This window comes from Saimiri boliviensis, chromosome 11 (genome assembly GCF_048565385.1).
Source record: "Saimiri boliviensis isolate mSaiBol1 chromosome 11, mSaiBol1.pri, whole genome shotgun sequence".
In the NCBI taxonomy this organism is placed as follows: domain Eukaryota; kingdom Metazoa; phylum Chordata; class Mammalia; order Primates; family Cebidae; genus Saimiri; species Saimiri boliviensis.
The window spans coordinates 80,537,453-80,609,541 of NC_133459.1; the positions used below are offsets into that span (position 1 = coordinate 80,537,453).

Here is a 72,089-nt window from a genome sequence, read left to right on the forward strand (position 1 = left end):
ATAATACTATGGCTAATGCTTGGCACATTGCAGCTACTTAAGAAATATCTGTTGAATGAATGGATAAATTTTATTCACAGCAGAAAATGTCAAAATGCTCCCCAAGGAAAAGAAAGCACTGCTGAGTATGTTTCTGACCTCAAGTTTCATTTCGTAGGGTCCTGAGCATGCTTTTAACAGAAAGTAAATGTTCTATAGAAGTTCAGGGTGTAGGTAGATTGATAACCACCTTTGATGCTCAGCAGGGAACTCATAAATAGTTAAGCATATGCAAATTACTTGAGAGATGTTGGTCTTCATTTGTGGTTTTAGGTCAGACTAATGATTTTCTTTTTCAAACAGAACCAAATGGATGTGTCAAAGAGGTAAAATTCTTAATGGGAGTGGACATAAATAGTTTCTAACCCGCTGCTAAGGTTACAAATGTCACTGGTAGTTGTCATTATAGTAGAGCAGAGGGTCCTTCATCATTTCAAACACATTTCCATATCCACAGGTAGTCAGATAAGTGACCATTACCACATGTAGCAAAAGGACAAACAGATGGTGTTCAGATCATTCATTATTTGTGTGTCTTACAGGACTCCAGCATTTTAGAAGTCATTCAGAGTCATGTGTTTTATATCAACTTATGTAGAAACATTTACAGATACTGAACCCATGCCCTTTCACTCAGGGCTTTGTTTCCTCCATCTCCCCTTTCCTATATCCCAAGTGTGCAAGTGTGGAAGTGAAGTATAGATCTTTCTCACTATAGAGTGATTGAGAAATCTTCCATTAGGATTCCAAGTGAGGTTGTTCTATTAATCTTCTGGTCTCCCAGCAACCTCCAAACATAATAAATAGCACAATTTATATCACTTGCCAAGGGCCTGTCCACCCTGCTTGAGTTTTCCACATTTAACAGTTTTTCCACAGAATCTGAAGTGAGGGTGGTGGCCATATTGACAGAACACAACCGGATTACCCTGGCATCGCTGATTCAGAACTTCCCTACAGTTTTCCCCCAGCAGAGTTTCAAACAGATTGTAGCCGCAATCTAAACAGGCTATGGATATGGCCAAGAAAATGAGCCGGCCGCGCTAGAGTCAATTTTAGGGCTGTTTTGTTGTTGCCTGGTTATGTAGACAAAGCCAGTGAGTGTCATTACACACTGTCCCTTCCCAGTCTGTTGTAATTACCTCACTTCAGCTCATCATAGACACAGGTGGTAAGCTGTTCAGCCCAGGTGAACCCCACCAATACAACCTGTGATTTCGAATCATTCCAGATATTGCTGAGAATTATAGATTTGACAGCTGTGCATGGTAACTCTCGTGAAGGGGGCCATAGGTTTTTAGAATTGACGTAACATTTTTATTTGCAACTTTCTCCCACTCAGTCCTCAAGTACATACCCAAATAATGTTGCTTGCAGTGCCCTGAATTGACCTCTTAAGCAGGGTGACACTAAACCACAAGATTTTCTGGCCCAAATCAAACGTCTCATCTTTTCTTCTAACCACATTCCTGTCTCAAGGTATGCCCTACTCTATTCTCTTTAATTTGGGTTTTCTGGTTAGATTGCTTGACTAAGAATTTAATGAATTTAGCACCTGTGAGTGCAATTACCCCTAGCTAAGTTCAATTTTCAGCATTCAACTACATTAAAGCCCACTCCCACTTGGCCTTACCTAGCTGAGAAAGGTCTGCTAGGATCAGCCTTAGAGATAAACAGTTCACTTCACATTTAGGTCCCAGAGAAATTAAGCTATACGAATGACATGATCACAGGCATTGAGCTAATCATACCTAAATGTAGAACTTGTTTTTCTCATTTCCATGTTTTTCCAGTATACATCAACAACAACAAAAAGACTATACAGAAGTTTACCCACATCAATAATATGCATTTCAGTAATCTGGGGTGTTTGAACTAATGCACCATATGAAAAGCATGACAGAAGCCCACAGCTGTGAGCAAATCAGAGCATGTGAAATGTCACCCAGTTTGTTGTCATGGGGTTTTGTTTTAGTTTTTCAGAAGTTTTTGTAGTAATTACTATTTTTTGATGTTCTGTCTCTGCTTTGTGGGGAAGTGCAATACTGTTACATTTGAAATGAGTACCCTAAAGCTTGGTTGATTCATCAGTGCATTGCTTGCTCCAGACCTCCTTGGTCAAAAGTCTGTATTTAGGCATTATCAATTTACTGAGGCTTAGAAATGTGTTCTTCAATGCAGAGATCTTAGACACTCAAATTTCTTTTAGTCATGACTAAAAGATTTCTCCTGTGGTATGATATAGTATAGACAATAGCTTTCCTTACATAAATTTCTCATGTGAACAAATTCTGTAGTCTTGCCTCAAAGAAAGTATTCTGAGATTTACATGATGCATGCAGTTTTTAATTAATAGCATTTATTTATTATAAATTACAAGCAACTTTAAACCAACGGTAGATAGTTTGAAATCCCCATTGTCATCAACTAGTGTATTGCTCTCACCTCCCCTTTTGTTTGAAAGGACTCAGAGAAAGGAGAACAGGTAGAAAACATCAAGGACCTCATCAGTTTAACTGAATAATGATTTTCTTGTCCTGTTCAAGATCTCTCCTCTCCTACCAGATGCAGCTCTAAAATATGAGTTATTTGTCTCAGTTAGAGCAGTAGCTGCTAATTCATATTCTCTGAGATTCATAGTGCAGATCTGAATATTAGACCTTAAATCATCTGTGTGGATTATCCGGAGGTAGACAGACTTGTCCTGTGTGTTAAAGATAGGCACTTAGTCCATTTGTTTGCACTAATTTCTCATTCATTTAACGATATTTATTAGCATTCTCTATGTTCCATTCTCCCAGTTATTAAAGATGAACACCAAAACAAGAAATGATCTCTTCCTTCAAGTTACATGTTTTCCATTTTTATTATTTGATAACAACACATAGATCCATTGAGGCTATACCTATGGTTTCTTCATTAGCTTCAGTTCTCACTTTGCCTACTCTTCCATTTTTTTCTATTTTTCTTTTTATCTAAGAAAACAAACACAAAATAATAGAAATCAAAACAAAAAAATCATACTATCTAATCATCAGATGGGAATCCTTTATTTTGTTGAAGAAGTTAATGCATTTTTTTCTCAATCTTATGATTTCCTGAAATATTGCCAAGTAAATTGCACATTGGAGGTACAAGTTTTACTTAGGAAACAACCACCTATTCTTAATTTTCATTCCACACAATACTGATTATTACAGTGCCTGGTATGTTTAAATTCACAGACACCAATGAAATTTAACTCTTTTTAAAAATACATATTCTCATAAGTATTAGTTAAAATGTATTTTATATTACTCAAGAGGATATAGCCAATGTACTAAAAGACTAAAATAAGAAGTAAATAAATAATATTCATAATTTAAAGGGATAGCCTAAATGATTATTATTTGAACATAATATAAGTGGTTACCTAGAAAATTTGTTAATCATCTGGCAAGCCAAAAGAACAATTAGATAAGTCATTAAAGTGGTTCAATATTTGATCGATGCATAAGTTTGCTACTGTAAAATATTTTTGATAATGTAAAAAAGTGCCAGCTTTCTTATGTAACAGCAATAGCAAGAGAGAAAATGCAATAAAAACTATAATAAGAAAAAATTTTATTGCAGAATAAAATAATACATAAAATACTCTATAAAAACTTAGGATTATAAAAGAACATTAATATAAATGTAAAATAAAAGTTATAATATTTTTGCCAGGAAGATTAAATATTATAAAAATTATATTTTCCCCAAATTAATCTATAAAATTATCTTAATAAGAAGCTATGACTCTGTATGACACATTTATAAACATTTGTTTTCTAAGTGTCATTCAGAGGAATGCGTTGGCAAGAATACCCAGAAATTTTGATAATAACAGAAACATTTGTCCAGATATTAAAACATACTCTAAAGCTAGTAAAGTTAAAGAGCTTGGTATTTATGATGGAAGGGACAAATCAATTACGGTCCAGTATAGAGTCAAAGTATAGTACATTTGATTTTCCATGTTTGTTGAGAAAGGATGCATTTTTAAACAGATGAGAGTGGATCAGCTGGCTGTCTACCCAAGAAAAATAAAATCTCCATTGTAGCATTCAAAAAAATAAATTCCAATACAGTGAATATTTACTATAAATAATAAAATATAAAGCAGCAACATACTAAAAAAACAGGCAAACAATTTTAGAATATTAAGGAGCGTAAAATTAAACCCAGAAGTCACAAAAGAAAAAGATCAGATTTCACTTCAAACATTTTAAGCACTTTTGTATGGGAAAAATACATTATTAAAAAATTGAAAGAGAATTTATTTGTGAATAATATTAACTATAGTTGTCAAACACTTGATATCTTTATTGTATCCTATGGCCTATATATATAAGAGAAAACAAAAGATAAAATATTCTAATACAAATTAAAACATGATATGAAGGGACAATTCAAAGAAGAAACTACAAATGATTATTAAACATATAAAATATGCTCAAGCTCACTAATACTCAAAGAAAGATAAATTAAATAATTGCAGAAAACTTCACTGTAAGAATAGAAATGGAAAGAAGATATTAATAGAAAAGTGGCAATCTTCTAAGTTGGTCCTGACTAGACTACCTTTTATTTGTTGGTTTATCTATTTGTACTAATATTTACATAAACTTATATTTTAATTAGCAATTCCCCTCACACACTTCATCCAACAGATACTCAAATACATCTGCAAAGGATGTTAATTACAGCAATGTTGGCCAAAGTAAAACAAATCAAAAACAATCTACATACCCATCAGTACGGGACTAGTTAAGTAGAGAGATGCATTCATAAAAAATAATGCAATTAAGCCATTATAAAGTACTCTTTATGTTTTAATATTGAAAGATGACTATTAAATGAGTGACCTCAGTGAAGCCATGTGAAGCTGAAAAATATCCCAATTGAATCCTGCCTGAATTTCTGATTTATAGTCTTGAAAACAAATAGAGTGTGCTTGACACCCCAAATTAATCTATCAAATTATTTCAGTAATAAGCTATGACCAAGTTTTGGGGTGGTTTTTTTATATAGCAACAAAAACCCAAATTAGAGACTAAAATAGAAAGCAAACAGTCTGCTGTTGGACACATAGATGGAGTAAGGAGATTAGCCTGACTATATTCCAGAGAAGAATAAAGTTGAATATATAATGGAAGGCAAAACGTTAGGATCTTGAAAACTAGGCAAAAGACATTCTGTGTTCTGAAGAACAGAGAGATACTTGTTACATAGCTAACTCTAAACATCATTATAGTTTTTGAGACAGAAAGAGGGAATTATATTCCCCCATCTAGCTGCCTCAACTACAGATCCTTTGTTCCTGGAGAGAGACGGAACAAAGGATCTCATGAGAAGGGCTCATTTCAGCAAAGACAGTGAAAACTTCTGTGTTGCATCTGCCAGAGAATGTGAAAGCTCTTCAAATCAAGCAGATCATCAAGAGTCCTTCCAATTCTTTTTTTTTTTTTTTAGGAGAACTTTTCCTAAATTATTTCGCAAATGGCATGGCTAGAACCCTCAACATTCTGTTAATTCTCTGTTGGTGCTTTAACTTGTCAATGGTCCTTTTAAGTGAGATATCTGGAAATGGGCACCATGCTTCTGCTGCAATGCGGCCTGCACAGGGTGGAGGGCACTGTAACTCCAACAGTCCTAGTTATTTAGCATGCCAGTTTTCCAAAAATGTCTAAGTATTGAAGGACAATATTAGTGGAATATCTAAATATTAACTAAATAGCTAAATGTTGATAATAACGGGGAATACAGAATCTTAGAAAAACAATATATTCTGGACATATTTTAAAAATTGGTCTCATCCAATGGAACAGAACAGAGGCCTCGGAAGTAACGCCACACATCTACAACCATCTGATCATTAACAAAACTGACAAAACCAGTGGGAAAAGGATTCTCTACTTAATAAATGGTATTGGGAAAATTGACTAGCCATATGCAGAAAGCTGAAACTGTATTCCTTCCTTATAACTTATACAAAAATTAACTATAAACGGATTAAAGATTGAAACATAAGGCTGGGCGCAGTGGCTCATGCCTATAATCCCAGCACTTTGGGAGGCCGAGGCAGATGGATCACGAGGTCAAGAGATGGAGACCATCCTGGTCAACATGGTGAAACCCCGTCTCTACTAAAAATACAAAAATTAGCTGGGCATGGTGGTGCATGCCTGTAGTTCCAGCAACTTGGGAGACTGAGGTGGGAGAATTGTTTGAACCCAGGAGGCGGAGGTTGTGGTGAGCCAAGATTGTGCCATTGCACTCCAGCCTGGGTAAGAAGAACGAAACTCCATCTCAAAAAAAAAAAAAAAAAGATTGAAACATAAGACCCAACATCCTAAAAACCCTAAAAGAAAACCTAGGCAATACCATTCAGGAGACAGGCATAGGCAAGGACTTCATGACTAAAACACCAAAAGCAATGGAAACAAAAGCCAAAATAGACAAATGGGATCTAATTAAACTTAAGAACGTCTGCACAGCAAAGAAAACTATCATTAGAGTGAACCGGCAACCAACAGAATGGGTAAAAAATTTTTGCAATCTACCCATCTGACAAAGGGCTAATATCCAGAATCTACAAAACAAATTTACAAGAAAAAAACAAACAACCCCATTAAAAAGTGGGTGAAGGATATAAACAGACACTTTTCAAAAGAAGACATTTATGCAGCCAACAGACATATGAAAAAAAGTTCATCATTACTGGTCATTAGAGAATTGCAAATCAAAACCAGGAGATACCATCTCATGGCAGTGAGAATGGTGATCATTAAAAAATCTGGAGACAACAGATGCTGGAGAGGATGTGCAGAAATAGGAAAACTTTTACACTGTTGGTGGGTGTGCAAATTAGTTCAACCATTGTGGAAGACAGTGTGGTGATTCCTCAAGGATCTAGAAATAGCAATACCATTTGGCCCAGCAATCCCATTACTGGCTATATATCCAAAGGATTATAAATTGCTCTATTATAAAGACACATGCACATGTATGTTCACTGCATGTATGTACAATAGCAAAGACTTGAAACCAACCCAAATGCCCATCAATGATAGACTGAATAAAGAAAATATGGCACATATACACCGTGGAATACTATGCAGCCATAAAAAAGGATGAGTTCATGTATTTGCAGGGACATGGATGAATCTGGAAACCATCATTCTCAGCAAACTGACACAAGAGCAGAAAACCAAACACCACATGTTCTCACTCATAAGTGGGTGTTGAACTATGAGGACACATGGGCACAGGGAGGGAAACAACACACACTGGGGCCTGTTGGGAAGTGTTGGGGGGGGTCTGGGGAGGGATAGCAGGGGGTGGGGAGGGAAAACATTAGGAGAAATACATAATGTAGATGACAGGGGGATGGATGCAGCAAACTACCATGGCATGTGTATACCTATGTAAAAACCCTGCATGATCTGCACGTGTATTCTAGAACTTAAAATATTTTTTAAAAATGGTCTTATTATAAAGATAGCTTAGTCTGCTTCATATAAGCCTGTTGATAATCATTTCACTCTTCAGTAGTGTTCAAACAGAATTCTTCCTAGCATCTTTATCCTCTCACAGCAGATTAATTTACTTCTTCCCCTTTCAGAAAAAAGTTATTTAACCTACTGTCCCTACATTTTCCCTTACTCCACCAAAAAATGTCTTTGAGTGGTAGTCAGGGTCTTCCCTAGTTTTTTCCTCCATCAATCCCTTACATTTCACCTAGACTCTGCCCCATTGGATGTACTGAGACACATGTTGTCATTCTCTGCCACACCCACCAATACATTCTCTGACTCACTCATGGACCTTATTTCATCAGATGACCATAGCTTTTATCTTTATTTCTCCTTCACTGAAACCTTTTCCCAACTGAGTAGTTTAGACCCAACTGAGCAATTCTTCAAAACACTAAATATCTGTCAACTGTGCCTAGAAATCTACCCTTAGAAAAATAAAAAACACTTTTGCTTGCTAGACCAAAAAGAGTAAACAAAACCACACTTGGAATGGTGTTAATGTTAGAGAAAGCATTCAGATAAATGGACTATCCTTTGTAGAATCCTTTTTCAAATCAAACATTAGTTAAACTTTCTATCTCAAAAAAAATGAGTTTTTAAGAACTCCATTTTTTATAGCATTGTATTTATAAAGGTTTATTATTATTTATTACTGTCCAACCACAAACTCCTATTGAAAAGTGCCATTATGGCCATTTTAAAGATAAATGCAAGGCAAGAGAAATGACACTAAGGCCCAACCTCAGTCACAGGATGAGTGAATGTAAAAGTTACAAACTCATTTAAAAGAATAAACTCATTTCCTATTAAGTTATCTCAAGCCCACCAACACAGGCTTGCTGGTATCAAACCACATTGCAGGAGTAGAGGGGTAATCTCTTTCTAATTTGTGGGTACAGACTTCATTAAAAAATACATCTTCAGCTATCCTTCCAATATTTCTATGCTATAGAATTTGTTGCAGTTAATATTATGGTTAAGGCAGTATAATAAAAGAATCTGAAAATCTAATATAATCCTTATAATGACTATCAAAATATTTTGCATTTATTTACATGAAAGATGATATTACTCTGCAAAATCATTTATATGTGTGTTCTTTCATTTACAGGAATATATTGTCTTTATAAAAATAATGACATGAGTAGAGATTTGGGACATGCTTTAAACAAATACAATACTTAAATACATTAGTTACAATATTTAAATAAATAAAATTTTGACTAAGTTAAGGGCTATCCATTAAAGTATTCTTCTAGCATAGGTCACACATGAAGATTCTGAACCAGAAGACAGAACCACTGAGAGAAAATGGGAAGAGGTAAATACGTGTTACAGAGGATACTTTATTAGAAAATGGATAAAGATAAGAAATAACATGGTCCTTGAGAAGCTGTGAACATAAAGAACCACATCCTGTGGATATAATTGGTGGGAAATTTATTTATATATTTTTCCATAAGTTATTGGGGTACAGGTGGTAATTAGTTACATAAGTTCTTTAGTGGTGATTTATGAGATTTTGGTGCACTCGTCACCTGAGGAGTATACACTACACCATATTTGTAGTCTTTATGCCTCAAGCCCCTCCCACTCTCCCCCCAAAGTCCCCAAAGTCCATTGTATCATTCTTATGCCTTCGAGTCTTCATAGCTTAGCTCCCACATTGTCAATGAGAACATACAATTTTTTTTCCATTCCTGTGCTGCATCATTTAGAATAATGATCTCCACTCTCATCCAGGTCACTGCAAATGCTGTTAACTCATTCCTTTTTATGGCTGTGTAGTATATTCCATATATATATATATATATATATATATATATATATGTATATGGAATATACACACACATATGTATATATGTATGATGTATTCCATCATATATATATATGTATATATATATATATATGCCATTATATACACACATGCAATATGCAATATATATATATATATATATTTCTTTATCCACTTTTTGATTCATGGGCATGTGGATTGACTCCATCATGTTGCAATTGTGAATTGTGCTGCTATAAACATGCATGCGCAAGTATCTTTTTTGAATAATGACTTCTTTTCTTCTGGGTAGATACTCATTAGTGAGATTGCTGGATTGAATGGTAGTTCTATTTTTAGTTCTTTAAGGAATCTCCATACTGTTTTCTATGGTGGCTATACTACTTTACATTTTTGGTGGGAAGTTTAGAATCACTACAGTGAAGAAGTCTCCATTATTCATGTCTCCATTATTGGGGACAATTGTAGGCATACCCATATTTGGACTGCATTCTAGCCTGGGCAGCAAAGCAATACCCCCATTCTCTCTCCCTCTTCCTTTTTCTCTTTCTTCCTCTTCTTTGTTCTTTTTCTTATTATTCTTTTTCTCAAAAAAAAAAAAAAAAAAAAAGTGGGGCCTTTAAGATGGGGCCTTTATAAAAAATAAAAATAAAAAAATAAAAAAAAAGAATCCCTGGCCTCTACCAACTATATGCCAGTAGCCTCTCATTCCCTCTAGCTGTGATAACCAAAAAAAAAAAAAAAAGAAGAATAGCTATTAAAAAAAAAATGATACAATGGACTTTGGAGACTCTGGAGACTCTGGGCAAAGAGTGTGAGGGGGTGAGGGATAAAAAACTGCATACTGGGACAGTATGCTTGAGGGATGGGTGCACCAAAATCTCAGAAATCACTGCTAAATAACTAATTCATGTAACCAAACACCACCTGTTCCCCCAAAACCTATTAAAATAAACCACAAAAAAAAAAGAAGTCTCAAATGCTGTTGCTGCAAATGTCATTCTTTCAAGTAAATAGCTAAACCTCAACAGAAGTCAGCATTCCACTTTAAATAAATATCTACTGGGCAGTTTATTGTATATGAGCTGAGAGCAGATAATAGTTTAAAAGTGGTTGAAATGTTGAACACTTAAAGTTTGAAAAGAAGCTATTGTAAGAAATGGCATCTCTTTTTACCATTTGGGTTTATTGCATTAGCCATACATTGTTTAGTGAAGAGCATTGCCCAGTACTTAATCTTGTTTATTCATTCATTTATTTGTATTCATTCTAAAGTTTTTTTCTGTTCATAATTTTGCATCTGTACCAATCAACGTAGTGTCTAGTTGATAATCAGGGGTCAGCTTAGAAAGCTGAAATATTCTGCAATCTAGCTGGTTAGGCTCTAAGCATATAATTGTCTAAGCACAAAACAACTCTTGACTAAAACATTTTGTTCAAGAGTTGTTCTATGCTTAGACAGTGAATCTGTCTTGAACAACTCTTGAACAAAACACAGGTGAAATATAAATAATATATAAGATTCACCATCTAAGCATAGAACAACTCTTGAACAAAACACAGTGAAATATAAATAACATATAAGAACTTGTGCTCATACATGATAGAAATAAGAAAAAAGGTAGAACAGCAGAGTTGAAGTGTGCTTTTCAGTAGAGTCAGTATGATGTTACTCATTTTTTATCATAGACAATTCCTCATTGTATCTGATTTCTTTGAATTTTTCCACATTACATGTATGTGTACACATGCACACATACAAACACGAAGCTAGTTGTTATAAAGGTATACTAAGAAACACATGGACGCAAACACTTCTGTCCTCAATTTGAATATATCGGGAGAGATCAGAGGGGATGATGAGGGCTCAAATTGTGAAGAATGTCCAACGTGGATCTGTGATGAGCAGGAACATCTAGAGCTTGTAACATCCGAGGTCTGACTTTGCTGGAAGCAAGTTAGTAAACTCTGAAATTTTGAATTAGACTATAAGCAGTAAGTTTGTTCTAATGAGAATAGTCTTCACCAGAATGTATTCTCACATTCTGTTTGTTGATCACTGTGTAACTCTGAGTAAGTCACTAAACTAGATTTCTGTCCCATTTATCTCATAAGGTTTTGATTCCTATGTATCACTGTGCATTCTCCACATCCAACAGGTTACTCAGTACTGTCATGTATTCCTACATTTTATACTTGATGAGGGCAGGGCCTCCATATTGCAAATGAAGTGGCTGTAATGGTTGGCAATTACATTAAAAAGGCGAAAAGTGAGACAAGGATGTCTTAATTCACATTCAAAAATTGTTCTGAGAGCCGAGAAAAAAAAAACAAAAAAAACAATCATTAATGGTAGCCACAGAAATAATTCACAGCACATACGTAGGGCTCAGTTATGGCAGAGGTGGGATATGCCATTTTAAATAATTCAGAGCATCACTTCATTCATTCAACATATAATTTATTTAGTGTCTTCTATGTGGCATGCTTTGTTTATTCATTCAACAGAACAAAGATTTGTAACCTCACTGCTTTTACATTCAAAAAGAGGGAGACTGAAAACAAACCATAAACATAATAAATAAGTTATTTAATGTGTTCATAGGTAATAAGTGTTAGGGGGAAAAAAAGGAAATAAAGTAGAATAGGGCAAAGGAGATCAGGAGTGCCAGGGTTTGCAGGAAGGAGATATTAAATATTGAGGTTAGGGCAGCATCATTGAGGTGACATTTGAGAAGAAATTGAAAGAAAGTTAAGGAATTAGCAATGAATATATTTGGAAGGAGAGTATTACAAGCAAAAAACGTAGCCAGAGCAAATCTTTTAAGGTGATAGTCTGGTCATAAAGTTTAAGGAAAAGTAAGGAAAGCTTATAGTGTAGTAGACAGTGAGCAAAAAGAGCATATTACAAACTGAGGGCAGAGAGGTAACTGGATTAAGGTACAGAGCAGGAGACCATTTAATGCTTTTGAAGAAATTTGACTTTTAATCTGTATGAAAATAAAAATGGAAGCCATTGTGATGGTTTTGAACAGAGAAATGATACGATCTATCTTAAATGCTAAAAGGAGCACTATGTCTACTGTGTTGAGATTAGAATATCAGAAGACAAGGGTGAACCAATTAAAAGGATAAGCTGGAAGTGTACAAATTATGAGAGAAAAGTAAGAGTCAGGGGTTAATCAGCATCATCACCATAATTTTTTATGCTAAGCAACTGGATGGAGTTTTCATCAGTTGAAATGTGGAAGGTTGCAGGTGAAACCACCTGGTGTTTATTTCGGGGCCTATTGATTTTGAGATGTCCATTAGACATTCAAGTAGGTAGCTAAGTAGAGAGAGATACAAATGTGGTATTTAGGGGAGAAGCCAGGGCTAGAGATATACGTTTGTGAGTTGTTGCCATACGCATTATATTTAAATTCATATGATTGGACGAGATCACCAAAGACATGAATAGAGGTAGTGAAGAGACCAAAAACAATGTGGGAGTCTTCCCAACTTTAAGAGATTGGGGAGAAGAATAGAGCCCTTAACAAAGATTGAGAAAGAAACCAGTGAGAAAAAAATGATCAAGGAATTGGGTGGTATGAAACAAAAATGAGAAAAGATTTATCAAGGAGGTAGGATTGTTGCTAAGAATGGCTGTTGATCAGTGGAAACATGAAGAGAGTAGTTCTGATGGGATGAGGGAGGAAAAGAAGGCCTGACTTGAGTGAATTTAAAAGACAATGGGAAGAGAGAATTAGAAACTACAAGATTAGGTCATTCCCTCAGAGTTTTTCAACAAACAAGATGAAGTAATGAATGGATAAGAGACAGGGAAACTGGAGCAAGTAAACTTCTTTAAGTACTTAGACATACCTGTATATTTATGTATACCTATTTCAATGAGAAGGAGAAAGAGAGAAAAATATTAATGTCAGAGATAGAGGGAAGAATTGCTGGAGCGATATTCAAAGAATTCAGAGTTCTGAAAATAATGTCCTTAAACAAGCAAGAGGAAATGGGATATACGTAAAACTGGAGGGATTGGCTTTAGATGGAGATAAGATTAAAGACCATTATTTACTGCCCTACACAGTTCCTATTTCATAACATACCCATGAATGTCACTGGGTGATTAAACACTGAGGAAATATAATGTGTCTGTATATATTATGGAACATGGTTTTTATTATGATTTTAAGGATGAAATTGAGAACATTTTGAAAAGTCAGAAAGGAGCAACCTGTTGCCAACAATGGCAAAATGGGCATTAAAACAGATTCCATGCCCTTTGAATTGTTTATACCGTCATATTAATTTCTTGTTCATAAGACTACAAAATGCAACAGAGTCTTGAAACTCATTGCTTTAATCCATAGATTATATTCCATTCTCAAGTCACCACAAGTTGAAGTTGGACTGTCAAAAGGGCATTGAATAAAGCTACAAACAACTAGAATTAGCATCTTTTTTAAGAATGAGAATATGCTATTGAATACAGGCCTCAGAATGGTTCCATTGAATGAGGCTGTTCAATTAGATATCATGTGGTGAAGAGACATTCCCTTGGCATTTAATTTTTTTTCCTTTCGTTCAGTTGTTTTCGTTCTAGTATTCTGTTTCTCTACTCTTTTACTATAATGCATTCATGAAAACACGGCCAATTTAATTTTCTTAAATTAGCAGAAGCTTGTTCATGTCACTATTCATTTGTTTAAGGCATTTAGTAATTCACCATTTCTTAGAGAATTAAATTCAAATTGCTTCGATTTGGTAGCCTTTGTCATCTTCACTATCACTTGGTCCAAGCTGCCATTTTATCTTATTGCAATAGCCTGAAAATCGTTACACTCTTGTGCACATCATATACCACTGTGCAATCAATTTTTACATTTACCACTGTAATCGATAGCTATATTTATGCTGCTTAACATAACCACAAATCCTAGTGGCTTAAAATATTAAATATTTATTTAGTTCACAAATCTGTGGATTAATTGGATAGTCTTTGGGGGTTCACCTGAGGAATTCTGCTGATGTGGAGAGAGGGCTTAGCAGAATTTACTATTTATAAATCAGCTAGACTGCTTGGCTGATCTTGGCTGGGCTCTCCCAGGTGTCTGGCTGGTGCCTGGGTGAACCTGAAGGAGCTGAGTTGAGACAACTGCTCTGCTCCACATTTTCTCATTCTTGCAGGGAAGTCTATGCAGATTCTCATGGTGGAGGAAAAGAAGCAGCATGTATGTGCTTTTCTGAGTCTCTGACTGGGTTCAGTTTGTTCCTCTCCTATTGACAAAGAAAGTCATATGGCAAGCAGAGTCATTATGGTAAGGCACTAGAAAAAGGGCATGGATTTCAAAAGGTGTGATAAATTGGGGGCATTAATGTAATGCAGCTACTAAAAAGACTTATTTTTTTTGGAGATAGGGTCTTATTCTGTCAACCAGGCTGGAGTACAGTGGTGCAGTCATGGCTCACCATACTCTTGACCTCCTGGGACTTAGTGGATCCTTTAGCCTCAGTCTCTGAGTAGCTGGGACCACAGGCAAGCACCACCATGCCCAACTGATTTTTTTGTATTTTGTAGAGATGGGCTTTCTCCATATTGCCTGGGCACGTCTTAAACTCCTGTGCTTAAGTCACTTACCCACCTCAGCCTCCCAAAGTGTTGGGACTACAAGTGTGAGCCACTGTACCTGGCCCTAAATTCTTAATATGTGCTAATACAGTCTCTGGCTCAAAGCCTTATCTCACACAATTTTTCCCCATAGATGCTGAGACATCATTTTCTTTGCCACATTTATTTAGCCTAATTCCTATTTGTCCTTTATCTCAGCTCAAATATCAGTTTGTATAGGAAAAGTTCTCTGATTTTCCAAGCTAGGTCAGAAGCTTTTCTCATAACCCTTCATAGAATCATGTTCTTGTCACAGAGCACTTGACTTGGGTTGAATGATAGTGTAATTATTTGATTAATTTCTGTCTTTTCATTACACTAATAACTCTCTAAGAACAAGAACTTTTATATCTCTTTGTAGCACCTAGTATCCAGTATTATGCATGGCCCATAAGAAATGTTTAATAAATGTTTGTTGAAAATGATATTATTTATTCTGAATTTTCCTGATTATTCTTTCTGTTTTCATTTTCCTTTTGTTGAGAAATCTTATGAATTCTGTAAAATTTATTAACAAATTTTTAATGGAAAACTGTCATCTATCATTCCATGTACCTAATACACTGACTATTTTTCTTTCTTCTTTGCCTTTTCTCTTAGACTTTCAGTTAGACGTTTTCCCTAAGTCCCTGGTCTCTCAGCAGTGGTTTCCTTTGTTAAACAGCACAATTGAAATAGGAAATTATGAATAGTTGTCATTTCTCTGGCCACACCCTCCTCATTTTACTGTGGCCTTTTAAAAGGGAGCAATAACATACAAATTAATCCTGTGAGTTAGAGATATGCTACTATGTCTTCCCCAGAGAGGCGTCTGCTCTAGTAATGGAACATTAGACTTGGAATCTGGAGATGTGGTGAAAATTACCTGTTGGTCCCTGCCTGGGTCATTTTACCTCTTTAGGCTCAATCTTATAACATTTAGAGAGGACATAATGTCAGATGAAGTCTAATACTCTCACTAGCTTTAAGAAAAAATTTCAAGCAGTGTTTTAGTGTTCTCATATCAGATTTCCTCTATATTCTTCCTTAAATGGCTGAATAGTTCTCTGATAAAACTTACTCTGCTATGTTACATAAAATTCCTGGCTTCCAGATTGAATTGTGATTTCTTTTTATCATTAAGAACCCTGTCTTCTTTCTTGTGTTTGGCACAATTAACTGCTGAAAATTTTTAAGCTCAATGAAGACTTCCATTGAATTCTCATTTGTGCTTGTACATTTCAGGGCACATATTTTCAGAGAACTCCAGTGTGCAGAGGCTATTGCCTTAGGTGTAAGTTAGACACATTGGAGACTGCAGCTGGAAGTTGTTAACTCTCATTAGAGTTAACATTAGTCCTTCCTTGAATGTGATTAAGTTATATTGAATAGGTGTCTTGACATGCTAATTTGAGAAAGGAATATAAATGTAAAATGCAAAAATATAAACAGCATTTTGAATGTATAAGTTTGTCTTTTGGAATCATATACCTTGAAAAGGAAGTCCTGAAACGCAAATTTCATAATATTTAGCATATACTAAAGTGATGGGGAAACTGTTAATATCAGATTGTGAGAGTTCCAATTATTGAAGCCATCCACCAATAAGTACTGAAGTAATGTCAAAGAATCCCAAGAGTGTGTCAGCGACAAAAGAGTTTATTATGGAAAAACAAATGGGCCGTTTTCTGTAGCTGCTCCTGCTGTTGCTACTATGATGGGTAACATACACCAAGCAAAATATCCTTCTCATATGTTTATCCACACATTTTCACCCTAGGGAAATAGAATGGGCTTCATCTCTGTTAAACGTGTTTGATTGCTTTGGGATATTCTCTCTCCTTTTCTGTTTTATCTATCGCTGTTTTTATTTTTAATAAAAGTATTTTATAGCATTCATGCAAAAACAATTCAATGGTGTCTTTTTTTCACAAATAACTTATGTTAGGAATAGAGTTAAATGGCTCTCCTGTGACCTCCATCTTGTTATGATCCATAGGTCCTTAGAATTTTGCCTTCAGGGTGTTAGGATAATGAATCCAATGCTTACCCTGGTTAGATGGCCAATTCTGGTGGTGCAAGCTGAGTGTGCACTATTTTTTAACTTGTCCCAAAAAAAAAAAGGTGTTTGATGATGGCCAGTCTTTGCTGTATGCATGAGAAGTTATGTTGGTTTGGAAAAGCTTAAACTTTTGCATGTGTTCTCCGTTAGCCATACTTTTATGTTAAGAAAATAATTTATTCAGGAATCCATCTTAGCCTTGATTTTTTGAGAATATTAAAGAGTTAAGAAATGTGAATCTCTTAGACCCTGAAAGTAAAATCACAATGACTATTATCTTTCTAAAAATACTGCACATTTTTTTTTTTTTTTGCAGATATGTGTGGTCGGGGGAATGTATCACAACGAAAAGCACTAGCATTTGTAATTCTGCAGAGAATGACTTAGAATATCAAATCTCTGCTGAAGCTATTTCTGTTCCATTCTGTGCCTGCTTCACAGACTGTCCCAATTCTTTAAAGAGCAATCAGTGAGTCTACTTTAACATATAAAATTATGGATCCTGGGCTCCTTTTTGTAAAAGAAAAAAAATTACTTTATAAAGATCCATGTTTTCTTTTGAGGAAAGAACAAATGCATCATTTCCACTTCCACGTTACCTCATCTTGACAAATGTCAGCCCTTACTCCTGCAGGGTTAGCAGCTGATTAGACTAATACAACACATAAAAACCGTAAAATTTATTGCCGATACATTTTAAACCCAGTTTCCAGTGAAGAACTTTGACAATTGTTCCAAATGCATTAAAACTCAGACGTTCTAGAATATCACTTGAAATCGAGATTGATGGGTATGTTATTTATAACTCATTCTCCCTAAGAATTTTAATTTGTGTAAACTGTTTTACTCTCAAGTTCAGCCAATACAGAATTCAGGAGTCATTTGGCTTTGCAGCATTGATTACATATTTTTTTCCCTACACTTCTTTCATGGTTGCTTCTGTGTTCAATTCCATAAAGTTTTTACTTATGGTATATTTCCCTGGCTGAATTCCCCTTTCTGTCTCCATGGATCACAGTGTTTGACAGAACTGCAGAAGAGAAAAAGCCTCACTACCAGATTTTTCACTCAAACTAAAGATTAAGTCAAGTTCCAATAGAAAATTCCTTAATCAAAGTTGTCAGCTTACATATGGTCGCTAAGTTTAATACAGTCAAGTGGATATATATATATGAAATGTTGTCAAGAGCAAATTTAGGGTCCTGTTACATAGGAAAACACTAAGGAACACAGACGATTCTCATTTCTGCCATAGAAGTAAAAATAATATAAATAATAATAAGAACTACTCACCATTTATAATGTGCTAATTATAGCATCACTGTGCTGAGTGCTTCACTCAAGTGATACTTGAGATTGTTCAGTTATTTACATTTCCTGGTAATTCTATGATATCCTGTCCCAGATCATATAGCTTTTAAGTTGTTTAATGTGGAAATTCATGTCAAATCCATTTCCGTCTTCCATCATGGCCATTCTTAACCATTCTGCAATACTATTCATCTGAATAATGATGATGCTTTTTAAATTTTTTAGTGGGAATGGAAGGTGTTTCCCCCCCCCCCAGGCTGGAGTGCAATGGCACAATCTATCTCGGCTCACTGTAATTTTTGCCTCCTAGGTTCAAGCTATTGTCTTGCCTCAGTCTCCCGAGTAGCTGGCATGCGTCACCATGCCTGGCTTATTTTGTATTTTTAGTAGAGATGAGGTTTCTCCATGTTGCTTAGGCTGGTCTCAAACTCCCAACCCCAGGTGATCTGCCTGCCTCAGCCTCCCAAAGTGCTGTGATTACAAGCAGGAGCCACTGTGCCCTGGCATGATGATGCTTTTATCTAATGATAAATGACTTTGGAACTCAGGGAGCTTCCAAACTCATGATTTCGTATGAATCTCTGAGGAATTTCCTCTAAAGGCTTCTCTGAATGTAGTCTCTGCCAGGATAGAGGATCAAACTAAGTTGTCTGTACAATATGACAAGTATAGTTGGCCCAGACACTGTTATTAGTGTTCTCAGTATTGAAACAACTTACTCTTCAGGATTCTCCCTGAGTAAAACACAATAGAATAAAATTCAGAATTGGTTCTTTGTAACTTCTATTTTCTGAACTGCTGGTAGATTCATGCCCTAAATCATCAGACAGCTTTATAGTCTTGTCTTCTAGGAGAACTACATACCTTTGTAACTGTACCCTCCTGGGGTCTCAAGCCAAAGCAAAAAGACAGGACTCAGTCTGGTACTGTCATGGTAGTAAATTATGCAACACCTCAATCCTGACACAAAATTTATAAAGATAAATCCTTTGTTCACCTTTCAATATCTTCTTCAAAGCTTCCAAATTCAGTTCTCCCTACTCACCTAAATAAGCCAAATCCAGTAAACACTAATTTTCAGGGTAAAGGCAAACAGTAAAGCTTCAAATGCATGGAATAATTCCTTATACCTAGGCTTTATTGTGCTCTAGTGAGCTCTAGTCCAGCCACAGTTTTAAGAATGATCTCTAAGGTGAGGTACATGCATGTAATCCAGGGTGGATGCAAATGATCCCCTGAATAATAGTAAGAAAATTTTAGAGCCTCTTGTTATATTAATTTTATCTCAATCTTTAAAGTTTTTTATTTTAGGGACTGTTTCAAAAAATAAATGATATAAAAGTATAGTGGTACATTTATGTTATATATAAATACACAAGTAATAGGCTCAACATATCTGGGGACTCCTGTTCTATACTACAGTAATTAGGCTAAAGGAATTCTAGGTGGAAAGTATGCAGTCACTTATTATGATACTACACATTTATAAATATTGATGTATCAATTATCTAAAATTATGAAAATACTACATTGTAAAGAGGAGGCTAAGATTCCTGATTTTACATACTAATTTTTGATTGAGAAGTAAGAATAATACCTCTAAAGGTAAGGTCTCTAGGTTTTCTTTTGAGACAAGAAAAAATGCAGAATGAGATTTTCCATCTACTCTACATAGCTTTAATTAGGGAGAAAAAGGAAAGAGATTAGAAAAAACTTCTTAATACCTCAGAACAGTATTTCCCAGGAAGTACTCCTCAATGTTATTAGGTATTCTAGAGGAAGAGAAGGGTTTGTTAAACAGATTTCTTTACTAGAAAACTTTTTAGAGCTCCTAATGAGAGATTCTAATATTCACCATCTAAGTGGCAGACAAGATTGTTCAGCTAGACTTATTTGACCATAGTATCATGTTTTTGAAAAGCACTTCCTAAAATGAACCTGTTTTTGAATGTACTTGGAAAATGTTGACTAAAGTAAATTGAAGTTTTCTGCCTAGAGCCCAAATTAGTGTCCATCCCAGTTCAAACTAATTCCACATTAATGTACGCCTCACCAAGAGTCAGGGTATTCTCTCTCTTTTCCCTTCTACCTTCCTCCCCTTATATTCAATATATAGGTTTTTAGTTCTTTCCATTTATCCAGTACTGTGCTAAGTATAATGAGAAAATTATAAACCTACATAATATTTATTCTAGTTGAATTCAATACAATTAGAAAGATAGACATTCTACCCATAATTATTTATAATTGTTATAAATCAGAAGTTATAAATAGGTTTCAGAGGGACACTGTGCTTAGTTTGGTGGGTTCAGGAAGCACCTGCTTGAGTTCATATTTCTGCTGAGATGTAAATGACAAGTTGGAAATGGACATTTGAAAAGCAAGAGAGCTCCTGAAATAAAGGAAATAAATATACAAATGCTCTGAGTGTAGGAGAGATTTGTTCATCATCACCATCAGCTTAGCAGGCTGGTGTGGATGGAGCAGAGTGGATGGGATAGACAACTACATGCATGGCGTGGCGGAGTCAAGGAGGAAGCAGATTACGCAGGACTTTGAGAGCTACATCAGAGCTTTGGGATTTTAATCGGGAGCAACTGAAAATTATGAAAAGATTTTAAGTAGCCAGTGACAAGATCAGAGTTATCCTTGAAGCGATTACCCTGGATGTTTTGTAGATGACATATTGGAAAAAGCCAAAAGAAAAAAAGACATCTCCATATCCTTCTAGATAAACTCTGCAAGGACAGGGGTATTTTTCCCTCACAAAGATACCCCAGATATTTATGAGAGTACTTGGTACTTGGTAGAAGCCCCATAAATATTTGCTACATAAAGGAGTTAAGGTATGCATCCAGTTAAGACCCTATTTTAGCAATTCAAGTGAAAGCTGTTGGTACATTGGACTTGAAGGTGACAGTGTAGTAATACGATATTTGTGAATAACTATTGACTTCATCTCCCATTACTTTCAATATGTGTGTTTTAATGTGAGGAAATCTTTTGATGGAATATCAGATATTAGCCAGAAATTGACAATATACAGCTTTTGGAGACATGAAGAATTAATAGCAGGTACTGCCTATCATAGGCAGCTGTCTGCTTTGTCCATGAACTTACATAGCGATGTTTAGGTAACTTTTCAATTCCTCATTTTTAATATATAGTCATATCACAATTCCAAGTTCATTTGAACTTTACACATGTCAAGATTTAAACAAACAACCACAGAACCTGTTAAGAATTTCATTTATTATTTTAAATCTATATAGTGTTAAAGATCCACCTTAATTATTGTTCCTAACAGGTATTTATGTTACCCATAAGATTTACACAAAAAAAATAAAATTTTAAATGATGCTTCAAATAAAAATGTGGAAAGTGCTTGTTATGGGTTGAATTGTGACCTTCCAGTTCATATGTTGAAGTCCTAAACCCCGTACCTACAAAGCAACCTTGTAGAGAAATAGAATCTTTATAGAATTAAGCTAAAATAAAGACATTAAGGTGGATCTCAATCCAACATGACTGGTGTCCATGTAAAAAGGGAAAATTTAGGGACAGCCACATATACAGGGAGAATGACATGTAAGTATGAAAATCTACAAACCAGAATGGCTTAGAACAGATCCTTCCCTCACAGCCCTGAAAAGGAACCAATCCTATCAATCCTTTGATTTCAGAGTTTTAGCCTCCAGAACTGAGAGTCATTAAATTTCCAACAGTTTCCAGTAGTTTGTTGTGGCAGCCATAGCAAGCTAATGTAATGCCTGTAATAGCAGCAACTTTAAGATTCTATTAACTGTTTTTTATATTGTTTATTCTGGTTGAGTCTGCCAAATTTAGCAACAAATGCTAGTTGCTACTGAGGATGGTGATTAGCTCGGTTGCTTACAAAGACAAATCATATTTAAATCTTTTGAAGTTAGAAAAAGGTGGAAAGCAGGAATAGCAATTGCAGTTTTAGTCAAGTCCTGTTTCTGACTCTATTGTTGTTGGAACTAGAAGGAATATTATTTTTTTATTGAGAAGTTATTTGTTATTCTGTGTGATTTTTCAGAATAAATAATATTGGCAAGGTCACTTGAGCTTTAGTTTGAGATGGTGCAAATGTCATATGAATTCTAGGCATTTTGCTTTTCTCAAACAGGTTTTCTTCACTTTAAAGATCAATACACCTGCTTCATTTTATTTACAAAGAAGTCTCTTCACCACAACTGAGCCACCACTTTTAAATGTACAGTCAGCCCTCCATAGGTGCTGGTTCTGCACTCTCAGATTCAACCATCAGAAGATGAAAGATATTTGCGGGGGGAAAAAAAGCTGTGAAAAATAATATGATTTAAAAAATACAAATGAGCAAACAATATAGTATAGCAATTATTTACATAGCATTTACCTTGTTTTAGGTATTATAAGTAATCTAGAGATGATTTAAAGTATATAAGAGGATATACATAGGTTATATGCAAATACTATGCCACTTTATTTCAGAGATTTGAGCATCCACAGATTTTGGTATCCTCAGGGGTTCAGAAGCCAATCTCCTGTGGATATGAAGGGTCAACTGTATATTATAATTAATGGCTGAAATAATGTGACTAAACATTCAAATTTATTTCTTTCTTTATTTTTGGAATTGGAGGATATAAAAATTAAATGATAGTAATACACAAAAAATTAGATATCTTGAATTTAATGTTATTAAATTCCCCAAAGTCTAATGCCATTCCGATTACATTTGTATTTATCCTCAATATATTTTCTATCTTGAATCTAACGTTAGTAAATTCTCCAAAGTCTAATGCCAGGCAAATTATATTTGTATTTACCCTCAATATGTTTTCTTAACCAGTAGGTTCAATACATTTAATTTTTTTTCCAGATTTTACACTTTAATTGTAAAAATCATTGTCAATGCAGACACAACAAAAAACTAGTCCCAACTTTACAGTTCTTCAGTTTCTGAAATATTAGCATATTGGTTTCTTTTTATTCTTTTCAGGGCCTAGAGCTCAGATAGATTCTGTTATGTCAACACATGTTTATAGATTGTTCAGAATCACAGCGTATGTGATAAAAATTACAAGCAAAACTGAAGATGTAACTCTTACTCTAATAAACAGGGAATGTTTTGTAGAATACATTGAACTTGCATTGAAATAAAAAGGAAGCATGTGTGTCTGTGCACCCAAGTGAGTGTGCACACATGCTAAAGGAATAGCGTGAGCACGGCACAAAGTCGTAGTGAGTACATTTTAAGTAAAGATAAGTAGACTCTTTTGATTCGAACGCAAATTTGATGTTGAGAAGACTTGAGTTACTTTAGATTATGTACGTAAGGAGTGATTACTGGAGGCCTCAAATGCCAGTAGTAAAGATGCTTTTGTTATGTGTTGAATTGTGATCTCCCAGTTGTACCTGAGACTGATCAATAACAGGGGCTATTGCAGAGGATCTAGAGCCTCGCTTCCATCCTAGGTCAACGTTTACTGCTCATTGCACTCCAAGCTTTTACATTGTTTTACTTTTATAGTGATACAAGAGTGCTAGTAAGGGAAGGGCGTAGTCCCTTTAAATGACAGGGAAGCAGGGAAGGGAAGTGTTAGGTAGAGGAGGGTGTGGTCCCTGGCTAGGATTCCACTCCCAGTGGCCTAGGTGAGGAGAGGTGTTTCTGCCTTTGCGCCCAAATGTTGCATTTTCCAAGACCACCCTGGCCCACCATACCCTCATCCTGGGCCTATAAAAACTTGAAACCCTAGCAAGGCAGAAACAGAAGCTGCTGGATAGTGAGAGGAACACATCGGCAGAAAAAGACAAGTGGCTTGACATTGAGAGGATGTACAGCGGAGCACACCTATGGAAGAGCACACCAAGACCCGGCCGCCTAGCAGAACATCAATGAGCCGGACAAGGTGGAGTTTGGCTGGCGAAGTCACAGGACAGCCAGCGGCCCCAAGCAGCCAACTCCAGGGGAAGACCATCTCCCTACTGGCTTCCCTTTCGCTGACAGCTACTTCCACTCAATAAAACTTTACATTTATTCTCCAAGCCTACGTGTGATCTGATTTGTCTGGTACACCAAGGCAAGAACCCAGGATACAGAAAGCCCTCTGTCCTTGCTGTAAGGTATAAGGTCTAATCGAGCTGGTTAACACAAGCAGCCTATAGATAGCAAACTAAAAGAACACCCTGTAACACACGCCCACTGGGGCTTCAGGAGCGTACACATTCACCCCTAGACACTGCTGGGGTCAGAGCCCCACAGCCTGCCCATCTCTATGCTCCCCTAGAGGTTTGAGCAGCGGAAGTGAGCCACACCCCCATCGCCCTCCATTCGAGGGGGACAGGGGAACCTTTCCCGTTTCAGCAGCATGTATTGCTCTATCAGACGTTGTTACAACGTCATTTGTTTAAATAGTTTTATTGAAATGTTTACATTTTTAATGATCTTTCTCCCCAGGCAAAATGCCCGACTGCCAAGAAAGAACTATTCTGTTCAACTATTACTTCCTCATATTAGGGTGGTGCAAAAGTAATTGCAGTTTCTGATTGTGAATTTGAAATCATTATAACTAGGTTCAGGCACATCTTTATTAATCAAAATAGGAACCATTACAATCAACAAATTTTTGCCAATGAAAAATAAGTTCGTTTATTCCTGCAGCATATAAATCCGTGCTTCAGGACTCAGTGAGCTCTTGGAAAGCACTTTCTGCATTCTGGTTGTGGAAATGTTTTCCTTGCAAAAAGTTGTGGAGATGCTTGAAGAAGTGGTAGTCGGTTGGTAAGAGGTAGGTGAATATGGTGGATGAGGCAAAACTTCAGAGCACAATTCGTTCAACTTTTGAAGCATTGATTGTGTGACATGTGGTCATGCGTTGTTGAGAAGAATTGTGCCCTTTCTGTTGACCAATGCTGAGTGCAGTTGTTGAAGTTTTCAGTGTATCTCATTGATTTGCTGAGCATACTTCTCAAATGTAATGGTTTTGCCAGGATTCAGAAAGCACTAGTGTATCATAACAGCAGCAGACTACCAAATGGTGACCATGACCATTTTTTTTGGTGTAAGTTTGGCTTCTGGAAGTGCTTTGGAGCTTCTTGGTCTAGCCACTGAGCCAGTCATCACTGGTCATCATATAAAATCCACTTTGCATTGCATGTAACAATCTGATTGAAAAATGATTTGTTTATGTTGCATAGAATAAGAGAAGATGACACTTCAAAATGACATTTTAAACAAAATTTCACTTGGCTCATGAGGAATCCACTTACCAAGCTTTTTCAACTTTCCAGTTGGCTTCAAATGACACACAACTATAGAATGGTCAACATTTAGTTCCTTGGCAACATCTCATGTAGTTGTAAGAGGATCAGCTTTCATGGTTGCTCTCAATTGATCATTGTCAACTTCTGATAGCCGGCCACAACGTTCCTCATCTTCAAAGCTCTCCTCTCTTTTGCAAAACTTCTTGAACCACCACTGCACTGCATATTCATTAGCAGTTCCTGCACCAAATGCTTTGTTGCTTTTGCCAGTTGTCTCCGCTGCTTTACAACCCATTTTGAACTCAAATAAGAAAATCACTAGAATTTGATTTTTGTCTAACATCATTGCCATCATCTAAAATAAACGTAAAATAAACAGCAAGTAATAAGTCATTAGCAAAAAAAAAAAAATAAAGTGAGAAATGCCCATTAAAATGATGTATAACCTAACCACATTTATTTAAGAATGTATTCCAATATTAAACAGCAAATTACAACAATGTAAAAACCACAATTACTTTTGCCCTCATACTTAGAACCATGCCTGGGGGATTATAAAAACTCAATAAAAATGTGTTGATTGGATGAATGAGTGACCTTGAACAACTGCTTAGTATATTTCTAACTTGCTTTCCTTATATTGATATGGCAGTGATGATGATTATATTAATAACAATCATAGTAATGACACATAGTGGTATGATAAGGCTTACACATAGATGCATCTAGCACAGTGCTTTTCACTTAAGTGCTCAATAATTTTCATTTGTATTTTTTGAGAGAGTATCTAGCTCTGTCACACAGGCTGGTGTGCAGTGGCAAGATCTTGGCTCATTGCATCCTCTGCCTCCTGGGCTCAAGCAATCCTCTCACCTTAGCCTCCCAAGGAGCTGAGATTACAGGTGCATGCCACTACATAAGGTTAATTTTTTAATTTTTTGTAGAGATGAGGTTTTGTCATGTTGCCCAGGCTGGCATTTAACTCCTGAGCTCAAGCGATCTACCTGTCTCAGCCTCCCAAAGTCCTTGGATTACAGGTGTAAGCCACTGTGCCTGGCCTATGCTCAACAAATTTGGACACTTTTTGCTTGTTGCAGATTCTTTCATTGAGACCAATATAAAAAAAATTCTAAAGTAAGTCTTGATTTCAGAATGTTGATTATTTTCAAAACAAGTAAGAAACCCAGGGGTGTAATAAGCACATAGTTAGTTCTAGGCTTCAAGAAACAAAACATTTATTTGAAATTAGTCCAAGATATAAAAGTAAGAAACAGAAAAAGATAATGCATGAATTGCAGGATCCAGAACACATTAAAGAGCCGGGGAAAAAAAAGTATATATATACCTCCCTGATATATGTATATATATCAGTGAGAACAGGACAAGAGAATCAGAGAACGCTTCATGGGAGAGGAATGGATTTGAACTTGGGATTGAAAAATTGGCCTGATCTATATAAATGAAGAGGAAAGGAGCAGACAGACCATGGAAGAGGATCAAGGCAAAGAAGTGCAGAGTTCAGTTGGAATGACTATGGTATGCCCATATGATCAGAAGTTGGGGGATGTCAACAAAAAACAAAAAAGCAGGCCTTTGGGAGAGGATAGCTTTGCCTATGTGAGAAACCTATCCTTCAGTAAATCTAAGGGACACAGAAAATAAGGCAAAAGACTTTTATTTTGTTGTTAAAAAAAAAAAAAACTATAGTTACTGAAATCATTTTGAGTTTGGTGTGTGTGTATGTGTGTGTTGTGCACTCACACACATAATCAAGTGTCATAAAGTCACCCAGGAGTATTGGAATTAAGAAGTTGGAGTCAGGAAAGCTAGATAGCAGACCAGCCTATTTCAGCCTATTTTTATGACCTCTATCACATTTGCTCTTTCCCTCTTCTTTACTGTCAGCATGATCATTCTAAGAGAGAGACATGATTATGTACTTCTGCTCAAATTCTGGTACCTCCCCTACTTTTCAGGGAGTCAAGTCCAAACTCCTTAGCAAGTTATTCAAAGTTGATAGTAAACTAGGTTCAAAAATCTTTCCTGCCTCATCTCCTAGTAGATCTTCTAAACCTAAACGAGTTTTATAAACTCTGTGCCCCACAAAGACACACCAAAATTCTACCCATCCCTTTAAACAACATAAATATTTACAGCTTGGAATAGATTTCTCTTTCTATTACGCCTCATATGGCCTTCAACTCATCTTTCAAGACACATCTCAAATGCTGCCTTTCCTATGAAGCCTTTTCTAACATTGTCCCCTCCCTGTGCTTCTCTGAGCTCTCTCTTTTCTCTTTCCAATACAACTGATACATATTGCACTTGTAACATTAAACTTATTTTGATTTTGTGTTTATATTTCTATTTCTTAGGTTAAATCACGAGGTTCTTGAAGGTCACGTGACTTTGTAACTGTAGTGCTTAGCACGGTAATGGCATATGCTAAGAAATTCATAGACTAAAAAGCATTAGAAAAACTTACATTTTGAGTTTCCCTTAACTTACATTAAAATATAAGTTGCAACTTAAACTTACATGTTGAGTGAAAAAATGGTGTTACTACATAGAACAATAAGGTCATGATTAAAAATGAGACTGATTTAGAATACATGGCAAGTTTAGTGTTAACTTCTTAAATTGGATATGTCAGAGGGTTATTTGAGAGAAAATATTCTGATATGCTTGGAAAAACAGGGATAGCTCCTGAGCTAGAGAACCACACATTGGGCAAGCATATTTTTAGAGATGACCACTGAAAAACATGAGGAGTGGGCTCTAGAAAAAGAACATGAAAGGAAACAAACATCTGATTAGAACCTGGCCTTGTGTTATGATGGAAACAGTGAAGTTACTAGATCAGGAAGCAGTGACCAAGAGTAATTGGAGAGGTGGAAGGAGAATTAGGATGGTGTGATACAGAGGCCCTGGGCAAGAACACATTCAACAAATCAACACTATCAAATGCCCCGAAGAGATCAAGGGAAATGAAGCTGAGAAATAATCAGAATAAAATTGCTAATTTTAGAGCAAGATTTCAGCAATTTGATTGGTAGAGAAGATGTGGAATTCAGATAACAAAGAAAGTTGTTGAGCAGGAACTGGTATTTTTGGCTTTCAGTCATGTTTACAACTTCAAAAATGGGAAAAAGAGCATTGCTAAATATAAGTGTCCTATCTATAGGGTTTTTAAAAATATGATGGCACTGCATTTTAAAGACTGAGTTTCTAATTTCAAGTTCAGTTACAGAAAAAATAGAACATTGGGAGTTTGGAAACTCCCAGAATGAGATTTTATTCCTTCACTGGTCATGTATGAAGACTCCAGAGTTTAGAATTTCCTTCACAAACCTTACTTTTCTTATGGGTAGTTCTACCCATGGACATATTTTTCTATGTATAATCTTTAAAAGAGTTAGACTTTGTGGGTGAGGTATATAGAAGTTGTGAGAGCAGCGTTTCCCAAGGTATGTTCAATGGAGCACTAGTACATAGTTTAATAGCTGTTATATGAAAAAAAAAATTACCCTAGTCAAACATATTTTTGAAATGCAAGTTAAAACAAACTCAAACACTTTCTTTACTGCAGGACTCCTCATAACCTCTATTAGTGTGCAACTGTGAATATGAAGGAAGTATTTAGGGTAGCAGTTGTTTTCAAAACACTTTTGACCAAGGTAGCATTTTTGTCGTGAAACTCACCTTTGGACATGCTGAGCAGAATGTGTTTTATTTAACATTTTCCAGCTCCTTTTATCTCAAAGTAAATGTTGCATGATATTTACATGTTATATAATAAGCATAAAAAAATCAGTAATAATAATAATATATACATACAGGAACTGCAAGTTTTTTTCCCCTCCCTCCCTCCCTCGGTCCCTTCCTTCCCTGGGACTGTGTTAGACTTCCCAGGGTCCCCTGTTGGGCGGGGGGAGCATTGTTTAAAGTGCAGGAATTCTCCAGTTCTTCCTCGCCCCCCACCCAGCTAGGGCTCTTTGTTCATTTTCCTGCTGCAGCCCAGGTAGAGCTCTTTGTTTCACCTTCCCACCCAGACATGCCAGGTAGGGCCCTTTGTCTCTGAATTTCCCACGCTGGCTCTTGGAGGAGGGAGCTCTGTGACTCAGGGTTATAAAACAAGTAGCCAATCTGGTAACAGAGTCGAAGATTAGTCAATCCAGAGGATGTTTGAAAGAACTCCTCTCATTGGATGAGAACATGAATGGGGAGGGAATAACTCAAGTGTAAAAACTCCAGCGTAGCTGCCTAGACGGTATCCTTTTTCTGGATCCCCTTCCATGAAAGCATGGGAGCTGTCTTTTCACTCTGCCTAATAATCTAAACTTTCGCACACACTCTTTGGGTCCATGAGTTCTATTTGAACGGTAAAACTTATCGTGCCTCTGGGGCCCCTTTCCCCATTCTTCCGGGGTTAGGAAGATCAAGAACCTAAGCTTCACCTGCAGTGGTGGCCTAGTGGTAAGGACTCCTCGTTTTCACACAAGCAGCCTGTGTTTGACTCCCAGTATGGGAACCAAGGAATTTGGCTGTAGTTTTACTCCTCTGGTAACCCTCCCTCCCTCCTTTCCTCCCTCCTTCCCTCCTTTCTTTCCCTCCTTCCTTCCCTCCTTTATTCCTTCCTTCTTCCACAAGAATTTGAGGTAAGTCCATAGAATAGAGGGAAAACAAGTTTATTAGAGAAGTAAAGAAACGAATGACTACTCCATAGGCAGAGCAGCAGTATGAACTGACCGACTGAGTACACTTATAGTTATTTCTTGATTATATGCTAAACAAGGGGTGGATTATTCCTGAGTTTTCTGGGAAAGAGGTAGGCAATTTCCAAAACTGAGGGTTCCTCCTGCTTTCACACTGTACAGGGTAACTTCTGGATACTGCCATGTAGACTGTCATGGTCTGGTGGGAGTGTCTTTTTGCCTGCTAATGCGTTATAATTAGCATATAATGAGCAGTGATGATGACCATAGGCCACTTTTGTTGCCATCTGAGTTTTGGGTTTTGGCCAGTTTCTTTACCACATCCTGTTCTATCAGCAGGGTCTTTGTAACCTGTATCTTGTGTTGACCTCCTATCTCATCCTACGTTTAAGAATGCCTGACTTCCTGGGAATGCAGCCCAGTAGGTCTCAGCCTTATTTTACCCAGCCCCAACTCAAGATGGTGTGGATGCCTATCTCCCTCCCTCCCTCCCTTCCTCCCTTCCATTTCCTTCCTTCCTTCCCCTCTTCCTTCCTCCTTCCTCCCTCCCTCCCTCCCTCAGTATTGGGGTTCCGGGTGCCTTTAGCTCCCCTGAGAGGGTGTTTCTCCAGGTTCTTGGCCTACTGCCCTCTCAAGAATGAGAGAGGAGACCATGGCACAGCGTACAGTAAATGCTGGATTCAAAAGTGTTTGTTGAAAGTGATTTATTTAAAGAGAGAGAAACAGGAGAAGGAGAGAGAAAGAAACAGCTAATCCTCACACTGAGCGAATCCAGAAAGATGGAATCCAGGAGAGGAAAGCAGCTTCCATACTGAGTGGAAGGGAACACAGAGAGAGATGGAGTTTAAGAGGGAAAGACAGGCTTCCATGAGAGAGTGTGGAAGGGGCCTCCAGGGGGAAAATCCAGGAGAGAGAAAAACAGCTTCCACGAAGGGAGTGTTTGTGGAAGGGGACCCAAACATTTGGAATCTGAAGGGATGTGGAAGACGGGGACTTTTAACCTGGGAGGAACCCCCATGTTCTCTAAGACCCCAGGCCAATGAAAGGAGTTCCTTAGAACTTCCGCTGGAGTGATTGATTCTTAGTTTCTTCCCACGCCCGCAAAATTCAAACATAAACCCTTAAATCTCCCAGATGGAGAGAGATGGGAAGGGGGGGCGTGGCACTAGGAAGTTCTTGCCCTTTAAACTATGCCCCCTTGTGGACCTGGAGGGAAAACACCTTCCCTCTCTCCCTCCCTCCCTCTCTTCCTTCCTTCCTTCCTTCCTCTCTCCCTTCCTTTTCTTCCCTTCCTTCTTTCCCTCCCTTCCTCCTCTCCCTCCTTCCTTCCTTTCTTCCTTCCATCCTTCAATGCTCTAATTAGATTGTTTCAATGAACTCTTTAATTTTCATTTAAAATAAAGAACTTGTACCAGCAAATTAGATTTCAACTGTAACTATATACTGAAAAAATTATAAAGTAACTCTCAGGAAACATCATTAACAAAATCTGTGGGACTGCGATATCTAAATTTTCTCATTTCCAGTTTGTAAGCTCTTGTACTTTAGGGCTCTAAATTTCTTTGAAAACATGTGAGAGTTTGAGGTACTGGCATGCATAAAATTCTTTAGTAAAACAGGAATATTGAATATGCTTTTAACTTTAACACTAAGCATTTCTACGATTGCCTCACACTTTTTTTTTTATTGGCTATTGATTGCAGTGGATTCACGAGGAGGACATATGTTCTTAGCAAAGACGTGTAGGACGATTCTGCGTTACATCACCACCACCCACCTTCATTTAAGCTCTGGAAAAAGACAAGCTCTTCCAAATGTTTCCAATTTTTATTCTGCTTTACTCTCATATAGATACTTCTCCGGAATGTTCTTATCTCATCCACCATGATTTTTCTGTCCTTCAGCTTTGTTCCTCCGCCCTTCACAGAAGTTAAATGGTCAGCACCTCTCACGGCAGCCTCTGGATCCATGTTTCCCATATTGTGCCCCTCACCACTTCTCCCGTTTTTGTGGCAGTTTCCGCAGTGAGCAGAAGCTTGTTTCATATCAAAGTCACTTAAGTCACTTATGTTTTCTCTGCTTCTGATTCACAGCTTTTATCTACCTTGCAGTGCTTTTCTGGAATATGTTTGGCTTGCCCAGGTTTGCTAAAGCCACAAAGAAACCCCAGCATCATCTATCTGAATGATTCTGATTGTTTTTTTTAAAAAACCCGTTGGCTTTGTGAAATCCACCTTTTCAAATTCAAGGTAAATTGGCCCCTTGCAATCCTGCATTCCTGTGGTCTGAAATGCTTCTTGATACGCAAGTGTAGCAGGAAGGCACGGGAATGCCTGGGCCAAGCAGTGACCAGCTGCTCTGTGCTGTTAGGGGACTTCAACCATAGTGCTGGTGACAAGAAGCCCTTATGGGAAATAAGGGCTTCTTGCCCTTTCCTGGCCTCTACTGTCTTCCCTAGAAACAAAGATAAAGGACACCTCTTTCCATAAATAGACAACTACTTCAGATGGAGTTAGTCAGACAGAAGTCACAAGATGACTCAAAATACCTATTTCACAGGCATAAAATACTGTTAGTGATTGAGATATAAAAGAGTCAGCTTTAAGTGTTTCATTAAAATCACGGCAAATACTGTGCATAACGATTTACCAAGAACTCATGATGCTGCTTGTTTAATAAATGAAGTTCATCTATAGTAAACAGCTTGGTGCAACCAAAGAGGCTCTAATCAAAATGGGGACAGATGAGTTTTGTGCATGCAGCTTATTTCATTAATTTACTACTGTTTAGGGTTCATAGGCAATGGCCAATTGATATTATTTGTGACAACACTAAATAAAATAAGTAAAGGAAAATAAGTTGCATGATGTATTGCAGAGATAAATCACACCCCGGTAAGTGGGGAGCTGAAACCCTCCAGCAGAAGCACTTAGCACACTTCATTTGATTCCCATTCGTCAGCCTCAGTGCCGGTGGCTCAAAAAGAATGCAAAGGTAAACGAACACCAGAATATGCTTTACAGTACTGGAAAACAGTCCTACCCAAATAAATCAAGGTTCCACTTCATTTCAGGCATTGGTTTATTCATAATACAGGACTTTTACAATCAAGCCCTGCCAATTGTAAACAAACCGCAACAAAACACACACCTGCACTAAGAGATAGGCATGATACTGTGTATGCATAGAGAACCAAAGAGGTTTAAAAATAACTGCAGCTATTCGGCAGACTGAAAAAGGAAACGGGCAGCACATTTTAAAAGACCTTGTTGGTTTGAGCGGTAATGTTGCAGTCTGCTTACATGATTAGGACAGGAAAAGCCACATCCACTTTCAGAATATACAGATTTAGAAATGTTCAACCAGACCATTCCTATACATAGCTTTGTTAAAACTCCTGGGAAGACTATCACCAAGTTCCATTCATATTCAAGATTTTAAGAATTGAGCTAGGGTAGAGATAAAAGAAGAGGGAGAGCAATCAGTGAATAGGAGAATCTATTAAATCGGGTGTCTTCTAAAATGACTTAATTTCATTTTCATTTTAGGCTCCATAAGATTTTAACTGCCACCTTGCTACTGGGGAGCTTTTCATCTGATGTAAACCAAAAATAACAAAGGAAGAAACTGAAGGGTTTCTGCCGTAAACATCTCTCCTCAGCTAAATATAAGTGATTGCATATTGCAAACATAATTCTGTGTTGATTTTTTATTAATAATAAACCTAAAAGAAAAAAAAAATTGAAAACAAAAGAAATGAAAGGAAAACCTTAAAATTACAGTGTTTTGGAACTGGAAAGAACTTCCTTACAGAGCATTTAGAAGTCTAATTACCAAATTCTGCAAAAATAATCTTAGGATTTAAATAAATGAGTAAGCCAAGGTCACAACATTGGTTAATGACAGAGCGAAACTCCAGCTCAAGGACTTCAAAATCTTTAAAAAGTTTATGCACAAATATGTTGAAACCTTTATATCCTACAGTTTTTTTGTGTGTGATAGGCAAAATACACAGATAAATGTTTTATGTTCTTACATGCCCTGTGTATATGCATGGGTGTGTGCTCACATGTGTATATCATAGATTTTTTTATACATATGTGTATGTCATGGATTTTTTTTAATTTTAGGTTTTTTTTTTTTTTTTTTTTTGCTTTTCTTACAGACTTACAGCAATGTTTTATTTGATTTCATTACATTCAAGCAGTTTTTCCAAGAAGCATTTAGTGTGGTTTCCAACATGGAAGTGTCCTCCCTGAGGCTGTTGTTGCACTTAAATGCTTTTTTCCCCCACCTTCTTGTTTGTGTCCTAAGAAAGACATACTGGACCGACCGGTTGTCTGCTTAGTGCCGTGTCTCCAAAGGTTGTACATATATTGTGTTTCCTCTAACAAGCCTACAAAGCAACTGCCTAGAGAAGCATTTAAAACCAAGTGCAGTCTTTTTTATAAAATATCTTTCCTGGGAGAGAATGTAATATTTTTAGTATTTATACTGCAGATACTGCTTATATTATTGAAAGTTAATATTTTATCCCTAGTTGCAGAGGTATTACAAATTACCAAACCTATACAACCATGCTGCCTGAAGTTAAGATTATACATTGCTGAGGTTTAAATAGGTGTTTTCCTAAGAGCAGCATTCTCCATAGAAAACAAGTTTTCAGAAGGAGAGCAGAAACAGTTGGGTTTTCATTCTATTATCGTTGAAATTGCACTTCTTTTTGTTAATGATTGAATAAATCAGAACTTCAGTGGTGTACTCTCAGCATTTTCTTCTATTTATTCCATCTGTTAGGGGAAAGCACCAGCATCTTGAGAAATAACCCCACTTTATAGTCAAAAAGTATAGTCTGCAAATTTAAACTGTTTATTGTGGGATAAAAATAACCATAAAACAAACAAGCTCTCCTTGAATATTTGTGCCCCTGATTGGAGAGCTCTTCCATACCCTTGAAGGCTTTTGGCTATAAAACACCCAGAAAAACAATTTCTCACAGTCCTTGCTCATATGTAGGAAGCTGTTTCCTCTCATTCTGATTAACTTGACTGCAGGTTTGCCTGGGGATTAAATAAACTAGCTAACTTCCAAAACCCTTCCCAGGGAGGGAAGGTCTCTTCTGCCTCTTATCTATTTCAGTGTCAGCCTGTAACACGCAGGCAGGAGGATGGAGATGGGGTTGGGAGCAGGATAACTTGGTGGGAACTGAACACAGAAATAAAACCCAAAAGAACATGGAGGCTTTCCGTAGCACTGCTGGAAAATAGGATTGCCGCCTACCCCTCCTGGTTCATGTTTTCTCTACCTGTTACAAGTCATTTATTTTTATCACACCTTTAATGGCAGTGACCTATAGAAAGGGTTTTTATCTGGGCCATGATAAACTAAGAAAATAAAAAAAGAACTTAGAATTATAGTAGTTTAGTTAACCATCAAGGAAATAAGAGAAGTTAAGTTTTCATAAGGAAAGATAAGTTATTTTTTAAATGAATGTTCTAAACAAAACAGTATAATGTACGACAACAGGAAGAAAATCTAAGTGAGCATTGCCTCTAACTATGATTGATTCACCAAATATGCATTAAACATTGAGCCATGTGTAAGCTTCACTTCTTTGTCTTTTCAGAGTTCAAATGCTACGATTACTATAAATATCTATATACTTCAAGTTTTACAGGTTAGTAACTTAATATATTCTATTAACCGAGGTTAAATATTTTCCCCAAATTTCCAATGCTTAAACATATCAGTATTTTGAATGACAGAGAGGCTGGCATAACAATTTTGTTTTCTTTCTTCTATTTATCTGATACTAAAGCTTCAGGGGGATTGCTAAGTTTTTCTTCCAAACATGCTTGCAGGTTATTTCCTTGTTTGGCAAGGGAATGAAATTTACCATCACTTGGGAAAATTCTAAAGTCAAGCTGTGAAACTGAACAAAATTTTCATCAGCAAAAATTGAGTTTGAAAAACATGTGTTTCCCCTTTGGTAACAGGAGGATGCGAGGTAGATAGGAAGCAGGATTGGAGAGTTTAAGCCTTCATTATTCTTTCCTGTGTAACTTCGGCAGCAAGGAAGAGAAAGAAAAGAATGCCAGCTGCAGTGCCCAAAGCAAAATCTTTATGAGTGAGTGATGGAACTCTGAGAGCAAACCAGGTGTCCACTCCTTGATCTTAACACACATCATTTGTATACACAGCAGAAAAGGAAAGACAAGCCAAGAAGGACAGATCCCTGGGGAACAACGAAAAAGAATGTAGAGTGAGGAATCTTAAGAGGCTGTGGGTCCTTGTAGTGTGTTCACACAGGCATGCTGAACAGTAGGTCCAAGATTATATTTTCATAAAGGAAATAGCATAATTGGCTATTTTCTAAAGTCACGTAAGCCCAGCCCAAAGGATATGTTTTCAGGGTAACAGTAGCTTAAATTTTTATAGCACTTTATATTATCTTGTTTGATCTCATCTGATCTACGCAACAAGTCTGTAAGATAGGTTACAATTATTCAGTTAGAATTTAATAGTAGAAAGGTTAAATCACTTTCCTATGAGCTAGAATCAGGCTGGCAGTCTGTTGCTATAATTTCTTGTATGAAATTTTACTGAACCAAGCAGATTTATACTAAAAAGGAAAATTCACAACCCCATTATTCTCAGAATAAATACAAAAGGGTTATCTAGCTTGCAATGAAGAAAACATCTTTTATAAGCATCGATATTATGAACTTAAAGTAAAATACAGAAAATTGGAGTGAGTGCTCTTTCTGGTGATCACACCCTTAGGGTCAGTTTAGTCCATCCTTGTTACATAAATATATGGTAACTTTCATGTTCCATTGTTCAAATGTATCATTCATGACTATCTTTTTACTCCTGGTTGCTGACTTTAGACTGTAGACCTTACCCTTACATGAGAGAGAAGAGCAACCATATCATCGTCATTATCATAGAAAACATTTAGTGAGGCCTCAATCTGTGCACCTGTTGTTTTGCAAAGTGGGTTGTTAGACATGGTTCCTGTCCACTGGGATCTTAAAGACAAAGGAAAGGACACACAGACAACTAAACAAGCAATGAGACTTGTACACAGGCACATATGTGCTAGCTCCTATTTGCCTATGGAAATGTCGGCTTTGTAGATTCAAGTTAATGATGTTTTGCTTTTGTCAATCCATTATGAATTGTCAGCTATTAAAATCTGGCCCCAAGTGGGATCTCAGCACAGTGACTTGCCTGATCCTGCTGTTCTGTTGTGTAGGTTAAGATCTCAATGTTCCTATCAAGCTTCAGGGAATTCTTAGCTTGTAAAGACTGTGCATTCAGGTCACTGATGTTTCAAGAAACAGCTTAGCCAAACACTCATTTTTTTTTTTCTTAAATTTTAAAAAGTTAGTTTAACAATTAGGAAACCAAATCATCTGCTAGCTTCTCAGAAAATAGAATTTAGGGGAACTTTATGAATTGAAATGAAGCTTAAAACAATTTCTATTTTGAACTCTGATAAACTTGAGACAAAATATAGCTTTCCTTTTTTCAGTTCTCAGCACTATGAGAAGCCTTATTTCTATCTTAGGAATCCTTAAATCATTAAAAATGTGTTATGCTTCATGGCATCATTTGATGCATAAATATGGATAGGAGTAAGAAAATAGGAAGACTGCCAATCTTCACCTCTAAAATTTTGTTTGTGATATGACACCTATGCACAACAATGCACTAAGTGCTATACATAATCTCATTTAATATTCACAATTGGTGCATAGAAGAGAAATGATTTTACCATATCCCACCCTCCTTTTTACTGATGAAAAAATGCTAAATGAGTTGATCTAGGCTGCACAAAGAGTAATAATTACCAACAATGTTCAAACCACAATTTATCTGACTCCAAAGTTCATATATTTAATCTGTACCTATCTACTTTATATAATAATTCTAAAAGGATGCACGTCTTTAACTTTTTCTTTCAGAGAAAGTATATCTTTTTGGAATGCATTGACTATTGAGTACTCTAAGGGCAGAGTGTACCACAGGCCTCCCTTTTGTGTCTTCTCAGCCCCATCTGTGCCACCAGTCGGCTGCAGCATGCAGTCCAGCATAGGTGCTGGCCAAGCTCACACAGGTGAACCTGACAGGGTCCTTCTCAGGCTCCACAAGGCCTCCCTGATGCTGCTGCATGGCATGTCTATGCCAATCACACAACTTAGTGTGGGGAAGTTCACGTCCATTAGGTTAGACTTGACAGCTGGAGAGCCAGCGCCCACAGAAAAAAATCATCTCCCTTCTATCTTTCAGGTTAATAATTCTAAGATATGTTTCATAAGCTTCCTTAGAGAGTCTGGCAGGTTGGAACACCATTTGCCTATAGTGGTGGCCGATCTATTCATGTTTAGTGTGGCTTTCTCTCCTGCATTTCATTCTCTCTCTCATTCCTGTCCCTTGGGTTCTTATTCATAATAAATGGTCTGCATGCAAGCTCTTTTTCCAGTTTATGCAGAGTACTTCAAGCTAAGACACAGGTAATTTGTTTTACTAATTATTATATCCCCATCTTCTAGTAATATATCTGACAGAGTATGTGTGTGTGTGTGTATATATATATATATAAAATCAATGATGATAAAACTGAATTTTTTTTCTTGTATTTTTACATTGCCTAAAATGTGCTTGGGTTAAAGAGAGTTAAGATTTTTTTTTTTTTCCCCACAATTGAGAAACTGTAATGATGCTTACTTGTTGCCATGGATGTGTTGCCTTGGAAGCTGAGGAATTGGACAGGGTTGAATCCATTCTGGTCATTTCAAGGGGTGTTAAATGGGCATGCACATCCAGAAAATGTCTAATTCCTTGATGCTAACATCAATGTAATCAGCACTATTATTTTCTAATTGTAAATGCCATAGTCCTATTACTGAAATTTGTAACACAACTTTTATCAATCACTCCTTTTTCCCCCTAGTATAAAGTGAATACTGTAGTAAATTCCTTGCTTTTTCAGATATGGATAATTATTTTTAAGCAACCAGATAGCTCATACTCTAAATTGAAATAAGCCCATCTTATTGATCCATATCCAATTTGTCATCAGATAGGTATCAGCCTTTAAGAATAGAATCATAACTAGGATTAATTAAAACAATTTAAGAAGATCTTGTAAGGGAAGCCAAACAGTGAAAAGCTGTTGAAATTGAACCCGTTCTCTGTGTTACTTCCTGATCAATGTTTTCAACGCCTGTGGGCTTTCTGGCAATAAAGTGTTCTGGTGTCAAGGATTACAACTGGGCTCCCTTCAAGAGCAATAAATCCACTTAAAAATATGTAAATGTGTTTCATATACCACTGACCCAGAGGTGAAAAGTTCTATATCAAATTACTAACAGCCTGAGATACCCATTCTCCTATTCTGACTCTAATTAAAAAGGGCTGAAAAACAAGCTATGTATGAATGTTCATTTATAGTACAGTAAAAAAGTAAAGATTTACTAAGTGTTACTCTCCACACAAAGCTGCAACTACAGCCAACCAGGAGGAAAGGAGACTTTAATGTTTCTTCTAAATAGAACATGCTTTTCCAATTTAAAAAAAAAAAATCACAACCATAATCCAAGAACTTGTCACTTTATGTCAATCTTTTGTGAAAACTTTCTATTTGGATTCCCTGAGTCTTAAAGAGTTTCCTTCATGGATTTTCATGCTGCTAGAGTAACCATTCTGAATGTTGTGATGCACATGATATTCCTATATCTTCAAATTGGCAGGAATTCACCATTGCCCAGGGTAGATCATTTGAATTTTTTCTTCCAAGCATTCTAGCTACCTTCCTGATATGGCTGCTAGGAGAAGCAAAAACAAATTCTTCACTGGCATCGAAATGCCTTCTAAGTGCACTGTGGTATGATGGTTAATCTCATTTTGTAACCCAGGGGACAGAAGCAGGTTGCAGGGGCATCCCAAAAGGTGCTCACTCACTGTTCCCAATCAGATGTTTTTTCCAGGTCCTTGGGTTCTCACTCACCCAAGAATGGGTAGGAGACCCTAGTGGTGCTGATATTGTTCAAGTAAATATTGGACCAAAGAGCTTTGCAGAAAAGCGATTTATTAGAGAGAGAGAGAGAGAGAGAGAGAGAGAGAGAGAGAGAGCGCCAGCAAGCGAGTCTCCACACTGTTGTGGAAGGGGATCCAGAGATGAAGTCCACACAGGTAAGGGGCAGGGGGACTTTTAATCTTGGAGTTACTCTGGCCTCATTCAAGTTCTTGTTCCATAAGAGGAGTTCCCTTAAACTTCCGCTGGAGTGATTGATCTTTGACTTTGATATCTGATTGGCTGCCTGGCTTGCAATAAAGCTCCTCCTTCCAAGGCTTTTGGTGGGCTTTCTAATCAAAGGAAGCTCACCTGGCAGTCTACCTTTCCTGAGCGCACAAAAGTTAGACAAAGAACTCTAGTTCCTGGATGGGGAGGTGAGTGAAGCTATGGCCCCTGGGAAGTTCTTGCCTTTGAAACCACGCCCTTTGTGGACCCCGGAAGAGAAGTTTAACATCGTCCAATTTCATCTATTTTCCTGCTCTACTGGCAACTGTGAGGCCAGGAAACAACTTTCATACTGTGTGTTTTTACATACACCAGGCACTCAAACAACCTTTTATTAATTGAATAAGAATTGTATCCCATTCAGTTGGGTATTGTTTAGGTGCTGTCCCACATATCTGACCTTTCTCATACAGTGGGTTTGATGAATAAACTAACATATTTCAAATTTAATTACCATGAGAAACTACAATAATTAGGGACAAGTGGACAAACTGAGGGTTGATCCTCTCTGACTTAAGGCCACATGTGTGGTTGTGCAGGTGAGATGCTTCAAATCTCTAGAAGCCTCAGCTGCATTGTAGTGGATGCGAATAATGCCCCTGGTCCTCAGAAGAGGTTCAGGAAACACCTACTGAGCCGTACCTGGCAGCCATGCTGACCTTTACTAGCCTTACAGATTTTGACAAGTTCTTTAACCTCCTAATTTATGAATAGGGGACACTGCTTCCTTAAAGGATTGTTGAGGATAAAATTACATATTATTTCTTCATAGCATTGTTTACAATTATGAATTTGGTTAGTGTCTAACACTGAAGTATGTACTTTTCATGAACATAAGAAGCATGCCTATTTTTTGCTTATCACAAGAGTAAACATTTTTGTAATGTGCCAGCTGTTGAGAAATATTTGTTAAGGAATGAATAAATGTCAATTAAATTATACAGAGTACCTGGCACATAACTGGAGCTAAATAAATGTTGGTGCGTTCTTATCCCTGTTCTATTGTTATTAAAGGTAAAAAAATGTCTAGGGAGAGATCGACAGCATTAGAACTGTTTACCACTTAAATCTATCTATATGCTTCTTTACAATTCTAAGAAAATAAGAAAGCGCCGGGCGTGGTGGCTCAAGCCTGTAATCCCAGCACTTTGGGAGGCCGAGGTGGGTGGATCACGAGGTCGAGAGATCGAGACCATCCTGGTCAACATGGTGAAACCCCGTCTCTACTAAAAATACAAAAAATTAGCTGGGCATGGTGGTGCGTGCCTGTAATCCCAGCTACTCAGGAGGCTGAGGCAGGAGAATTGCCTGACCCCAGGAGGCGGAGGTTGCGGTGAGCCGAGATCACGCCATTGCACTCCAGCCTGGGTAACAAGGGCGAAACTCCGTCTCAAAAAAAAAAAAAAAAAAAAAAAAAAAAAAAAAAAAAAAAAAAAAAAAAATATGGGATTAAATATCTAATGGTTAAAACAAGAAGTGCTGAGCCTTCAAAGCATCGTCTCTGGAACTGATTACATTTGTGTTTGTGACCATGCTCCTAGCCAGGCAACTGAACAAGTCTGAATTCTTTTGTAATTAATAACATCTGTAGCCATTAGCTACCTTATAAGTTGTTATAAGAATAAATACAACATTTTGCCACTGTGGCAGAGGTTTCCAAGTTGTGGCTTTATAGAACTCTAAGGACTGGCAAGCTGAGTAACATAAGCAACTGTATCACCAATATTTTAAAAAGCTTTTATGTTTCTCCACTTTATTAATAAACAAAGGCAAAAATACAACAGAAAAAAAGTCAATAACATGTATTAATATAATTTTTATGTATTTCCTCTTAAAAGGTTTTTCCCCTTCAATTTTTGTTGTTTTTTATTACTTATTTACAGTATATAAATTCTGGGACAGTAACTAATATACGGTAAGATAACAGTTCTAGTTACATCAAATCAGATATATTGATGTCTCCTTTTATAACATGATGACCTTAATGCTTTTTCATCACCTGAACAAGTTGAGAAGCTCTACCAAAATGAATCATGTGTTTATAATTGCAATTACAAATGCCCTTTATTTTGAATATACAGATAGCTAGGTTATTCAGGGTTTGACTTCATGGAGATTATGATCAAGTTAAAGAGACAAACCATATAATACACAAGATAAATACTAAAATCAGTGATATTAAATATGACTAAACTACACGGAATTGTATCAGAATTTAGCAAAATAAGATAGCATTGTAGGGAAGGGTAACCAGGAAAGCTTTGAAGTTTGCTAAGAATTTAGAAGAGCAAGGGAAGGTTGTTCAGCTGAGGGGAACTGCAAGAACCACCATTTTGAATTATTAAGGATCTTTTCAGCTTCTTAATGTTGGAAGGGCTTTATCTTTCCCAGGCAGTTATTCTATTTATATGAGGCATTAAAGTTTTTGGTGTATGTAGATTTTTCCCTTCATTACTGCATATTGCAAGTTTTGTGAAGGCAGTATCTTTTTTAAAATTTATTTTTCTCTCCTACAAGCTAACCTCAGGTCTCAAAATAGCAATCAATGGATGATAAATCTAGAAAGTATGAAAGTTAAAACTCAGGCCTAAAAATGAAGATTATTGTTTGCAGTTCTGCTTTTAGTATTTACCTGTGTAAGTTTAGATAAATTATCTAACTTCTATGAGCCTCTGTTTTTAAATCAATACAATGAGGATAATAGAACAAACCTCATGAAATTATTGATGTTAATAAAGTGCTTAGCAGTCTGATACAAGGTAGATATTTTTTCATTATTTAAATGAGTGGATTAACAAATAGATGCATAAAAATGTATAGAAATTAATAATATGAAGAATGGCTACTTTATCCATTAAATGATAAAAAATGACAAAACCTGGTAAAAATACTCAGTATGTTTACTAAAAAAGAAATCAGATGGCAAGAACTTCAACAATTACACATATAAACAAATCAAAATAACAAATGTTAAGTACATTTACTATGATTTTGTAAAATAATTTTAGAAGATAAAAATATCATAAGAAAATAGCACTGACCTAGAGGATGGGGAGAAAAGCAGATCAGAATATGTTAAGTAAGATAATAGAAAATGCAAAATGATAGACTACTACTCAAAAATGTTTTCAATTTCCTTTAGACTGGAGCGATAATGGAATTGCAAAGGCAAAGCCCATGTTGCTGGAGGTGGTAGAGAGCTGTCTTTTTCATGCATTTATGGAGCAGCCAGTAAGTTTAGAGGCTATTTTGGAGTAAGTTCTAAGACTTAAACCAACTATGATGAATGAGACTGAACTGGGCAAACAGCTAGGGTTTATTGTTTACCATATCAATTCTTGGCTAGCAAAGCCAGATTTTTAAAGATTGTAGATTTTTTTAAACCAGACTTTGAAGAGATATGTAAGACCAAATGTAATTGAAGTAAGTGTCTCAACAAAATTCAGCACTGGAAATGTGTGAAGTTCTTAAGGATCACTGGAAAAGGTTGTATCAGCATACTCCCCTACCAACCCTTTCCCCTTGCATTTTGGTTTAAATTAAATGGAAGTTACACAATGGGAAATCAATATTTTGTTGTTCCAAACACTGCATTCACCTTGGGGGCACAACATTCATGTAATTGTAGTGGGAAATTCTTTTGAAGGGGAGTTGAGAACAGCTAGAAAAATGTTGAGACTGATCAAAAAGAGTAACCTCCTAGTACAGTGTTGTCTTTCTAAGTGAAAGTCAAAAAATTTGAAAAACAGAGGCCCTTATTGAAGCTGACACTATATGGCTTTAATTATGTCTTAAGCCTGAGTGAATTTCTCGATTAAAGCCATAAATGCAACAAGACTTATAAGAATGAAACATGTTAAGAGGAAACTATATTCTAGTCTGCAGGTCAAATTCCAGGTGTTATCCAAAATCATTGACTAATTCCCCTTCACCATCCCAATGTGCACTACATTTCTAGAGCTTTCCCAAGCATTCCTAAAAAACAAAAATACGTATAAAATAAGTTAGAGTTTTAGTTTCTAAAACAGCAATCAAGTCCAGGGATACCATCCTCAAATGGTTTAAATAATTCTGTTAAGGCATCCAATTCCAAAATATTTCTCATTTATTCATATTTTCATTTATTCAATCAATCAATAGTTATTTCTTGAGTGATTTCTATACCCTTATTGCTCTCATCAAACCATACCCAAAATTTCACATAGAAACACATTACTTTGAATCCTGTTTAATTTTCAGTAATCCCCTCTGAAAATGAAGTATCTGTGAAAGAGCATCTTATTCGTAGATACTTGTCATTCATAATAGCTTGTTCTGAGTAGGCAAAGAAGCAAAGCATTTCTTTAAGCATTTATGCTCAACCATGACTGCATAGGATGGGTTTTTGGATAAGATAATATGATTAGATGGTTAGATAGCAAGAAGATTGCCAAATGTTACTATTTGCTGTTGCGTGCTAAGATTCATGATTACTCTTAGACAGGCTAAATTCTCAATTTGCCAAGGTGAAACAACCGAGAAACCCAATTCCTGTAGTTAGAGCTGTAAAACTACATAAAGAGAAGATGAAATATCAAGAGAGAGGTAGATGATCAAATACCAAATACAAAATTGTTCTCTTTAACATTTTACTTGGAGTTTGCTCCTATCAAGATCTTTAAGAATGAAAACTTGTAGGAAAAAATAAGCAAAGTCCTTCTGCACGTTATTTCATTTAGATCCTATAATCTCTCTGTGAGGTTGGTACCAGTACTAGATCCAAGGAAATTTAATGATGAAGATCTGAACTCTAATATTTAAAATGTGATCAAACTTCCAACTATCTATGTATCATTGGATTCCAAAGGCTCTATGGGCAAAATACACTACAAGCCAAGGCACACATTTTATTTATGGCTCAAGTAATTGCCCCGTATCTGTGTTTAGCATACTGTGTGGGAGCTGAGCTGAGTCATATAACTTTCTCAAAGACCCATCTCCCTTTTAGAAGGACTGCTCTTGATGCTGCCTTGAAAATTCTGCCCCATGTGTTCTTTACTTGGCTTCATCTAATTTCTATTTTTGATATGTGCGTGGGAAGTGATTCCAAATCCTAACATCTGACCTGGCCACATAAGCCATGACAAATATAGAAGTGGAAAACAAAAGAGGTCATGTTTTGACCTCTTAGAGCTATTATAATGACCTTATCTCATAAAAATCTTCACATATCAGCATAGTAGCATGTATTTTAAGACTTCTAAATTGTCTTTGTTTTCTTATCAGGGCTCCTTCTTCATAGGCTGGGTGTATACAGAAAGGATAATGGCATTAAGCCAGCAAGGAAGTGTCACTCTCCTACAGGATAGAATGTATGATCAGTAGATGAGAAACTGAGACTCATGGAGGTAAAAATAGTTTGGCTACAGTTATACAACTAACCAGTTATTGGCACCATGGACTCTGGTTTGACTGAGGCCAAAACCTTACTCTTTGCACTATAAAACTTATTTATAAAAAGTAGCTTAGTGGCTACTCTTCACTAATTTTAAGGGTGAATTTCTAAAGTCTCTTGAGGATAGCATGAGATTATTCCAAAAAATATGTTAATTTATAGCATTGCTCCACATTCTAGAATGTAGATAATCATTACAGTAATCTGTGTAACCTCCAGTATTGAGTACTCATATAATGTACCAGTTATTCAAGTAACAGCATTACATGAACTATTTTATTTTAATCTTGGAGGTGAAATATTATTATGGCATCCCCCCCGCAACTTATCTTACAGAACATTGAAGTTCAGAGAAAAGAAATAACATATTTAAAGTCCTTTAAGTGTTAGACTCTGGACTGATTCCCATTCAGGAGCTCTCCTGCATTCATGAGGCATTTTTCAGCCAGTCTGACACACCCCTCTAGTTGACCGGCAGTTTATATGACATTAATAAAATAAGGCTCTCAAAAACTCCAAAAAGACCAAAGACCTAAATTACCAAAACTTCATTAATATTTTCTCTGAATTATTCTACAAAATGTAGTAAAAGCAAGAGGAAGCAATCTAATAATCAGACTTCCAATTATATACACAAAGCTCATTTCAAGACAAATAGAAGAGCAAGCATCAAATAGTATTCTACTGATATGGTGTGACTGTGTGTCCACACCCATATCTCATTTCAGATTAGAATTCCCAATTGTGGGGGAGGGACCTGGTGAGAGGTGATTGGATCATGGGGGCAAATTTCCTCCTTGTTGCTCTTATGACAGTGAATTCTCATGAGATCTGGTTAATAGTGCGTAGCACTTCCCAGTTCTCTTTCTCTCTCCTGTCACCATGTGAAGATGTGCTTGCTTCCCCTTTGCCTTTCCCCCATGATTGTAAGTTTTCTGAAGCCTCCTTAACCACGCTTCCTGTATAGCCTGTGGAACTGTGAGTCAATTAAACCTTCTTTTTTCATAAATTATCCAGTCTCAAGTAGCTCTTTATAGCAGAGAATGGACTAATATATCTGCTATTTGCTACCAGAATAGTGGGCACTGTGCTTTACACTGGGAAAAACAGTGTGAACAAAGTAAATAATTTCATGAAGTTTTTTGTCAGTGAAATTCAATGAATACATGTGAAAGACATAAGAAATATTTAACATACCATAGTAATTAAGAATAATGAAATATATCTATAAATATCAACATGCATAAATTTCAAAAATATGTTGCTTACAACTGGAATGGCATATTTCTGTAAATAAGATACAGTGCAATAATATATTATTATTATTATTATTATTTATTTTTTTTTTTTGAGACGGAGTTTCGCTCTTGTTACCCAGGCTGGAGTGCAATGGCGCAATCTCGGCTCACCGCAACCTCCGCCTCCTGGGTTCAGGCAATTCTCCTGCCTCAGCCTCCTGAGTAGCTGGGATTACAGGCACACGCCACCATGCCCAGCTGATTTTTTGTATTTTTAGTAGAGACGGGGTTTCACCATGTTGACCAGGATGGTCTCAAACTCTCGACCTCGTGATCCACCCGCCTCGGCCTCCCAAAGTGCTGGGATTACAGGCTTGAGTCACCGTGCCCGGCCAATATATTATTATTAATGTAGCGCACCTGTGTGTGTAAGTATTAAGAATGAATTTGAAGTATGTAAATAAAACTCATGATAGTGGTTCTCTTACATCAGGGCTGGAAGCAAATGGGACTAAGAATAGAGATCAAAGTAGACTCCACAGACAAGAAAACACTGGAAGGAAACAAAATTAAGTGTTAAGTAATTCTAGGTTGTGGATTATTTTGTTGTGGCCTTTGTGATGGTTAATTTTAGGTAGCAAGGTGACTGGATTTAAGAGATACCTAGATAGCCAGTAAAGCATTATCTCTGGGTGTGTCTCTACAGATGTTTCCACAAGAGACTGACATTTGAATCAGTGAACTGATTAAGGAAGATCCACCCCTACTCAATGTGAGCAGACACCAGTCAATCAGCTGAGAGCTGAGATAGAACAAAAAGGCAGAGAAAAGGTGAATTTGTTCTCTCTTCCACCTTTTTTTTTTCTGCCCTTGGATATCAGAACTTCAGGTTCTCTGGCCTTTGGACTATAGGACTTATATCAGTGAACTTTTGTGGTTCCCGGGCCTTTGGTCTTGGACTGAGAATTGTACCACTGCCTTTCCCTAGTTCTGAGGCCTTTGGACTTGGACTGAGCTAGACTACCAGTCTATGGCAGGACTTGTCAGCCTCCATAATTGCATGAGTCAGTCCTCCTATCAACAGTCATTCCTTGGTATATGTGAAAGTTTCAGGGTCAGTCTGCATAACATATATATATATGTAACACATAGATACACACACGTGCGCGCACACACACACACACACACACACACACAAATATATATAACATTGGCCCTTCTATACATGTATCAAAACTGTATTTTCTTAATTATTTAGAGACACTCTTGCTCTATTGCCCAGGTTGGAGTTACAGTGGCATGACCATGGTTTACTGCAGCCTTGAACTCCTGGGCTCAAATGATCCTCCTGCCTCAGCCTCCAGATTATCTTGGACTACAGACATGTAGACCCAGCTAAAAATGAAATAATTTCATATTTTAATTTTTTTTGGTGGGGGAGTCTTGCTGTATTTCTCAGACTAGTCTTGAACTCTTGACGTCAAGTGATCCTCCTGCCTCAGCCTCCCATGTACCTAAGATTACAGGCATAAGTAGATACTATATTTTTTATCTGCTTTTGGTTGAAAAAAATATGTGTATGTGGACCAATGCAGTTCAAATCCATGTTGTTCAAGGGTCTATTGTATGTATATGTGTGTGTATATGTATCTCTCTTTCTGTCTCATTTTCTCTCTGTTTCTCACCTATCTCTGGATAATGCCAACACCACCTTCTTTATCCTTTGTGTGTGAGTATATTTTTCTTATTAAATAAATTACAAAAACACAGAACAGAAACACATAAAAGTCAGTTGAGGGAAATCTCTATGGAAAAAGTGATGCTTAATTTAGGACTTACAGGATGATAATAATTTTCTGAGTATAGAAAAAGGAAGTGTGTTTCAGATAAATGACTAGCATGTTCAAAAGCCTGGAATGAGAATGATCTTGGTTTGTTTAGAGAATTTCTCCTTCTCTGAATTTCTCTTATACCCCAGATTAGGTCCAAAATGGAAGTAATGGTAGAAGAGAGGCAGCAGTGACTTGGCTTGGGAATTCAAGCAAGGAATTGGCTTGAGTTCATAAGATGCCTCTTGAAGGCTTAAGAAGCCTGGGAGTGCTTGCTACATGGCCTTGTACTCGGCCACATTCGCTGCTGAACACAGGTTGAACATGGAGATTTCTCTGCTGGATGTTGCAGGCAAAAAAAAAAAAAAAAAAAAAAAAAACAACTGTGAATAAGAGGGAATATTTGGGCTGTATTCCAGCTGATGTTAACACTATAGTATTTTATTGACTATCAGATTTAGATTGGCAGTATTTCAAGGAATGCCTCTTTCTATACTTAAATACAATTTTGCTGATTCACAGGCAAAAGGGTGTGTACTTGAAGGTAGTTTTTTTTCTTTTTTATTTATTTTTGGCACCTTTTCCTCCAATTCACAAATGATAAGGGATGTAACTCCACACAGGACCCTGACTCTTCTTTGACAAAATAATGAATCTGTACTGATAGCTGCTTGGGGTCAAGGATGTAGGTTTTGACCTTGAGACAGATCCAAACTGTTGGGTCCACACTTTGGTGCCAACACCCCCCCGTTATAATTCCATTTTTTCAAACTGATTCACAGAACTTGAATGGAGAATGCTTGTTAAGATTTTGAGAAGTGTTTTATAAAAAGGATGGGTATTCAGTGTCTTGTAAAATTACTGATTGAAAGAAAATTCTAATTGCTGCAGATATATTATTGAGACTTAAAAAATCAGCTTTATAGGGTTGATATGATCAGCCAGAATAACTTTCCAAAAAAAAAATGATAGATTCATTGGGTATTTTTTCCTGGTCAAAGCCAGTAAATATTTTTCTGAGATTTAAAGGTTCACTCCCACTCTTTTATGTGGGAAGGTATTGTATAAATATCAGTAGAACTTTGGATTGAGTTCAAAGGCAGGTTCCTGGGAATGCGCCAAATGTACACTAAAAGCAAGGATTTATGCACTTTCAAAATGCCTTACCAGTACTCAAGAACATTGAGACTGGTCATTGTTCCTAGAATGTCCTGTCACGTAGTGAAGTTTAAAGGAAAGTAAGCTCTTTAAACACATAGCATTATGTAAATGGCATGATGAAAGACAGAAGTTAGCCCAAAAATCTGAACTCTGCCACCTCTGGACTTTTTGTCTGCAATGACTGAGAAGTTCACAAAACTGAGTCAGCAGAGAATCTTCACTTGATAGCTGACCATTTCTTAAATATCTCACCAGAAAGTATGTTGTAGTGGTGTTGCTGCCAAGAGATCAGAAGTTCCTATCCTTCTTAGTATTATAGCTCAAAAAAAAAAGAAAAAAGAGAGAGACAAAAGATAAATGTTATTAAATCCTTCAGATCTCTACTTACTTTCCTAGGTTAAATTTGTCACTTTAATTTCACTCATTTCTAGTTAAAAGACTGAAATATTATAGATATCTAAATAATATTTATACTTCTCTTGAGCTCCAGAAAAATATATTCATCCAGATACTATAGGACATGAGGGAAGAATGGTTCAACTAAGGGTTATGTAGCTAGACTACTTGGATTTTAATCCTGCTATCATCCTTTAATAGCTATGTGACTTTAAAAAGTTACTAAAGCTCTCAAGATTCTTAGTTCTTTACCTATAAAGTAAGGAAAATAATAATAATATCTCTTCTTTATTGTGTTGTTACGATGATTATAGTTGAACCTTAAATGTTGTGGGTTTGAACTGTGTGGGTCCACTTATATGTGGATATTCTTCCATCTTTCTCCCACCCTGAGACAGTAAGACCAATCCTTCCTCTCTTCCTACTCCTCCTCAGCTTCAACATGAAGATGATGAAAATGGAGAGCTTTATTGTGATCCACTTCCAGTTAATGAATATTAAATATGTTTTCATTAACAACATTTTTTCCTCTTACTTTATGGTAAGAATACAATACGCAATACATATAGCCATACAAAATATGTGTTAATTGACTGTTTATGTTACATTATATTATTGATAGGGCTTCTGGAGAACAGTAGGCTATCAGTGGTTAAGTTTTGAGGGAGTCAAAAGTTATATGTGGATTTTCAGCTACATAGGAGTCAGTTCCCTTACCCTGTGTTGTTCAAGGGTCAGCTATAGTTACTATTTGCAAAGTACTTAGAACATTGAGCAGGTAGTATTATAAGTGTTTGATTTATACCTTACCTTGGATATCTCATTGATATTGTATATATCTTTATGTCTATATATTCAAAATTTACCTCATTGTGTTCCCCTCAAATTGGTCTTTCTCCTGTGTTATTTATGCCACTAAATGACACCTTCATTCTTTAACCTGGTTGCTTAAGTAACACCTTCGATGCCTTGTTTCCCCTCAACTTTTCGTCCTCATATTCTTTTAAAATATGACTTTGTTGTTCCTCTACAAAGAGGCAGAGTCTATTTCTCTTTCCCTAAATCTTGGCAGGCTCTGTAACTTGCTTTGATATAGAGAATACAGCAGAAGTGACATTGTATGTCACTTAGACTTTAAGAGGCCTGAAATTGTCCATTTTTATTCTCTTTGAAACATGTCATCACGTAGAGAGGCTTGGGCTGAACTGGGTGATCAGACATCATACACAGAGAAAGAGCAAGAGAGAGATTACATGGAGGAAGAACAAGGTACACAGCAGACAGCCGGTGCCAAGGCCTCAGACATGTGAGCAGTAGAGTCATGTTGCACTTTTTGGCCTTGGTCAAACTGTCCCAGCTGATACCAGGGAAGCAACAATGGGAAGCTTCCTTTCAACTATGGATGAATTCTTGATCCACGAACTTCTGAGTGATTAAATAAATAAATTTTGTTGTTGGATTAAATCACTAAGTTTTTTAGATAGTGTTTATAGGTAACTAAAACAATCATAAAGTGCTATCCATTATAACCTTTGAGTATCTCAAAATTATCTGTTTTCATCTCTGCCACTTTCCAAGTTTACACCATCTATCTCTCATAAGTTATTGCAATATATCTCAATGAGTATTCTGATTTCTTGTTTTGTCTTTCATTAATCTATTCCTATTATACAATGTAGTAAATTTTTAAAAAAGTTAAAAATCAATTATGTTAACTTCTCCTATTAAAATACTTATGAGGTACCCATACTCCCAAGCATGCCTTATAAAAGTCTTCATAATGTGGCTCCTTATTAAATCTTCAGGGTTTTTTGTTTGCTTGTTTGTTTTTACTTTCTTCTTTGTACTCTATATTTTAACCAGGAAGAAGTTCTTGAAAATGTTAGAGCCTGTTCTGTGGACAAAATCTTGCTCATCATTCAGTTCTCAGCTCAGAAGTCACTTTCTCCAGGAAAACATTTCCCCAGGGAAGACTGAGTAGGAGCCCCTTCTGTTTCAGTCTGTAATTCCGTGAGATTATACTGACTAGGATATCCTTCCCCTTCCATATGGAACTTTCTGTTTATTTGCCATTTTCTTACTTGATCCTGATAAATTTAAGAGCAGTCAATCTTTCATTCGTGGTTGTAGCCAGTGACTACTAATGTATGAATAGCTAGAAAAGTTCAGTAAACATTTGCTGAATGAATCAGAGAATAATATTGTGCCATTTCTCAGATGACACAATGATTTTTCCGCAATATGTACTAGAAAAAAATAGCCATCGACTCCTTTTTAAAACTTGAGTGTGTGTGTTTGCAAGGAGAGGAAAAGAAGGGTGACAACAGGACCAATCTGTTTTCCAGTCTCAGTTCATCCTTGACCTTTGACATGGCAGATGACCCAGTCTGGGCATGCTCTCTCTCCTCACTGTTATCTTGGCCATAATAAGCCAGTAATCTCTTATGTACTGCAGAACATGTGGATATTGAAGCAAGTTAAAATCAAGATGTCAGCAGGACTGTGTTCCTTTCTGGGGGGTCCAGGGGAGAATCCATTTCCTTGCCTTTTCCAGTTACTATAGAGCATACACTTTGCTTGGCTTGAGGCCTGTTTTTTCCATCTTCTCACTCAATAATGTGGCATCTCATTGACTGTTCTTCTATAACACATCTCCCTCCTTGACTGCAGCCAGGAAATGTTCTCTGCTTTTAAGGACTATGTGATTAGATGGGTACACCTAGATAATCCACAATAATTTCCCCACCCCTTAATGCCCCATATATACTAAACAATTTGCATTCGTTTTCTATTGCTGCCATAACAAATTACCACAGCTTTAGTGGTTTAAAGCAACACATTTGATATCTTATACTTTCATAGGTCAGAAGTCTGACATGGATCGCATGGGGCTAACCTGAAGAGGCTAAAAGGATGCATTTCTTTCTGGAGCCTCTAAGGGAGAATCTGTTTCCTTGCCTTTTCCAGCAGACAGAGGTTTCCCATGTTTCTTGGCTTATGACCCCTTTCCTCCATCTTCAAAGCCAGCAACATCACATCTCCCTGATCCCTCTTACACAGTCATTGCAGACATTTACCAATCCCAGATGGGAAAGGTTTCCTGATCTTCAAGACTCATGTGATTAGATCAGGCCCATTTGGATAACCTAGGCTAATCTTATTTTGATGTCTGTGGGCTTAGTAACATCTGCAAAATCTCTTTTGCCATGTAAGGTGACATGTTCATAGGTTCCCTGAAATAGGATGTGATCATTTTGGGGAGTCCATTATTCTACATACTGGAGGGATTCTATTTTCTATGTTACCGTAGGCAGTAGTTTTCCTGTTTGTGTAGTATACAACTCAGGTTTCCCTTTCAATAGCTTCCAATATCAATTACCTTGCTTTCCTTCCAGACTCCATTAAAAATCTCAAGGTCCTTTGGGCTTCTACCAGTCACCTGATACCAAAGTCATTGTCACCAAATGATTTAGGTTTTTATCACAGCATCTACTAGCCATAAACCAAAGATGCGCACATATACACACACACGCGCGTGCGCGCGCGCACACACACACACACACACTCTACCAAATAGATTTAAGGGCTTAAAGAAAAAATGATTTAAAGAAAATACAGAAGTGTTTATAATCTATTAATCTAGAAGCTATAAAGGAAATGCTTAATCATTTAAGTGAATAATATTTCAAAAGTCTGTAGAACAAAGGCAGTTAGAGACTAGAGAAATTAGAAGAAAGTCTGGGAGAAAATACTTTCTGATCTATCCCAAATAATAAATTAAGAATTATATATTGTATTTTATAAATTATCATGTGAGGACAGAGGTCAGAGAATAATAGAAATGTTTAATAACATTACAAAAGTTGGTCAACATTAATAGTTGTTATTAAAATGGTAATTAAAACAACATTTTAATTGGGACCCATCAGGTTAGGAACATTAAAAAATAAATAAACATCCAATTTTGAGGAAAGCTGTGGGAAATTAATACCTTCCATTACTGGTGGTAAGCAGGTATATTGCTACAATTTTTTGAAATTAATTATAAAATGTTAGAATAGTAATATTCTTTGACCAAGAGTTTCACTAAAGACATATAACAGCATTGCATAAGTATGCACACAATGTAAGTGATCGCTCACTCAAGATTGCTCACTGGCAATGACCACTTCTGCTCTATAACACAGAAATGACTGGAACAGCTTTAATGTCTGACAATCTGAAAATGATTACATTCATTACAATAAATCCACACAATGGTATAGTCTGTGGCAATATAAATTTGGGTGGACATAGAGGTAATGACTGAATGTTTCTATGACATTATTGAATGAAAAAGCTAGTTCCATGTTATTACTACTACTGACACTATTCCTACTACTATATATACTAGCTAAAATGTAGTGAGGATTATTTGTTTGGCACTGCCCTGCACACATGTCAACTGGTGTCAACTTTGCTTAATCCTTATAAACCACCTAGGTGATAGATATTATTACCATCTTTATACTGCTGAAGAGGAAACCAAAGAACAAAGAATTTAAATAAGTTGTCAGGATCACATGACTAGTGGATTTGGAGCTGCGATTGAATCCAGGTAATCTGGCTACAAAGTACATACGTTTTAGTCATCATAGTATTTATTCATTAACACAGCGAATATTTCCGTGTGTTAGGCACTCTTCTCAGTGACAGAATATAGTAACAAATAGACTGGACCACAAAAAATTGCCTTGATGAATCTCACACTCTAGTAAGTACATGAAAACAAAATCATAAAATATATGTTGTTTTTAAGGTGATAAAAACTATGAAGACAAACCATGAACAAAGATGGGCAAGAAGTAGGTATAGGAGAGCAGGTTTCAGTTTTTAATAGAGTAATTGGAGAATGTCTTAATAATAAAAGGAGATGTTTGGATAAGGCCTAAGAGAGGCAAGTAACTAAGCTTCAGAAATATTTTGAGGAAAAACATTCCAGAAAGAGTAAACAGCAAATTCCAAGTATAGCGAATGCCATGTCTAGGTATGAACTCATGGAAAGTCAAAACAAAGCCAACAAAAATATATTTGGCATTAGTTATATATGTGTATTTAAATACATAGAAATATTCTATGAGAAAGCATATTAAGGCAAAAAATGATTTATATTTGTAAAGGATGTGGGATGTAGCAGTTGTGTGTGGTTCGTGTGTGTGTATATGAGAGAGAGGAGACAGTAAAAGAGATGGGAGATGGTGAATAAAGGGGACTTACTCACCTTTAACTTACACACTTCTATTTTGTTTTAATTTAGAAACATCATTGTGTGTTATTCATTTGGGAAAATATGTTTTGAGAATGTCAACGCACATCATATATGAGCCAACATAAGCATTATACTAATTGTGTCATATGTATATACACCAGCACATTTTAAGATTCATAAAAAACATAATGGTCTTCTTTGACATGTTCTGTAACACTTTTATAAATAGCAAAATCAAATGTATTCACAAATATGAAAATATAGTGCATGGCTTCAAAAAACACAATTGAAGTAAGAGGCAAAGAAATCAACTGGAATTGCCCTGAAGAGATTCATGGTTTGTCTTCAGTGAAAATGCAGTACTTTCCCCAGATCATGTATCAAACTTTTAGTTCAATAATTCACCCTGACATAAGCTACTGTACTTACAGAGTTACTATACATTATGCAGGGCAAAAGGGCAGAAGACTAGGAAACTACGCACATCTTGAATTATGTGTGAATACAGGCTGATACGTTTTTTAAAATGCAACCAACAACATGAATCACATTTAGATCAATATGGCTTGCAAATCTGAAAGATAATGCTTAAAATCTAATTATCTCTAAAAAACTGAATGGATCTAGGGAAAATTGAAAATTAAAAATCTATTAAATGACATATAAAAACTGTTTATTCTGACATTTATATGTATCTATCTTTTTAGATAAAGTAACCATGAAAAGTGTCTATATAGATATTAGTAGAAAATGAGACATAACTAAAGGAAATTACTGTTTTCTACAAAATGAAGTTCCAGGCTAAATGCTAAAATGTCTTTTTTTTTGTTTTAGGATGTAAGGACTTAAGGTGTGACACATACAAACAATATAATTAATTATCTTCAAGATTAATTCTAGAGAAATATAAAAATAGAACCTAGAAATAAGTATAACAGTAAGAAATTAACAACCATTTCTATAAATTTATTTAATTTCAAAGAGATCCCGGAAACAGAAGGTTCTAACATAATAAAGATATGTTTGAAATACGTAAGAGACAGAAACATACAAAACCCCTTAAACTAGCTGGCTTCTTATAAAGCATGGAGAAACTTCTGAAATATTAAATATAGGAAAACACAAATATAATGGTAACACAAAAGAAGAAGAGGGTAAGTGGGTGTGGATGAAGGGGAGAAAAGGCCATGCTATTTAGGAATTCTTGTATAAGCTTTTTAACTACATAGGCCAGAGAAATGAAGTATTTCATTTTGTCCCATTTTGAGAGAGTTCCCAGACTTTAAGGACAATTAAAACCCTATTTAGTCTCCTTGTTGTGTTTTGAGGACAACAAATTCTATAGATGGGTTTACACAGGCAATTCAACACTGACATTTTTAATTGAAATATATTGCTTTATCCCAGCTCAAATTTAAGGTGACAGGATTAATTCTTGTGAGGCCTAAAACTATATTTTTTGATCTGATCTTGGAACAATTAAAAATTCCATGTTATCTTGGCATTAACTGGGAGTTTTTAGTTATTCTTTTATTTTTATTCAGATAGCTCTCTCTTCACTTGAGGACAAAGTAGTATGCTAGCTTTCCACTTATAAACAACGCCCCTCCTTTGACAAGCAAAGTAATTCAGACCTCCCTACCCATGTGACTATAGGACTCAACTGGCAGGATATATAAAATTTGGGGAAAATTATTATTGGGTTCCATGGGCTAAAAGAGCCAAACAGCAGCAATCTACTCTTGCTCCGAAATAATTTCTTTCCTGCTGCTGTCTCCTCCTCATGCTTGTCTGCTGTCCAATCAACCCAAATTGCCCTATTCATGTCATCTCCCTCAGCTGCAGTTCTTAAAAACACATCCTGGCTGCAAGCAGCACAGTGAATTCACAAGAAGCCCAGTGCCTTCCCTCACAAGCTCTGGGTTGAGGAACAGGCTATTGCAAACTGAGGAGAGACATCTTCCTGGCTTTTGGGGCAAGTGATACTGATCATATTGCTTTCATGGGCAATAAAACTTGACGAGTGAGTTTGCTTGGGCTAGGACCAGAATGGGGACCAAGAGAATTTTTTTCCTCTAGGTATATGGAGACAGCACTTTGGCAACTACACTCCTGTAGCTTCTCAGAAAGCACATGCAAGACCTGTTGTCAGTCAGCATTTTTCTGTCTGCAAATGACAGAAACTCACCTCAAAGTCACTTTAGAAAATGGAGTAACAAAATACAAAATTAAACTGTGGAACAATAATCCAGCCTGGAGGAAGCAGGAATTGAGGTGGCTTCTGAGACCTCAGGGACTCAGAATTCTCTTTTCTTTCTGCTCTCTCTGCTTTTTGTTGTATGTTGGCTTTGTCCTCTCAAAACAGCTTTTCACTTGAGCCTGAACTACAGCCACTTAAAGCTCCAGACTCACAGCTTCCCAGCAGGGCGTCCTGAGAGGAAAAGCTCCTCTTATATTATTTCTAATTTGGAAAATGTTTTGGAACGTCTCTGATTGACCCAGCCTGAGACCAATCACTGGCTGAGGAGAAGAGTATGTCACAGTTCCCATTCCCACATGTGACAGTACAGTGTAGAATCTGAAGATCAATTTAAATCTCATTAGAGAGGCTGGGCAGACAAAATAATAAATGCCCACTTCAGTCTCACAATATCCAGCCAGTGAAAGAGCAAATGGGACTAGCACCATCATACCTCTATTCTCTATTTCTTGCAGAGTGCTTTACAATTTTCAAAATATTATTTTTAAGTGCAGTGTCTCTTGAATTCTCAAATAACCCTGTTATTATCACTATTTTCCAAATGTGTAAACTTATATAAAGTACAGTTGTAGAAAGAGTTTTTGTCATCTTCCCCAAGTAAATGGAAAGAAGTATTCAAATCGCAGTCTTTGAAGCTCTGACCCCAAGTTCTTTGCATGAACAACATAAGCTAAGGAATGCATGTTGCTAGTAACCCACTATGTGCTAACGGGAGATCACGGTATTTTCATTGTTTGTGACTCTTCACAAATACAGAAAAACCACTAAACACTAACAATAGTTTTCACCAAATACTGAGCCAGAAGGAGGAGAAAGGGAAGGAAAAGAAGTGGGAGAAAAAGAGGAAGGAGAAGAAGAAAAGCAAGCAAACATAAAATAATCAGCTTAGATTAGCTCAATAATAATAAGCTGTCTAGAGATATTACACAAGTATTCCACATAAATTATTGCATTAAATGCCACAATAGCATAGAAAGAAAAAAAATTCATTTCTATTTTGCAGATGAGCTTTAGGGAGGTTAAGAAACTTTCTATAAACAGTAAATGTCGGGGTTATCTCTAAATGTCAGGTCACCAACATTTTGCCACAGAGGATATAACCCTGGTTACTGATCCTTCATTGCTCTTTGAACGTTTTTTAAAACATTTTTACAGTAGAATATCTAGTATGTGAAAAATCTCAATGGAAGTTGTTGGCAGGATTTCAGTGTTAGGTGGGTAACAAGACCTCTTGAAATTGCATACAAACTTTTGTGTGTATATGTTTCTGGTGAGAAGGGCCTTAACTTTTACCTGATACCTAAAACTGTCTAACACATCCCACAATAATAAACTTATAAACCAGTTTGTTTCCCTTGCTGTAAATTTAGTTCAAGCCAGATGCAGTGGCTCATGCCTGTAATCCCAACACTTTGCGAGATAAAGGTGGGAAAGTCACTTGAAGGGAAGAGTTTGAGACCAGCCTGGGCAATATAGCAGGATCCTGTCTTCCCCCAAAATAAGAAAATTAAAAGTTACTTTGATGTGGTGTTGCATGCCTGCAATCCTACATACTCAAGATGCTGATTGAAGTTGGAGGATGGCTTGAGCCCAGGAGTTTGAGGCTACCATAAGCCATGCTTGCGCCACTGCACTCCAGCCTGAGCAACAAAGCAAGACTCTGTCTCAAAAACAAACAAAAAAATTCAGTTCAGTTAAACACACATCAGTTGAGCACCCACTGTGGCCAGCATCATACTTGAGTGCCAAGGAGGCCAGGAGTTTTGGCCCTTGTCTTCAAAGATCACAGCTGACACTCTGCACAATATCATTTCTTTTGTTTCTGTTATAAATCAGACTGTATCCTGCTGATGATAAATATGTCTATATGATTTTATTCTGCCCCAGACCAGCCTTATTTTGAAATTCTCCAAATTGCAGTTAAAATACTACTATCTCAGTGCTCAGTGTTTACACGAGTGGGCTGACTCTTCAGTATGCTCCTAGAACACAAATAGCTTTCAACAGATTTGCTCCCTCCCAATAGCTGCTTCTGGCCATGTTCACTTTAGCTATAGTGCCCATGAAAAACCTGTACATGTGATGCACTAGGATTTCAAGTGGGCATCAAGAGCAAGGGTGGGCAGAGCCACACAGAATAAAGGAGGCCACACGATGCATCTGTTGATTGCTACAGAGTGGCAGCAGCAGGCATTGCTGGAAAGAGGTTGGAAGATTGCCAGCTGCTCCTTACCATGTCAGGATAACACGAGGGGGTGTTAAGAACGATAGGAGTCATTGAGATGTACAAAGAAGTTGGTGTCTGGGTGGTGGTGGGGTCTAGCAAGAGAGAAGGGCTGCTATCATAGCAGCTTGAAGTCTGATTAAAGTGCAAATGCCACGTAAAGAATTTCTTCAAAAGAAAAGCACAGTAATAGCAATATATCGAAGTATTTGGGGCTATTCATTTTCAAAATACAGCCTATTACACAATGAAAAATAGGGCAACCTGATAGAATAGACAGAGGGCCTTTTGAGACAGAAAATATCAATAGATAAGATCATACCTGTAAGTGGAAAAGGGCAAAGGGATTCTGAGCAGCAAGTATTTGAAAAGTACTGTTCCAGCCCTTTCTTTTATAGTTCAATATTGCACCAACACATTCAATACAAAATTCAGTACAGTATTATATTTCAAAGTCTGGCCATATTGAAGTTACCTAAAAGGCAAGGAAGCAAAGTCTTTCATCACCCTCATTGTGAATGTGACAGACTTTCAAAGGAAAACTGCCTCTGTTTCTGATAGTTCATCCCCATTTCACAAAGATGTGTCGGGATCAGCCTGTGTCCCTGCCCTCACACGCACTGCTTCCCCGACTGAATCTACTTTCCTGCTTTCACGTGCAAGCCTGAGCCTGGACTTCCCCAGGGACTGGAAGTTGCTTCAGTAGAAAATATATTAAGATGCTTCTTTGTGAAGACAGATGGTTTGCTTCCTGCCAAAGCTGTTTTGCTTCTGCTGCCTCATGCCTGTTTCTTCACTCCATAGCTCGGTTTCTCGACCCCAAGATAGATCAGAAAGTCAGTTTAGGCCAGACTTGGTGGTGTACACCTACAGTCCCAGCTACTCAGGAGGCTGAGGCAAGAGGATCCCTTTAGCCCAGGAGTCTCAGTCCAGCCTAGGCAATACAGCAAGGGCCTGTCTCTTTAAAAAAGGAAGTCAGTATAATAGAGTAGAAAGAGATGGAATTCATGGTAGAGATGACAAGTTCTAAATCTGGCTACTAATTAGAAAGATGAGTTTGGTCAAGTTACTTAGCATCTCTGAGCCTAGGTCTCTTCTTCTTACAGTGGGGGTATTCGTTTTAGAGCAGTGCCTGTTAGATCCTGGTTTGTTTGTGTTTTTGTTGTTGCTTTGGCATGTTTCGCATCACCACTCCTTGATTTTCTGCTTTCCTTTCAGCTCCAGTGTAGTGCCTCATTCATGTCTGCCTGCTCTGCTGTTGTCTTACATGTGTTCTTCTGGTTTCATCCACCTGTCTCTTATGTTGTTCCAACCTATATTTTGTCTACTAATGAGAGTTAAACTTTAGATAGATCTTTTGTTGCTGCCTTGATCACTGCTTTTGTATGTGGTGGCCAAGAACAGAAGCTGCACAGATCTGCTACAGGGAGCAGAAGTGACAACAGCCCCAGCTGCCGCCCTGCTGCCTCCTCTACTGCATTCATGCCAAGGCCTTGCTTCCTGCCAGCTGCCCCAACCAGTGACAGAGTATGATGACCACACTGTGGTAGCTAATTTTACGAGTAAACTTAAACAGATATTTGGTCAAACATTAGTTTAAATACTTCTGTGTTTCTAATATGAGATTATCATTTAAATCACAGACTCTAAGTAAAGCAGATGATCCTCCATGTCCTCTAGTATTCGTCTAGCAGATGACCTTTGAACTAAATCTGCAACTCATCCCTGGATCTTAACTTTGCCCTGAAGAGCACATATACCAATTCCCTTAAATCACTCTCTTTCTTTTTGTGTGTATAAACATACACACGTCCTATCACAGATATGCATGTATATATGTATATGTTTGTGTGTATGTAATGCAACCTATGGGTTCTGTTTTCCTGGAGAACCCTAACAAATACACATACTAAAACAGGCCCATTCTAGCAAGATGTGAACTCCTTCAATGCACAATTTTAACTTCAGAACTCCCCACGGGCCCTTGCTGAATCTCTCTGGAATGGTACTGTTGCCTGTGACGCTTTGTACCTGATATTCCTTCCTCCCTCTCTCCTTCTACGTGTGTCAGGTCTGCATCATGGTCAGAGTGCATCCTACTTAGGGTTCTCCTATGAGGCACCCCACGCAGTGCACTCCTGTTCCTTCCACAGAGAGATCTCTTGCGGTTGTCGTCTGTTTTAGTGTCCATTTCCCGGTAAATTTAAACTAATGCAATGTGCTTGTTCCTCTGCTCTCAATCTCATTTCTTGTTTCCAGCTTTGTTTCCCACTACTCTTCTGCATGGTCTTGAATAAAACTATTCAAGCACTAACAAGTTGTTATTTATCTTGGGTCAAGTGCTTATCCTACCTTTAATATCAAAGCCAGGACTTGCTAACTTAGCTGCTCTGAACACCTTTCAGATCCCAAATGTGCCAGATTCATGCTTGCTTTGGGGTCTGATCCCAATTTCCCCAATCTCTAACCCTCTTCTATCGGACTTTTATCTTTGAATTTGAATACAAATTTCCCCAGGAAGCCTTTCTCCATCCTCTAGACATGGGTTATATGCTATTCCTCTGTGTTCCTATAACTTCTTGTGCCTTCCCTAATACAGGGCTTATTCTAATTGCTTATTTACTTCTCCAGTTTTCCTCTTCTACTGTAAACACTTTGAGATGATAAACAGTGCTTTGATCATTGTTGTCTCTTTAATGAGTGGTTCCATAGGTGCTCAATAAATATTATTAAACAAATGAACTCCAAGTTATGAAAATGTCCAGAAAAGATGATTCTGTATTTCTAAGACTTGGTATAAGCTGAGTTCTTAAAAATAAACTCTTAGATGATTGCATGTGACTTTCAAGAAGGCACTAAAGATCAACTCCTTGAGTTCTTGTTTATTTCAGGGAGTAAGCTTGGGTAGAGCAGGGAAGGAGTTTAGAAACATTTCCTTTGCTAAAGAAATAGTGTCTAGTCCCTACTAATACCGGGTTTTAAGCTGCTTGTTAAGAAGACATGCATTAAAATGTGTAGCAAGGAATCTGACACACAATGGATTTTCAATACTGACCAATAGCTTTCAATCCTACTTTCCCTCCTTCCTTTCCCTTCTCTGATTTCATCTCATCACCTTTCATTGTTGTTTGATAGCTGCAGTATGGGCTAAACAGACATTGCTGTGGGTGACGGGCAGATAGTCTTAAGAGAGAAACTCACCTCTTCCATTGCTAAACCTTTCCTACGCCTCACCACCTATGCATCACAGCTTGAAATCTGTAAGTACTTAAGAGAGTACCTTCTAGGAGCAAAGCATATTCCTAGATACTGAAGAGAAAAGGGAAATGAGATAAAAATATTTAAGACAAAAATCTCTGCTTTCTATGAATTTATAAGGAGAGGGATACAGACACATAAATTAATTCTAATACAAGAGAGACTGTGAAAACTGCTTTGAATACATGTTCACACACCATCTCTAATAGGATCTTATGGAGAAAGTTTAATCTCAGCCCACCCCTGTGATTGTGTAACCCATTTGATACCTTGCTCAGTAGTTGGTATCTAGCTCAGTGGCATTCCATGCAGGAAGCTCTTCATGTTAACTATGAATTACATAAGCATTTTCCCTCATTTTCATTTAAATTCCATGTTATTTAATTTCATTGACTTCTTAATATTATGGCCAAAAGTGAATAGAAGTACTCAACTAGCTTTTTTGTTTTAATATTTCATTTTTGTACCCTCTTCTAACAAATTTCCTTTCTCTCCTTTCCAAATGAAATAATCCTGGCCTTCTTCATCTCTTCTCATGTGCATCTAATCATTGCACTCATACCTCTGTAGACCTTCCCTACAGTCTTTTTGCTGTGAGCGGATCCTTTACTGAGATGTTCACAATGACTGCTACACCTTTCTCCTGAAAGGTTATAGTTAATCCAAAATCTGTTAGTGTTCATTTGTAGCTTAAATTATTCCTCATCATATAAAGTACCATTTTCTTGTCTTGGCTCAATTTTATCTGACATCAGATTGTTCAACTACCTAATTTTTGTTGGGTCCTTGTGGAGTTCCTCAAAATATTCCCCAGTCCTGACTAGCCTAAATAATTCTCTGTTACCAACACATTTTGCAACCTCATTATTCAGAAGCATTTCCAGATTGATTGGTGTTAACATATACAAGAAACTCCGTTCCATTACCATTCCCTGGTGCACCTTTCCATTAACCTCCTTTCAGACTAACAACATCATTTATTCCAACCTTTTATTTTCATTGTTGTCCAGGATTTTTTAGCATCAAAGATTTACAGACAAAATTTTACCTCTCCCCTCTAGGGTCCTACAGAGGGCTGAAATGGATTCTAAATGTTTTTTGGTTAGGGGCTTGATCAAAAGCCTTTTGAATGTCTAAATATTTAATGCCCACTACTTCTCTACACTTCAGTATTTTGTTAACACTTTCAAAAAATTCCAAATAGATTAGAGAGGCATGATTTATCCAGTCTGAAGCTTATATGCTATCCACCTGGGTGTTTTATAACCCTCAGTAATGATTTTATCAGCTATTTTTTTCCCATCCTGCAGGTAACGCTCATTGGTAAGTAATCCCCCAGGTAACTCCAAGCTCGTTATTTAAAGATGGGCATTCCTGCCTGTTTGTCCAGAAAAACCTAATGGAAATACAGACCAAATAACATAAAACCTGTTTTCTCTCTGACATATCCAACCACTACCCTAAAACACCTTGGGGCATGTCAGAGCAAAAGAAAGTCTTAGTTCAACTGTTAAATATACACCATGTACTTTGCCTGCCCTAAAAGAAACATTAAGCTAGATTTAGTTTAGATATAAGGAAAAATTTCCTGACAGGTCTCTTTAGCCCCAATATGGGTATGGAGGGAGGCTATGAATTCTCTTTTTCCCAGATATCTCTTGGAGTAAGTCTTCATTCTTCAGACATGGCTTCCTAGCAGTCCTTCTGAAGAGGGAAGAATGTAATAACCACTGGAAGCCACCTCTCAGTTATATTTTATGATTTTTTTCTGAACTCAATAGATCTTAGAGGGAAAAAAAGGAGAGCAAACTTGTAGAATATCTCACAGAGCAAACTGAATGATAGCAGCTGTCAGAAAGTACAAACAAGTTAAAAAATGTATTTAAATTAAAACTGAAGTACCCTCAAGGTGACCCAACTAAATTTGCTGAAAGGATTGAGAGGAATTGACAAAACTAATCAACAAAGGTAATCACCTGAATATACACTAAGTGCTCCAGGTGCAGCCTTGCAAAAGGACCCTCCATCCAGACAAGGGGGGCTCACATGGATAGCAATCAGAGAAACACAGAAACAACTGAAAGAGGAGTGGACACAGAGTAGGGGGAAGACAGGAAAAGTGGCAGAAGATTGCTCTTTCTCTTTCCTTTTTTGACTTCTAGTGGTTCAAGTTCATCATGGGAGTGATAATTTTATGTTGATAATAGTTGACAATAAGTGCGTAAGGAGTGGCTGTATCAGTGTACTGTGCTCAGGTGGGGAGATGGACGCAGGAACAGAAGCTGAAGAGTGATCTTTCTAGAATGCAAATTAAAACTACTTTCTATTATGAAATAATTTCTTGGCTTCCTACTGATTTATCAAAGAAGAATAAAATATTAACAGGATGATTATATATTTTATCCAGGCTTTGCTACACAATTCGTAGGGCCCCTTGTTCAAAAAGCAGGGGGAAAAGTACCCTTAAATGCCAAACTTTGATTTTCTTCCACTTTTCTTCTCCTTACCTGCCAGTGTGGTTGTTTATTTGCCATTTCCTATTGGGTTTTTGTCTGGCATGGCGACGTCTTCCCTCTCAGGCATCTCCCATTCTCATAGGCCTGACTCCCAAACCTACAGCTCCAGGTTACACGTAGGGGTTTGCCACCTCTGTGCTGGTACCTGGATTGGGGTTGAATGAGAGACTCATAAGTTACACAGTTCCATGTCCCACACAAAGAGGCCACTGGCCACTTAACAAACCCCAGTTCTCCCCTCAACTGGGGCAGAGGCTGGCAGCAGTTGGCTGGCGATGGCAGGGAGCCAGAGGCCAGGTAGCGCCTGCAGCAACAGAGGGTGGAGAACCTGCAAGAGGCATCTGGAAAGATGAGACCATGTAGGACGCAAGTTTCCAAGCCTCTCTTTCTCACACACATTCCATTGTCTATTGTCCCACAAACTTCACTTCCAAAACATAATTTAAAGAAAATTTTAGGAATTTCAAGACAGTAACACAGGGCATTAAACCCCAAGCTCAGGGCCCATGTGAGGGTGGAAGCCTGCGTGACTGTACGAGTTTTAACCCAAACCTCAACACATTTGAAAGTGGAAGTGTTCACTAACCAGATAGGATTCTGAGATAAAGGAAGTAAGCAGGCAGAGTTCCACGCATATCAGGACACTTTAGTTGCCCCAGAGAATTTCACTGTATGATCATGTAATTATTTATCTAGCCATTCTTTGGCTTAGTAACATTTATTCAGATTGATCATAACATTTCACTGTTGCAGACCATATTTCAGTAAATACCTCTGGACAAGGCTAAGCACGTTGTGTGGTAATTTCTCTAGTAGGGTGATTTTCAAACTGAGGGACACAGTCAGTGTTATGAAATCAATTGAGTGGCCTGGGACCAGAGTGGAGTAGATTGGGTTGAAGTAGAATGGCATTGAATAGAATGGTATAGAATGGAATAGGATAGAATAGAATAGAATCAAAATAGAATAATAGAATAGAATAGAATGATTCTATCAAACGAGATGCAGATTATTTTACTGTGAACTTTTACTTCAGTTATGTGTATGAATATGCATGTATATATTGTTTTGCAATGTAAAACAGAATTTTTGTTAGTTTACTGTTTAGTTCTGCTATGGATTGCTGCAAAAAAAAGTTTGAAAGCACCCTGCCTAGAGTTTATAAGTCAAAGTGGAATTGCTAAGTTATAGGATATTTTTGACTTTTGTGGATATTGACAGTTTCTCTCAAAGGCAGTTGCTCCAATTGTCCCTCTTTGCATCATGTAAAATGTTCTGATTCTCCACTTGTATAATCAGATATTTTTTGCTAACCTGATGGATAGGAAATATCATCTCATTTAAATATCCATGCTTTTGATGAATGAACAGCTTTACACTTGTTTATTGGTCACACAAGCTGTCTCTTTTAAAAATTGTCTGGTAATATTCCCTGCCAATTTTTCTCTTATCTGTGAATTATTTTCAAATTTGTACATCCAATAAATATGATTACATATGTTTGTATATATGTATTTTTCAAAAAAGTATTTATAAAAATTGTTCATGTTTGTAAACGGTTCTTTGGAAAAAATAGATATATTATCTAAATTGAGGTACTGGAATACATACGTAGCCATAAAGCAACAGTTGTTCACATATCTATTAATATTTTATCTAAGTGATATCTCAGTTATGAATAGCTGTGTTAAAAATGCTCCATTATGACTGGATTTTAAAGGTTTCCCTTATATAATTCTGTCAAATGGAGTTTCACTTATTTTTAATTTATATGTTTGGACACACACAGTATTAGAATTTTTATCTCTATCATTTTCCCCATTATATTGTTAAGTGTTAATAATTAACTTATTTACTTAATAATAGTTTATAATTTAATGTTTACTTAGTTTCATACAAGTAATCATACTGTCTTTCTTTTGGTTATACTTTTGTTCCAACACTTTACTGTGAACATTTCTGTGTTCTTTCACTTTATGTGTTTCTTGTAAATTGCATCTAATTTCATTATAGATTTTTATCCATCTAATCATAGAATTCCTATTTTTAGATAAGTAGATATTATTTCAATTATTGTAATTCTTGAAATATTTGGAATTATTACTGCCACTTTAATTTTGAATTTTCTATTTCTCACTCTTCTCACTTATTTTCACTCCTCCATTGTCTTCTAGTAGACAAATCAAATTCCCTTAATCACCTTCCTCTATTCTTCTATTTGGTTTCAAAGTTTTAGATTTATTATTTAATGAGTACTTTTACATTTTACCACCTTTTCTTAGCTTGATGAAAACTAAACAAATCAATATTTATATTCTTCTAGTCACTCTAAGAAGCTCTCCTTCTTACATCAGGTAAGTTTCTTCTAACTTCTTTTATACTTGTCTCAAACTATTAATGATGATTATTAATTTAGAGCATTTATTTAGATTTCCCAATATGTATACCCTCCTTTTTTTTGGTTTGCCATTATTTCTTATATTCTATTCATGTCTTCTTGGGTAATTCTTTCAGTAAGCATCTGTCAGGGGTAGAAAATCCTAGCATTTGTTTTCTTGCAAATATCTTTATTTTATTCTCAAATTTGAGTGACTGCTTTATAAAATTCTATGGTGACAGATAATTTACCACAGCTGTTTTTCACATTTATTATTGCTGATGAGAAGTCTGCTGTCAGTCTGCTGACGCATATTCTTTTGCAGATTAACATTTTCTTCTCTAGTAATTGTTAATATAGTATCTATGTTCATGAATTGATGATGTTTTAGTATGATGTATCTGAGTTTGTATTTCTTGTTGCTTTTTCTTATGATTCAGTGTGCTCCTTCAATGTGAAGACTCATACATTTTTGATGCTAAAAAAGTCTTAGTCATTTTTTGTTTGAATAGATTTTCTCTCCATTTACTTTATTTTCCTCTTCTGGGACCTTTTAAAATATATATTGTGACTTTTCATCCAATAACCTCTATATATAGGTATTATTTTTATATTTCTTATCTCTTTACTTTTCTGCACTACCTTCTAGATAATTCCTTCATATTTGTAGTTTTCAGTTCATTAATTGTATATTCAAAGGTGTCTACATATAATCCTGTTCAGTTGCTTTTTAATTTATATTAATATATTTTTTATTTTCAGAAGATCTGGTTGATTATTTTACATAATACTCTGTCCTTTTTTATATAGTACATTTTCTCTTCATGATTTTATTTTCTTTAAAAATATCTTTAATCATGTTAAACGTACTTGTTTACTGTCATCCAAATTATCCTTTTTTCTTTAGGGACAGTTATTTCTATTTCTTTTGAGTTTTAACTCTTGTTTTTGTTATTTGTTATGGCTAGTGGCTAATCCAGGTTTTGTGGGTCCTGACATTTATATAATATTTAGGGCCTTAACCACTCCCGCTTTCATTTATTTCTTTCTGCCTTCCAGAAACCTGGCTTTCTTCTATTTGAGTTTGATAGTAGAGTGAAAATAACTTTTTGTTAATGATCAAGCATTTATATCTTCTGTGGTTAAAGGAGTCTGTTCAAGTTAATTTGCTTCACTCTATCGCTGGAGCCTTTACCTCTTTTTGTGCCCTAATACTGTTTTCTATCTTGTAACTCATTTGTTATAGCCATGCTGACCTTCCATTTCTTTAATTTATCCTACTCCCTCCTTGCCCCTGCTCCTGATCATTACCCTTGCAGGGAATACTTTTTTTTTTTTTTTAACTTCTAACCTTTTTATTAATCTGGGTTCAAATGTCAACTACTCAAGGAAGTTACAGACACACACCAGGTCCCTTGCTCACACATTCCCATTTTCCCATACATATTTCTTGCCACAACACTTGTCATTTGCACGATACATTTCAATGATTTATTAATATCTGTCATTTCTGCTGAAATATGTATTATGTTGTAGAGTGCAGAATGGGATTTCTCCTTTGATGAGAGGTTAAGGGAGGGGAAATGATGACTAAAACTCATGACTGAGGACAAAAGCACCCAATATGCTAAGCTGGAGGCTCTATCAGCATAGATTCAACACAGCAAATCGGAGTATTCCAGCAGTCACATGCACTGTAGTATTAAAAGTCTACTATACTTTTGCTTGTAATCTGCATGGCTTTGCTAAGATAACTAACACTTTTCACCATTAAGTAACTTCAGGGTTTAGCTTTGACTATGTGTTTTACATGCATGATCTCATTAATTTTCATAAGCAATCTTAAAGGCCAGGGGTACTTAAATTCTGTTGCTTGTTACTAAAAACTTTGACTAAGGCAACCTGTAAAATCTGAACTTGTAGATGGTGAAATCACTGTATTTCAAGTATATACACCTTAGTATTATTCATATTACCAGTTTGATGAATTTGATGAAAGGAAGAGAAATACGTAACATACAGTGTCAAAACCCAGAATGGCTAGATAACACCTCTTTGCATTATGATAAAAAGCATGGTACACTTTCTTTATGAAGAAATTCTATATTATTTGTTGAAAAATGCATTAATTTTTGGCAGAGGTTGGCTTCAGATGTTTTATATGGTTGCATATTGAGATACAAATAGTTTTAGATTTTAGAAACTAGTAAAATTATAAGCAACACACTACAAATGAACATCTATTGTTAGCGTGATTTCATAAAAGAAAAGGTCTTTTTAACATCAAAAAGGAAGGGAACACATAATGGCATAATCTCAGAATTAAACAAGGCCATTTAATTTGAATATATTTATCTCCCAAAATGTTACTTCATTTCCCTTCATTTTCTTATTTCACCAGAGCCTGGTACTTCATTAAGAACTAATATTTAGGAGCCACTAGTGTAGAAAAGGAAGTTGAACCCCATGTGGCTCAGACAAAGGATCTTAAAGGTTAAACGTTAAGAGCCATTTCTATTGAAGATCAATCAGAAAAGATGAATCATTTCTGGTTTTATAATGGGATTTATTTGCACAGAGCTTTTCAGGAATGCACTATGCAAAGAGAGATGCAGCTGCATCTTTTTCATGTGTATCCCTGTTGGCAGCAGAAAAGCATAGATATGTAGATACCAATTACCTTAGTCTATAATGGCAAATGACATGCCCTTCTTAATTTCTTCTTGGAAAAGCTTCTTACAAGTGCCATGTTATTGCATTCTCCTAACACATCTCTGAATTCTAGATGTACAATGCTGAGTGCCACCCAGTGCTTTGTAATGCTTTCTTCACAGCTGGCTATTTTCAGCTTCATTCTTCACGTTTGTTTTAGCTCTCAGACATGTCAACATGTTCCCTTCAGCACTACATATCATAATAGATCTCTCTGAAAGTGACAAAAAAATTCTCATAAAAAATCCCCGTGCAAAAGTATAACACCACACTTTAAAATAAATGCTGTCTTGACTGGTTAACATACTTCCAGAAATATTCTGAAATAATTATTTTCATGCCCTAATTTCCTCATTTGGCTTCGAAGTACTTTATTCTCTGACCTTGTTGTAAAGAAAATGATGGCTTCACATATGCCTCATCCTTCTTTGGGAAGAGACAGCATCATTACTTTTTGAGCATCACAGTGATACATGAATTGCCATTAGGGAGGGCATCATATTCTCCCAGGGCTCAAACCTTTCCAAATACTTAGAAAGTGACATTCATTTCTATAGGTCATGAGAGTAGCTTTTACCTCATAACACTGTATGGGGTCAATGCATCTGAAGAACACATGACTAAGAGGAAGAAAATGGAATGCAAAATGTTATCAGTGCCATTCATGTTCAACATAGTGACTACAGATACAAAAGCAGAGTAGGTGGGAGCCATGGAGAGGGCAGTCCACAGG

At 36.6% G+C, this 72,089-nt stretch overlaps 1 long non-coding RNA gene across 1 annotated transcript; it reads right to left on the minus strand.

Annotated features, from left to right (window-relative positions):
- Positions 1-24,818: 24,818 nt before the first annotated feature.
- LOC104652734 (uncharacterized) lies at positions 24,819-39,791 on the minus strand. The gene is made up of 3 exons (XR_746021.3): positions 39,732-39,791; positions 32,629-32,848; positions 24,819-26,034 (listed from the first exon to the last, which is right to left on the minus strand). It is a non-coding gene; the product is annotated as an uncharacterized LOC104652734 (long non-coding RNA).
- Positions 39,792-72,089: the final 32,298 nt, after the last annotated feature.